The sequence below is a fragment of the Ctenopharyngodon idella genome, chromosome 19 (assembly GCF_019924925.1).
Source record: "Ctenopharyngodon idella isolate HZGC_01 chromosome 19, HZGC01, whole genome shotgun sequence".
Lineage (NCBI taxonomy): Eukaryota > Metazoa > Chordata > Actinopteri > Cypriniformes > Xenocyprididae > Ctenopharyngodon > Ctenopharyngodon idella.
The window spans coordinates 10,683,722-10,738,854 of NC_067238.1; the positions used below are offsets into that span (position 1 = coordinate 10,683,722).

The 55,133-nt window shown below is 36.0% G+C and overlaps 3 protein-coding genes across 6 annotated transcripts in view; 2 read left to right on the plus strand and 1 right to left on the minus strand.

Annotated features, from left to right (window-relative positions):
• Positions 1-3,809, minus strand: part of si:ch73-109i22.2 (SH2 domain-containing protein 2A) — an 8,205-nt gene extending 4,396 nt beyond the window's left edge. For both annotated transcript variants that reach the window (XM_051871913.1, XM_051871912.1), the window contains exons 1-4: positions 3,719-3,809; positions 2,085-2,287; positions 769-944; positions 535-624 (exon numbers count right to left, since the gene is read on the minus strand). In XM_051871913.1, the coding sequence (XP_051727873.1) occupies positions 535-624; positions 769-944; positions 2,085-2,287; positions 3,719-3,746 (497 nt within the window). In that variant the 5' untranslated portion in view covers positions 3,747-3,809. The remainder of the gene's footprint in view (positions 1-534; positions 625-768; positions 945-2,084; positions 2,288-3,718) is intronic.
• Positions 3,810-7,021: 3,212 nt separating this feature from the next.
• On the plus strand, positions 7,022-30,108 carry si:dkey-240h12.4 (death-associated protein kinase 2). 3 transcript variants are annotated; one of them, XM_051873130.1, is made up of 12 exons: positions 7,022-7,168; positions 12,121-12,297; positions 13,296-13,517; positions 13,877-14,015; positions 14,555-14,684; positions 19,246-19,294; positions 20,064-20,090; positions 22,981-23,133; positions 23,347-23,392; positions 23,506-23,595; positions 24,321-24,407; positions 26,489-30,108. In XM_051873130.1, exons 2-12 carry the CDS (start codon positions 12,236-12,238, stop codon positions 26,567-26,569), a joined length of 1,086 nt encoding a protein of 361 aa, XP_051729090.1. In that variant the 5' UTR covers positions 7,022-7,168; positions 12,121-12,235; the 3' UTR covers positions 26,570-30,108. The 3 variants fall into 3 exon arrangements, with proteins under 3 accessions (XP_051729090.1, XP_051729092.1, XP_051729091.1); XM_051873132.1 differs by lacking the exon at positions 7,022-7,168 and adding an exon at positions 7,221-7,240; XM_051873131.1 differs by lacking the exon at positions 7,022-7,168 and adding an exon at positions 7,250-7,272.
• A 1,024-nt stretch (positions 30,109-31,132) lies between these two features.
• Positions 31,133-49,410, plus strand: LOC127501020 (A-kinase anchor protein 13-like). Its single transcript, XM_051872735.1, has 9 exons — positions 31,133-31,419; positions 43,401-43,463; positions 43,586-43,791; positions 45,466-45,640; positions 46,876-46,981; positions 47,502-47,541; positions 47,629-47,770; positions 48,525-48,557; positions 49,313-49,410. The coding sequence occupies exons 2-9, from the start codon at positions 43,428-43,430 to the stop codon at positions 49,370-49,372; spliced, it is 798 nt and encodes a 265-aa protein (XP_051728695.1). The 5' UTR covers positions 31,133-31,419; positions 43,401-43,427; the 3' UTR covers positions 49,373-49,410.
• The last annotated feature ends 5,723 nt before the right edge of the window (positions 49,411-55,133 follow it).

Genomic DNA, 55,133 nt, shown 5'->3' on the forward strand with positions numbered 1-55,133 from the left:
AATATTTTAATTAGCAGAGCAAAAATAGACAATGTAACTGACAATACTGTGTCCAAAAGGTAAGTTAATATTTACTATATGTTTATTGAACTACTTTTAAATCCAACACAATCACATTCTAAAGGCTCATTCACACCAAGGACGATAACTATAACAATAGTTTTAATAATTGTTCTAATTCTATGAGGATAGGGAACCACAACTAATACCATTACCACACCACAACTATACCATTAATGAGGAACAAAATCTTTGGAATCACTTTCAGAACATTTTTTTTTTCTCAGTTGATGAACGATGAAAAATATTGACAATCAAAATCCACCCCACTTTAAAGAATTTGAGCATTTAAAGCGGCAGACAACATGACTGCAGCGTGCACTTATAATAAACAGAACGTTGTGGTATGTAATATACTGTTATAGTTATCTTTATAGTTACTATTTTTAGTGTGAACAGGACTTAAGAATGACATTTTAAGAATGCTTTTCAGTGTCCAAAATACTAAATAGGCCACTGTATGAGTGAAAGTACCTGTAAGACAGCACAAAGCCGATCTTTGACTCGCTGAGTCTCAACAGGAAACAGCCTTGTGGCTTATCCTGTAGCAGCTGCTCCGCTTCCCTGAGAGAGTGAGAAAGACAGGTTGTGTGAAATTGGAATAGTATGTGTATTTGACACAATTTCACACCTGTACGTGTGCAACTTTGCTTGTGCACCTGTTTTTTCTGTAATGTTTTTGAAAGAATATTTAGATGTGGGTGTAACCTGCGTGTAGCAAAACCATGGAGCCAGCAGGGGAGAGGCTGTCCGGGTGTATGCAGTCGAGGCAGCTGCGTCCTTTCAAACCACAGCAGAGTATGAGCTCGCAGAGATGAAGTCAGAGCCTCCAGAGGCCCCATGGGACCCAAAACCAGAGCAGGATCTATTCGCTTCACTGTCATCTTTAACAGAGGGAATTCAAGTATGATGTCATTGAGATATTATTTTAAATGTCAAAGTGTTTTACCAGTATCTTTGCTATACATTAGAAAATTGTCAAAAGTTTTCATGCTAATACCACACTCTTAGAAAAAAGGTTCAAAAACCCTAGGGTTCTTGACTCTGAAGAAGGTTTATGCCAAAAAAAGTTATATAAGGGGAAATATCTTAAATGATTGCATAATACTTTCATGTTTAACAGATTATTTCTTTTTTTTTTTCTAGTGATAAAGTATGTTTATGAGCTGTTTAATTCATAAAATGTAATCATAATAGAAATGAATTCAAACAAAATTAAATAATTAAAACTAAATCCACAAAACGAGCACATAATGGGAACCCCTAAGAACCTGACAGAACCCTTTAAGGTTCATGGATGGAAATAGGAAATAGACCCAAAGATGATTATTTTTTAGATGATCTGAAGAAGTGTCCTACAAAAATTCAAATCAAACTGAAGTACTTTTAAAAAGGCTTCAAAAGTCCCAGCATATTGTTCTAATGTGCAAATAATATTTACAGGGCAGATCACTCTGTGGTTAAAGACACAATCATGTCCGATAGACGTTAAACATCACATAAAATCTAACCACTTACTTTCCCATCGATTATTTGAGAGTACTTAAGATATTGTATATAATATATTTGGCCTAAAAGTTAAAAGCGTTGTTGGTTTTGACCTAGTTATTACTGCACTGACCAATTTACTATTTCTTTGCTTCAAAAGGCTCTTTACAGATAATGTAGAGCAACAGAACCACTGACAGATGTCGTCTTGTTTTGTGAAAATTGTAGCGTATTCATATTTTGTCTTTGAGGGCATTAGAATGTTTCTGCAAATCTCAAACCATATCCATATATATATATATATATATATATATGCATTTAAATATGAGATGTTGAAGTGTTGTATTTTAAATCATTCAGAAAATATATACTTAATATATATACACGAGTCAAACTATATTACAGGCTGTGGGTAGTTTAAGTATGTTAAGCATTATTTTAATTCAATATTGTGAATTTTTTAAAGGTATTTTGTGGAACGGGGCTTTTCAAACTTTTAAAGTCATGTCTACATATTTATTACTTGACATATTCACCTCATTTTCCTTCTGCTGGCCCTGGTGTAATTGCTCGGTCTCTTGTTGTGCTGTGGGACGACACTTTATGCTCCGCCGGGGTTTTACTGGAGGTTTCTTGGTTGTGGGATGGTTCTCTGGAGGTACAGATGGACGGGGCTTTGGTATTGGGTGAACGAGAGAAAAAGCGCTCAGTCGCTCTTCTCTTCGCTGAGATTCAGCATCTGTAGAGCAAAAAATGTAATTCTTCTCACACAAAATTTTACAAACAAGCAAAAAATCTTTACAAACAAGCAAAAGAAAACAGTTAACTTGTTATTACTTGCACTACTGTCTGTACATCCAGAACTCTGAGTAATCCATTTGCACACTGAAATATTTTCTATGCCCTTTATTGTCCATTGCACTAGTGTAAATGATGTTCTATGCTCATAGTTTCTGCTTATAGTGTACATACACTTATACATAATCCATCTGTATAGTATGTTCATAGTACACCTATCTGTATATCTTGCTGATAGTATTTAAAAACCTGTAAATTATGTCCATAATACTGCCTTATTTGTATATTTATTGTACATTTGTAACATATTGTAGACACTTCATATTTTGTACTTACTGCTTATTGCACTTCTGGTTAGATGCTAACTGCATTTTGTTGCCTTGTACCTTACTTGTGCAATGACAATAAAGTTGAATCTAATCTAATCTAATCTAATCTAAAAAATAAGGGCAGTTTGATCATTAAAGCAGACAGTATTTAAAAACCCCATCAACAGTAAATAAAAAAAATAATTTGTTAAAATGATTATCTTAATGAAGCCTTCAGCCTTCTGTCTGACTGTTAATGTCCTTTCAAATCTGTTTATCTGTAAATAGATTTAGATTTTTAATATTGTAGATATTAGTATGTGCGTTTGAGATTAAGAAGTTGAGATGTAGATAAAATCACACTACAGTCAGGCTCAAAATAACACTTCGAACGGAAATGTCACTTTCTTTACAAGTACGTCACCAACATGCATAAAACTGTAGAACATTCTAGACACCAAACAATCGACAAAATAATAATCTTACAAATATTGCAGGTTCTGTAACACCAATGCTGTTGAAAGATTATCTGACATACAGTCAGAATCTGTTCATGTGTCTGAGAATTAGTCTAGGATAGTGAGGAGTAGATTTGTGTTGATGTTTTGCACAACACAAAGTCTAGGACAATTCTGCTTTTTTCTCTCAATTCTATATTAATGCTAGATTGCTTATATATTAACACATTAAAAGAGAATAAACACAGTCTGATCACCATATAGCTTCATTCTGATAGTAAACCTAAAATATATATATGTTTAACTTCACAAAATGCTTTATTCTGATAGTAAACCTTAAATATATATATATGTTTAACTTCACAAAACGATCAATTCAAAAAGTACAACCTTGACCAAATAACAGTTGTTTCTAGCACTCAAATAAATATAGACATTTTAAGGCTTTAAAAGAAAGCATTTCCAGTTGTCAGTGTATTGTCAGAGGAAGCAAGTAAACACAACTTCTTAAAACCATGTGTTTTGTTATTTCTATACTAAAAACAGTCGATTTCTACCTTGAAAGATTGATTATGTAAGTTCAGAAGATGGTGAGAAATAGCTGACCTTTAAGTTTTTGGTAGTCAAAGTCCATGCTCAAGCGCAGGATGTAAAATGCTACCTCTTCCTATCAGATCTTGAATGTTTCTGCCTCATCCTGTTTAAATGCATATGTGTGACAGAGAGAAAGAAAGCGGCAAAGAAAAGGTCACAAGCAAAGAACCAATAGTAAACTGCTAGTGATTGCGTGCAGATTTCTTTTTCTTTTTTAAATTTCATTTCGCAGTTTCATTTCAACTCTGTGTGAAATATCCAACTGATGTACTAAAGCTCAAATAAACAACCTGACCAAATTGCATTGATTTTCAAAAATGCATGCCATGCCATGCACTGAAATATGCCACAATTTATGGATTTTTTTAATCATTTGAACTTCCAGCACATAATTACCAAATTGTTTAGAGCTAATTTTCTGAAAAGATATTCATGCATTAATATAACTTGCAAAATTGATAAATAAAAGATTAATTTTATCATAATACTGCAGTGTTAGTGGGATTCTGTAGATTTTTTAGGTTGATGAATGTCTGTCAATAAAACACTAACTTGCCTTGTTTAACTGTCTGTAGAATTCTTCCACATTCAACACAAAATATGTCAATCTGTATATATGTGCACGTTTATGTTTATGTATATATGTGCAGGTTTATTTATGTTTGTATGAGAAAGTAGCAGTGAGTGTGTTATTAAGGTGAGAGGGAGATTCCCCCCCCCCTCTCTCTCTTTGCGTGTGTTTGTCTGTAAGAGAGAGAAGAGGCAGTTAAGTCATGTGACTTGCTCACCACACAGGATGAGAAAGAACGACCACAATGAACGAGAGGTGAGGAAAAGAGAAAGAGGACAAAAGAAGTGTACTAATGGTAAGAGTAGATACTGTGCCCAACACCCACAAGTTTTTCTTTACATTTGACAGAAAAGACACATTTTTTTATGTATTGGGAGGGATACATAACGAGATTCATTCTTGACCTTTTCTTTCTCTATTTTTTCTGTAGGCCTATATCAATTAAGCCTATATTATTTTAGTGAAATCATATATCATTTAGTTTTTAATAATTCTGAAAATAATTTTCATTTAACTATTTCTACTTTTGTGTTTTTATTTTATAGGCCTACTCTTTCCAAATGATGAACAATTGGAAAGTTACAGGATACCTCCACTAGATGGCCCACTTACATTAACATTGAGAATAAAAATCGGCACGAGACATGAATGAAAATTGCCTGTCACTTGTCGCACCAGACAATAACCAATAACAATAAGTCGTGCGTACCAAATGATATACAACGGATTTATTTAATGCGATTGTCATGCGCATTATTCCTCTTTCGATGCGTTCCTTCCCATCTGATTCAAAACGTCTGCTTCAAGATCGCGTTGGTTAAATAAGAACAGATGTCCAGCCATTGATCTGAGCTGAGTCCACTTATTTTCTTGCGTGCAATATTACGGTCACCCTAACTAATGCTCCGATAATTGTCTGACTTGTTTCCTGCTTAAATGAACAAATGAGTCTGTTTTAGTTGAATGAATCATTCCAGCGTCAATCGCTCAACCGTATTCCAAAGGATTTATGGAGCTGCAGAGAGAGTTACCTATGATACATACATCCAACCCCTGTTCTTCATTTGAGGTGTACTGTGGCAAGCAGTTTTAACATTTAGTCCATACATATAGTGTATGTTACTACTATTTTTTATTTAATAATAAGTAATTTAATAGCAACTAATATAATAATTAGATGGTACTTGTTTGTATATGTGGGTAGTTATTCCAATAATAAAAAGTTCATTTTGAGTGATTGTTTTCAGTGTCATTTGTAACTATTCATGAGAAACTGATTCCTTTGCTAGTCACTCTCTCAGTGGTGACAGGTAAACTATTCCATTGTTGCTAGTGAATATTAATTCACTGTAAATTCTATTGGCGTCTGTGGTTCACTTATCAACAATTTACTTCCAACTAGTATTCCTATTTCTGATACACATTCCACTTTAACTAATATGCTAATTACTACTATTTATTATTTACCCTTTCACACGTAAGTTTAAAATATTCTGGCTGAGCACCCAGCGTGAGTTTTTCAAGGCAACCGTTATTTAGAACATATCGCTTTATTTTTTCCATGGTAGCGTCATTGCTTGTTACGTGACACACCTCAGCCACAATAGCGCTGTATGACTGATGATCTGCTTTTATTTAATTTTTCCTTTTTTATTCAAAATATTCACAAATTTGTTAACTATAGCATGAAATATCTGGTATTCCGATTGTCAAATATGTGCAAGTGAATGTGTTTTGCTGTTTAAACCCCTTTATAATGATCCCTTTAGTTTAGCTACATGCGCGATGGGCGGCGCCATGTTAGTTTGTGCTGCAGTACAGAGAATCGGATCTGTTGGATTTACAACACGCGAATTCATCCACTTCTCCCAAAATACATGAAAGGAAGTGAGCTGGTGAACTGGGAGAAAAATAGAGTGAACTTTAAAGTTACTTAAACAATGTGTATCTTACATGAATAAAATGTGTCGTCTAATTATTATGGAAAGGATTGTTATTGTCGCTTCTATAGACATCAGTATGTATTTTACAAACTCTAAATGTATTGTTTTGTTATTACTTATGCGTATTTAAACACTGCATATTTGTGATATATGAAAAGTGCTGCACGTGTCCGTCTCTGGTTTAGCGCCAGGCCAGCCAAAGCGCGCAAGCACATTTGAATTTGGCAATTGATCACCTGATGCACTGAACGTTCTAATCACACTGGTGTGATCGTACGCTCCAGGGACCAGCCAAGACTGATCACACCGGTGTGATCGTACACATCAAAGGGTTATTACATGTAACTCTTCAAATAGTTACTATAATTTATTCCAGCTTTATTTATACATTGAATACAGTAGCCTACTGGTGCCTATATTTATAGATTTTCCAGCTGCTCTATTAACATTCCTTACATGTAATTACATAGTAAATAACTACCTAATGAAGTTATAACTAGTAAAACTGAAATAAGTGCAATGTATAGTCGAAATACGTCCTAGTTGAATGTGATTGGCTGTTAATTCCACATACGAATTGATTATATAGCTCTGCTGGTAGGCTACTCACTACTAGCGGAATAAGTTGCTTGCTACTATCTAATGATTAAATACTTTTATCTAATGAACTGCCTACTAGTGATGTTAAAAAAATTCTAGTCACTATTGTATTGCTTACTAGAAATTAATTAAAGTCAGTAATACAACAAATCAGTATCATAAAAGCAGATGGTAGTAAGTGTAGAACGATAGTGTTAAAATGGCTTGCCACATTCGGGCACTGCACTAACATGGTCAACACGAGCGTTTCCTTATTTCAGTACGAGCGCTTCTGCAGCGAGTGGAGCTCCAGAGGAAATACCGTCCGTGAAACAGACACGACACTTCTTTTTGACGGATCTGTGCCAGGTACGTCACATAAATCAACCATTTCGTCTGGTTACAAGGGATTTGATAAGGAATAGGCTGTCCTTAATGGAAGTAAGGAGATAAGGGAAAAAACATAAAAATTTGTACGTATGTCGCATTTCATGATAGAAGTTCTGCTAATATAAGGAAATGGACAGTTATTTAATCTTTGCATCGTGTTTGTGACAGACTTTCAGGGGCTTAGATGAGGGTCTCAGAAACATCGCAGTGGAATATTGAACAGACACGACGCGCTAGAATGAGACACGAACAAGTTTCCACATGCAGGTTTCGGCCGTGTTCAGCACAGAGTTGACAGGAGACGCTCGACTTATTAATGTTTATAATGTAATATTTGTAAAATTATTGTGTGATATCTTTTCATTCCGTTTAGAATTTTCTGTTATCGTCAGACCGAAGCAAACTAACACTTTGAACATTCATTTTTTTCTCATTCACATTCACTTTCAAAATTTGTCAAGACCAGTTCTATGTAAAAACCATATACGAGTTTCAGAACTTGTAGTTGACTTTCACTGACTTTGTTGTTTAAAATGAATAGCCAAGTAACACAGATTGTTAAACAACTAGTTGGAATGTCTTGGTGGTTATCACCTGGATCTAACTACCAGGGTCTGGCTAGAAAACCTCCCAGGCCCTGAGGGTAAACAATTAGACCTGATCTTCCTTCTGGATTTAGGGGGGGAATAAAAATGCAAGTTTGTTTTGACCATATTTGGTTTATAGCACATTGATTTAGCCAAACGCTTCATTAAAGTATGTGTTCTTGGTTACATGTGTAATTTTGTCTTCACATTGTAAAACATGTTGTGAGGTAACCTAAAATCTAAATTAACAGGTTTATTCAAGTCGAAACAGTTTGTTTGCTGTGGGGGTTTTCCTGGAAGCTTGTGTGGTAGAAAAATAACAATGTTGCCTTTAATTTTATTTGGTTATCTTCATTCTTAGAATATAACATTTCTCTTTTCCCATTATTTATTTATTTCACCATTTTCTCTTGTTGTTTTCCTCATTTATATGTTGTTGTAGGGAAGAACCTGAAGCTCTGGGACTTTGATCCTAATCAACAATGAGATCATTATTTTGGTTGTTTTATGGCTGGAGATCTGATCCTAGATTCAGCAGGCAGTTTCCAGGTCTTGGAATTGCTCTTCAAGTTCTTTCTTTGATCTTGTAGAACAGAATGAAAGCATGCTCATGCTCAAATTTCAGGATTCACACACAAATCCGCAGCCTGTCAGTCACACATTACCCTCAGTTGAGTTTGCAAAATAAAGTAGCTAACGTAAGATGAGGGAAGATAAGCTGTATCCGTACATAGTGTATGTATTTTTAAAACTAAAATGTTGCAAAATGCAGTAATGATGCAAACATTGCCTTCTAGCTCAAGCTGGAACTAATTGTTCAGCCTAGTTTTGAGTGTGACACAGCTGAGGGACTGTTGCTCCAATGAAGTAAAAGGGGAGTTTTTTTGTTTTGCAATGAGCACTATTGTTCTGCTCTGTGGCTGTGTTCCTGGTATGTTACTGTAGGAAGCTATAGTGAGATGGGTGGGGTGTTATTTTGGAAAAGAACTGTTTGATGCAGCCTTTCCATTTCTGTTCCGTTCCCTCTAAACAGAATTGACATGCACTTTAAACAATGCAATTGACATGCGCTCTAAACATGCTTGGGATGCCCAGTGTGCCTTGTAAACTTCAATTTGGCATTGGCACACAGAAATAAGTGCTGTTGGCCATATAATCACAGAATAATGCAAATATATTCATGAGATCATGTGCGTTGTGATTGCAAGGGTGTGTAGAGTGTTTTCTGTAGATACTAATGTTTGACTGTATCTTTAATGATATGTAAAATAACTTTTTTCAAAAGACACTCCCTTTCTTGTTTTGTTCTTTTTTTCTACTTCTAAGAACTGAACTGTGTAGGGTGTTCTGGATGGTTGCTAGAGCATTGCTAGGGTGTTCTTGGTTGTTGCCAAGATGGTATTGCTATATGGTTGCTAGGGTGTTTCAGTTTGTTGCTAGGGCATTTCAAGGAGCTTGTGAAGGCATTGCTAGGTGGTTGCTAGGCTGTTCTGGGTTGTTGCAAGGGCATTGCTATATGGTATTCTGGGTGGTTACTAGTACATTGCAAGGGTGTTCTTGGGCATTGCTAGGTGGTTGCTAGGGTGTTCTGAGTTGTTTCAATTCAAGGGCATTGCTATGTATTTATTAGGGTAATTTGGGTGGTTACTAAGGGATTGCTAGGGTGTTCTTGTTCGTTGCCAGGGCATTGCTAGTGGCGCTTTTCGGTTTGGCACGGCTCAGCTCGCTTTACTTTCAGTTTACTTTTCCACTGTGCCGCTTTAAAGTGGGTGGGATTATAGACTGATATAGTTGCGTCACCTTTACTGCCGTGGATCCGCTCCTTGGCAACTAACGAGTCTGCACCTCGTCTACTAACCACGATACAGCCATTTTTTTTTCAAGTTGCGCGCGACAGTCGTTTAAACCAAGTCTTTTAAAAAAGTCGCACAAACAAATGATAATGCGGTGGCTGTTACTGACTATTTAAATCTAGCGGGTTTTTGGTGTCTCATGTTTCAAATCCAATGACACTGGTAGTGATGATTCTCTCTGACCAATCAGTGATCTGCAGTGTTTACACGTCACATTTAGTATCGGTACGGCACACTAGGAACCTCAACCGAGGTGGTACTATTTAAGCGAGCCGTACCGTTCTGTACCGAGCCGTCTAATGCAGTGGAAAAATGCCAAAAATTGAGCCGTACCAAACCGTACCATGCAGTGGAAAAGCACCATATGTGAATGTAAGGGTGCTAGGGAGTTGTTGGTTTGTCAGGGCATTGCTATATGATGTTGATCCTGGAGCAACATTCCAATCAACCAATCAGATTTGAAGGATAGGTTTACAGTTTTTGTCAAGTTTAGGCATACAACAAGGGTTAGGGGCTTCTTATTCACCTATCATTTCCCTTTGATTTTAGGAATAAGTTATGGGTAGGGCTAGGCTTAGGGGCAGTGATAGGGTTAGGACTACATTCTTGGACAGGAATGTTGTTCCATGATCAAAAAAAGATGTAGCTTGGAAAAATCACAGCAACAGTTCTGGGTGTCTGTTAAGAGGAAAGTTTAGTACTTTAGATTTGGGGTTTGTTAAATAAAATACAAGGAATGATAGTAGCGGTGCTCCTCTCAGCAGTCTATAAGAGAGTATATGTGCATTTTAGTTAGGGATGCATCAAAATTTCGGCTATCAAACATTTTTGGCCGAAACAGCTATTTTCGGTTACGGGCCAAAATGGCTTTGGAGGCCCGAAATCCGTGACCGAAAAAGCCATTTAATTAGCGCTTCTTCAGTATCTATTTTTGTGCGCACAATGTGGATATAAGCTACAGCAGTTAAGCATGACAGCTAACTATAGAGCTGGGTTGACAATATTAATTTCTCAATTTTAATCGGTAATGGTATGGATTCTTAAATCTAAAATCTTTTAGTCTGTGCTGTTTTCTGTTGATGCGAATGAAAACTTCACTAAATATTTGTTGCATGCCTGCCATCCAATAGTCGCAAAAAGCTTTGTAGTTACTTTTAATGTGAAGCAAAGTCTCAACTCAACTGTTTCAACGGGGGAAAGACGTCAATAAAATAGCTTGTAGGCTGTACAGTGTCACTTAGCCTAACATTACATTTACCTCAAGAAATCTATATTCAATGTACATAAACTCATTAGTATTACATATTAATTATATTTTTACTTGTGATATCTTCATTTTTTAATGTATGTTTGAATAAATCTGTCATGAAAACAAGTTATTACAGTTTATTGTCATTTAAATGATTATATTTTACCAACAAACTGAGTAGAAACAATGCTGTTATTAAAAGGTTGATATAAAAACTGCCTTATGTGCAATTTAAATGTTTGTACAACTCCGTTTTAGCTATTTGAGTGTTGATTATTTAGTACGTTTGATTAAATGATTATTAATTTAATATTTATTTTCAGTTTCCAGTCAAGTGCATTCTGAAGTTTCGGTTTCGGCCTATAATTTTCAGTTCTGTGCATCCCATATTTTAGTGTTTGAATTATTGACATGATAGATTTGTCCAGCTTGTATTCAAATCAGATGAACTGCCATTTGCAGTTGCACTCAATGCATTCATTGCATAAGCTAAATGTGATGCATTTACATTATTTAGCTTATGCAAATAAACAGAACCACATCGGCTGTGTTCATGAAATTTGAAATCATAAGTCTCTGGTATCACTCCATTTAGATTTATTACTCACATTTTCTCAGCTGAAATGGATAAATGATAGCTTATATGGATAGACAGGCAGATAGATAGATATGCCAAAATAATACTTTGTGTATCTTGTCACTCCATAAATAATCTTTCTCCTCTCAAGTCCTCCTCATTAATTTTCTAATTTCTTCCTCCCCTAGTAACAAACTGTGTTAGCCATTGAAAACTAATTACACAACAACTGAATGTGGGAAAGGGTCTCATTATTTAAGAATGTGTTAACATAACCATGACTGAGGTCTGTTAGGAAGTATGTTCATTCTCTGTGTTGCACATTGTGACCTACACTTGGCCGAAGTTTAAAGGACTGGTTTGTTTACTTGTGACCGACTTGCTAGAGCATTTAGTGCGACATTCTTTCTCATGTATGTAGCATATCAAAGGGGTTTGGATTCCAGATGTTTACCCTTTAGGGACTCGTAAATAATTTCCGGATATCTTTCCTTTTCTGTTCCCAGCTAGTTCTGCTGTGCTGTCAGAGCAGCCTTTAAAGTCATCAAATACTTGCCAAATGATTGTGCAAGTTTAGTTAAATGCTGAAGGAAATAAATTCAGCATGTTTGGAGCTTTTTTATGGAACAGATATAAACCACTAACTACCATCCTCTGTGTTTCAGATATGGATCAAAAGCTAAACTCAGTATGAGAAATATACAGTAGCCCATAGCTTTCCTTTGGACATTCACAGACAGAGGACAACGAAGAGAGAGAGAGAGAGAGAGAGACAGCAGCATGGCTGTCTTCAAGCTTGATAATGTTGAAGACCTTTATGAAATTGGAAATGTTTTGGGAAGGTAAAGAGAGATGTAAAACAATTCATTTTTTTCTGCTATATTCTCTTTCCTTACAGAAAATATGACAGTACCATGGTATATACTGCCGTTTAAAAGTTTAGAGTCATTAAATTATTATTATTATTTAGTTAACACTTTTAATTAGCACTGATGCATTAATTTGATCAAAAGTGATAGTAAACACTTTTACATCGCTACAAAACAGTTAAATTTAAAATGCTGTTTTTTTTTAATGTTCTACTTATCAAAGAATCCTAAAAAAACAGCACAACTCATGATTGATAATAATAAATGTTTGTTGAGCAGCAAATCAGCATATTAGAATGATTTCTGAAGGGTCATGTGACACTGAATACTGGAGTAATGGCTGCTGAAAATTCAGACTTGCCATTACAGGAATAAACTCCTTTTTAAAGTATATTACAATTTTAATAATATTACTTTAACAAAATTACTGTTTTATTCTGTTTACTCAAATATAGGTGAGCATAAGAGACTTTCAAAAACATTTAAAAAATCATACAGATCCAAACTTTAGAACGGTAGTGTTTATCATAATATATCCTACAAATAATATTATATAAAAGTGGTTGTAATTGGTTAATTATTACATTAAAATGTAAATAAATTATCCATAATAAATTATTATTAGGCTGAGAAAAAAGTAAAGAATCTAAAATAAATAAACAAATATAAAATAAATAAATATAATTAAAATAATTTACATTGCCATCTATATTAAGTATTTTACTATATTATAATATAAAGCTGGTGCACTAGACATACATTGTACTGTTATGATTATCTGTTTAATAACTATGTAATAGTTTAGTTTAAGTTTAGCTACAACCCTAATCAAACACACCTGAACCAGCTAATCACGTCCTTCTGGTTGTATATAAAGTTTGCAGGGCAGTGTGCCTCCAGGTGCAGGGTTGAAGCCCTTTGGCCTTGTTCTTAACACTTATCTCTGTTCATTCTGTCTATCGCCGTACCAGTGGTCACTTCGGGCAGGTGCGTGAAGCGCGGGAGCGGGCCACTGGCGCTCTGTGGGCAGGGAAGTTCCTGAAGCTGAAGCGAGGTGCAGGAAGCAGGCTGGGCCTGGAGAGAAAGAGTGTGGAGAAGGAGGTGGAGATCCTACAGAGCCTTCAACATCAAAACATCATGGCTCTCAAAGATGTTTTCGAGAGCAGGGCAGAGGTGGTCCTCATCATTGAGCTGTGAGTATATGTATATGTCTGAGGTACACAAAATAAAAATAGAGAAAAGATGGAGGAGGCTTCTCTATATAGAAAACAATAGAAAGTGATATGATAACATAAAGAATTTTTTTTTTTTTTTTACCTCTTTTTATATTGTGAAATTCTTTTCAGGACAGTTAAATAAATTCACCCTCCACCAAAGGTGGATATTTTTATTAAAATAAATAAAATTATTAATAGCATAAATTAAATTACAATTAAACCTAACATTTTTAAATAATACAATAAAATATTTTTTTGCATTGCACCAATGATGATGACCTGTTTGTTTCTGTCTTGTCGGCCTTATCTTTTTTCTTTTCTTTTTTTGTATATAGCATAAAGGGTGGAGAACTCTTTGATTTCATTGCTGAGAAAGAAAACCTCACCGAGACGGAGGCCATTGAGTTTATGAAGCAGATTCTGGAAGGTGTCCACTACATGCACCAAAAGAACATTGGCCATTTTGACCTGAAGGTAGGAAGGAAGCCCAGGTGCATGCAAAACTCTAACTATATAGTCAGAAAAGTGAACCGTTCAACCACATGAACAGTTTCAAATGGCCTTCAAAAGTTAATTTTAACTCAGCAAGCATGTCACTTCCTATAAAGATTTCAACATGGTAATGAGGAAGTAGACTGTGTACCTTTCTCACCCAAACCGTCACCTCTGACCAAAATTAGACACTTCCTGATGAAATATTCACACTTCAAGCACAACAATATTTATCCAGTTATTTTGATTGTGTACATCGTGGGAATGCCTTATATCCACTATATTTATTCAAAATATCTGTAATATTTATTTATATCTGTGTCTATATCAAACTTTACTGAGATTTTCAAAGAACCCACATCAGAATTTAACTGAACTAAAACCTACGTAGAAAAAACTAGGTTAAGGGTTAAATGAATTTCAACACAAGTCAAATTAAACATATATTTTACAATAAAAATCAATAAACGTTCTGTGAATAAGGCTAAAGACAAATTTTGATCTTCCTTTTTGTTCTTCAGCCGGAAAACATCATGTTGTCGGACAAGCACGCTCCCAAGCCAGACATCAAGATCATTGATTTCGGCATGGCTCATCGCTTCATTCAAGGAGAAGAGTATAAAAGTTTAGGTGGAACCCCTCAGTATATAGGTGAGTGGTTCAGTCTGTGTGGTTTTGACTTCAAGCAAATGCGTGCATTTAAAGGCCATAAACCTATGCAAATATGCAAATGCAGACCTGAATGCTTGTCCAATACCACAAGCATGAGATATGCACTACCATTCAAAAGTTTGTGGTCGGTAAGACTTTAATGTTTTTGAATGCTCACCAAGGCTATATTTATTTGATCCAAACGACAGTAATATTGTGAAATATTATTACAATTTCAAATGTTAAATAAATGCTGCTATTAAAGGTAGGGTAGGCAATTTTGGAGAGGCTAGCAATAGCAAGCTAGCTTTGAAAGCATAAGATCCCACGCCTCCTCCAAAAAACATGAACGCGCACACTCAGAGTAGAATCTGCAAAGTGCCATTATGAAATTGAATAAAGTTATCAAACAGTCTGCACAGCATAAGTTATAGCCTAAATTAAATATAGATTAATCCTTATTAAAGCTACAAAAGTTCTTTAGTCAAGAGCAGTGAGTCATTTTCTGTGTTACCTTTGTTCTTTGATTATCTTCAAAGTGGCTGCTGTCACTTTAAGAGCTGCCGTCGCTGCACATGACGCGGATAGGATCTCACACGTGTCCCACTTTCTCACAACTTTTTACTTTCGTTTAAGACGATACTCGTCAAAACTGACATTTTTTTAAGTATTGTGTGTGTTATTGTTATTGTTGGTTAAAGCGCGAAAGAGAACTCGATTCTGGCGCGCTGTCTGTGCGCAAGATACTGGCGCGAGTTTTTCTGTGCGTCGTGTGCGTGCTTGAATGGTTTCAAAGCATTTGAACGCTAGCCAAAGGATGACAGAAAAAACCGGATGCTACGTTAATTGCGTTAAATATTTTTAACGCGTTAAACTGGAAAAACTTAATCGCATGCGTTAACGCGTTAACAGCACTAATATATTATTATTAGGGCTGCACGATTAATCATATTTTAATCACGATAACGATATCTGCTGCTCTCGATTGATTACAGATGATCGTTACGATATTGGCCCGCTCGTTATTTATCCTGAAAACGTGTGTTTTTTATACTTTCTTCCCGGTGTTTTACTTAATCTGTGCAATCTGGCAACTCTGTGTATGTGCTCCCTCTAAATGCGGAAGAAGCGTCGATGATCTAAAGACAAACTGGAGTTTAGCGATCTCCACAACGAGATTCTGCTTCAATGAAAGTGTCATACAGCCAGTCTTTGTTTCTTCATAAGCCACTTGTACTATTTGTGTGACTAAATCTGCCATGATTAAACCTTCAGCGATGAATTTCAACAAATGCAACATGGATCTCCACCTCACTGTTTGCAGAATAAATGCACTTTTGCAACCTATGTGACAATTCAGTCGGGAAAATGAACATAATTTGGAATTATTGGAAATAATATTGAGTTTCACTGTTTTATCTTTTGAAGATAACGTTAAGCTTTTTCTTTATAGCGTTTTTTATGGGAGGAAAACACTTAACGTGTAATTAAATGAATTGCGTTCATATTCTGGGCTCATCTGCTTTGCTGTACATAGTATGGTTTATTAGTATGATGTTTACTGAGTTTGATCTGTTAATATTACTGTCTTAGTACATTAAGCCACGTTAAGCGTTTTTCACGTTAAGCATTTTAGAATGTCCCTAGCCAGGGACAGTTTTATATATCAAAGACCATCATTCTTGCTTTAGGAATTTGCAGGGCAATCTGAATCTGTGGTTTGTCTCATTTGCAAATGAATTGTGTTGCTCTAAAAATCTAATGTGAATACAGATTACAAAGTGCTCAGCAAAACCATGTGTTTTGTATTGATTTACCATCTAACAAAGTTATCATAGTTGGTTAAATGAAGTCGGTGTGCAACCTACAGGCCTTTTGGGTGAAGTGTAGGTTGGTAAAGAACGTGCAAAAATTGCCATAACTACATTGCCATTTTTGATAGAATAATCGTGATTATAACTTTGAGCAAAATAATCGTGATTATCAGTTTAACCATTATCGTGCAGCCCTATATTATATTATATTATATTATATTACATTTAGGCCACTTTAATTATTTATTGCTATCAGGATGTGAATAGACGTTCAACCAGTATAATGAAAAGTGTTTCTGGAAAAAAACTGCCTACCCTACCTTTAATAAAAAGTTCAAAAGAACAGAATTTATTTTAAATAGAGTCTTTCCTGTCAATTTAAAGCATATTTGCTGTAATTGAATGTATTATGTTCTTAAAAAATATAAAATCTTGCTGACCTCAAATATTTGAACAGTATTGTATACTTAATGTTCATATATGGTGGTAAAAAACCTCTGTCAATGAGGGGGTGATAAGAGTTACCTTCAGATGTCTGTGCTGTTAAACCAGTTTTGTTATTTAAGCAGCTAACAATAAATGTGTCAACAGCTGAGTGTGTGTTTTTGTAACTGTTGAAGCTAATAGCATCTGCATTTATATAACTGTGTACAGTATTTTTTTGTTTTGTTTGCACATTTGGTTTGCATCTGCGTGTGTTTGACTCAACACCTGCCTCTGTCTCTGCATGCGGTAGGCTCCTGCCTTTAGCAATACGCACAATTTTTAGTTCTAGCCATCTCCATGGAGACGGTCTAACTTCAGATGGCAGCGCTGCGTCAGTTCAGCTAAAAAAATGAGTGGTCAGGAACAGAAATAACTATTGTGAGATCACAAATGTGATCTCACTGCTGATGTACTGCAGAAATGTCCTTGAGTAATTTAACAGCTCATCAGTTCCGTTAAACACAATGTGTGTGCAGAAAACATACTGAAATATCACACACACACACACACACACACATTCTCTGGTTGGCCTGCTACTCTTATCTGTGCTCTTTTAAATATTGACCTTGACATGCATATATATTGTGTCCGTGTACTCTCAAACGGTGTACTTCAGGAGACTAGAGAGCAATATTATTTTTACAACCAATACAAATAGGGATTATTTTTAATACTGATATGCAGAACAGATTTGAATTTTGGTTTCTGGCAAAATAATAAATAGCCAAATCATTTGATTTGAGCAGTAAAAATATGCATAATTAATATGAATATTAAAAAATAAATGCTAAATAATGTATTCAATAAATAAATTTAATGAAAAATTATTAAATAATTATAATATTTTTACTAGCTGTTGTCAGATATAAATACACTTTATATAGATTTTTAAATATGCATAATTAATATGAATATTAAATTATAAATTATAAACAATTTATTCAATAAATAAATGTAATTAATATATTATTAAATAATAATAATATTTTTACTAGCTGTTGTCAGACATAAATACACTTTATATAAATAGATGTTTTTTTAAATATGCATAATTAGTATGAATATTAAATACAAAATTATAAATAATTTATTCAATAAATAAATGTAATTAATATATTATTAAATAATAATAATAATAATAATAATAATATTTTTACTAGCTGTTGTCAGATATAAATACACTTTATATAAATAGATGTTTTTTAAATATGCATAATTAATGTTAATATTAAATAATACATTATTTATAATTTAGTAGATACATTTAATAAATGAATTATTAATAATTTGACTAGTTTTTGTCTATTATTAAATAAATACTTTTTTTAAAAATGCATTATATTTCCTGTAAATATTGTTGTACCCTTTTGAATAAATGTAAATGTAAGTAGAAGACTGTGAATATTGGTATTGGGCAATGCAAGTATCATTTTTTCCCCACATGAGCCTAAGCAAAAGTAGTATGCTACTTGATATTAAGCTGTCCCCTTTGTTCACAATGACTAGCACTTTACTTATCATGAGGACATCCTTTATGAACAACTAGAGGTTAAGTGTTTTCTAAGCACATGTAGTGATAGGCCGAATTGTGATCTCAATAACTCACCAGTTCCTGAGTCTGCCCTACTTATGGCTGAACCTATCCTCAATGATTAAGTTAACACCACTACTTTGTCATTTAAAAAAACACTTTCATTTGATAGACTAATAGGTTTATCCACACCCAAAAATTAAAATTTTCTCATCATTTACTAATCCTCATGTCATTCTAAACCTTTTGTCTGTTTGTGTGTCCTTTTTTTTTGGGGGGGTTAAACTATTACTTCAAGTCATTTTCAGTCACAAAACAATTAGAGATTAACAGAATACGCCTTCATCTCTGAAAATGCTAACTATGGCAGTCTGTTAGTCTGCTACTTTAAACGTAATGTAAAGTAAAGTGAAGCTTTGTTCATATGAAACTCAGTAGGGAACAGAGCACAATCTGCTGTGGTTCATGTGAGGACATGAACATGTGCTGTTGATCTCAAAGAATGCACTTAATGGTATGAATTTTTTTGAGTTTGACTTCTCAAAAATGCTTGCTTCTGTCTGGCCAAAGCTCTCTCAAACTTATGATTAATGTAATAAAATGAGATTAGTGCACTGTTGCAACTGCAAAATATGCTGAGGGCTTTATGAGAGCCAACAGGAGAGTTGGAAAGTTTTATTTTAACTTTACATTATTTTTTTCCTGACTTAAATCTTTCCTTTTTTTTCAGCTCCTGAGATCATCAACTACGAGCCTCTCGGTACAGCAGCAGATATGTGGTAAGTTTTACCTGGTTAAATTAGTAACAAACACTCAAACGTACATGCAAATATAATGCTAGTGTGCATAAGGGAGTTTTTAGGCATGCTTAGACTTGATTTGCCTTCCGCAGATATCCCTAGGTGCTTGTTTAAGTGTGTGCGTCTGTCTCAGCGTGCATATGTATTTGTACATCATTATATGCAACTAAATATAGATGTTATGTGTGAAACTTTGTCAGAAGGCAAACTATTTTAGTTTTTGTCAAAACGGAGTAGCTATCATCTGCTGTGCCAAAGACAACAACTCATGTCTGGTTAGCATAATAATAATTCCTGAAGCTCAACTGACAAAGCATGGCACGAACAAAGCTGGGGTCATGGGTTCAGTTTCCAAAGAACTGACAAAATCTGAAAAAAAAATTCAAATAGGTCACTTGACATATAAAAGAATATATTAGATAAATAGTGAATTTCTATATCAAAATGTAAATTTTGTGAATTATATTTTATAATTATATATTTATTTTAATAAATATATATTTATTTTATTAATTAAATTATATCTAAAATATTTTTTTATTATTTTTGGAAAATATGTTTAATATTTATAATAAAAGTTAATAGTTATATGAGATATAAATAGTCTTTATATAAACAATTTTAATATTCAATATATTTAAAATAGTTTATAAAATATTTTTATTATGTTACTAATATTTATTTTTTATTTGCATGTCAAATAGCTCAGAATTCTAGCGACTAATCATGTTCTTGTGATGTTTTTCAGGAGTATTGGTGTCATCACCTACATTTTGTAAGTAGTCATTGTTCATCATATGACAACACTCCAGACAGCCAAATCCTTTATGAATCATTCTGCAAAAAGTCTGTTCCAGATATTCACATTTTAACTGGGACATAAATTACCTCTGAAATAACGCCTCCCTTTGACAAGCAATGTGCTTTCTCAAGTTTATAGGTCAGGTCCCGTGGGATGAGATCAGTTATGTCAGAAATGAAGCACACCAGATATGGAGTAGATAACCAACAGAATGCTTGGTAATAGCCTTCGGCTTTAAAGGATTAGTGCACTCCAGAATTAAAATTTCCTGATTCAAATTTACTCACCCCCATGTCATCCAAGATGTTCATGTATTTCTCTTTTTTTCAGTTGAAAAGAAAGTATGGTTTTTGAGGAAAACATTCCAGGATTTTTCTCCATATAGTGGACTTCACCGGGGACCAACAGGTTGAAGGTCCAAATTGCATTTTCATTGGAGCTTCAAAGGGCTCTACACGATCCCAGATGAGGAATAAGGGTCTTATCTAGCGAAACGATAGGTCATTTTCTAAAAAAATATAGTTGACTAAACTTAAAATGTTAAGGCAGCAGGAACACTTACTTTTTTAAGTTGAAAAAATTTTTTGTTACAGTGCTGGATCGGTACTTTCGCCTACGTCACGCGTGACCTTGCCAACGTGATTACGTAATGCGTAGCGCATCGCAGAGCTAGTGTAAGACGAGCATTCGTGGTTAAAATGTGTATATATATATATATATATATATATAAATTTTTTTTAAAGAAAATGATACAGCGTTTCCTTGGTTACCGCTGTAAACAAAGCAGCAATGCGCTTATAAATTGCTACTTTATTCGGAGGTAAGACGAAAATAAAATGCCAGTGTTCCAGTAGCTCCTGAAAATAACAGAAAAATAAATACAGAAAAATACAGTACAGACACTGGAGAAATGTAATGTATTTTTGTACTCATATTTCTGTTATTTTCGGGAGCTACTGGAACAGTGATAAAGATCTCCCAGTCGATCTTTTTCCTTTGCTCACTCGGTTCCTCCCTGTCCGCACCTGTGCACTCGTCATCAGTTGTGTCTGTATGCTGGCTCATTGGCTTGTCTTTTCCACCAGCATCCTTGACGCGCGAATTTAACTGAGTGCATGACCGTGCACTTGCACAGATGCTACCATGTCAAATTTTAACTCACACATTCTCAAAAAATGGTTGCATATGCGACCATATTGGTTGCAGTCTGGAACCCTGCTAGATAAGACCCTTATTCCTCAGCTGGGATAGTGTAAAGCCCTTTGAAGCTGCATTTAAACTGCAATTTGGACCTTCAACCCGTTGGTAGCTGTTGAAGTCCACTATATGAAGAAAAATCCTGAAATGTTTTATTTAAAAACCTTAATTTTTTTCAACTGAAGAAAGAAAGACATGAACATCTTGGATGACATGTGGGTGAGTAAATTATCAGGAAATGAATTCTGGAGTGAATTAATCCTTTAAGCGGGAATAAAGCAGTTGATCTTAAAGATGCTGTGCGTAATTTTTAAATGTTAACATTTTCTCCTCTCCCAGATTATCGTGGAGAGATATGTCAGGAATAATACCTGTAGAAACTATTGTATTTTGATGGAAAACTATAGACCATTTCAAAGACGTAAACAACAAACGAGTTGCACATGACTGGTCTTGAAGTATTCCAGTGGTGCCATTTTTAAATCTCAGATCTGGTAAAACAAGTGCATACTTTTAAGTCTAGCGATAATGGAACATTCAAGGTGTTTACAAAAACAATAGAAAACAATGATGTGGAATTACCGGATCCTTTAAATAAGTAACTTTTCAGTAGGTTAGTTCCGGGCCTGAGGGAGCATCCAACCATACAGCAACATAAACCTAATTTTAATTTTGACATTCTTAAAGGATTAGTTCACTTCTGAATGAAAATTTCCTGATAATTTACTCACCCCCATGTCATCCAAGATGTTCATGTCTTTCTTTCTTCAGTCGAAAAGAATAAGGAAATCCAGGATTTTTCTCCATATAGTTGAGGTTTTTACTCCTATATTTCAGTGGGGTTCAATGGGTTGAAGGTCCAAATTGCAGTTTCAGTGCAGCTTCAAAGGGCACTACACAATCCCAGATGAGGAATAAGGGTCTTATCTAGCAAAGCAATCGGTCATTTTCTAAAAAAAAAAAAAATATATATATATATATATATATATACTTTTTAACCACAAATGCTCATCTTGCATTAGCTCTGCGATGCGCCACGCATTACACAATCACGTTACAAAGGTCATGCGTGACGTAGGCGGAAGTACCGATCCAGTGTCTACAAAGTGGACGTGCAAAGATTAAGCCAAACGATAATATCGGGCGATTTTGAAGTTGGTGGATAAAATTAGATGAAGGTTTTCACCATACCACGGTACTTCTGCCTATGTCATGCGACCTTTCAACGTAATGGGTGGCGCAACGCATGAACATCTTGGATGACATGGGGGTGAGTAAATTATCAGGAAATTTTCACTCAGAATTGAACTAATCCTTTAATGGCGGGATTAAATAAATTATCGCAATCCCACTGTGCATCGAGTGCCTCCTGCTGATCCAGTAGCTCTATTAACATTACATCTTATGCACAGAAGCCATTGGCACATGCCGCTGTGGCAAATCCAGTTGTCATTGGCATGTGCCAGTGGATAGTGGCATTAAACAAATATGTCACTTCCTTAAGCCGAAGAATAGCCATTGAAATGGTCTATATTTGTCATAATAGATTTTTATGAAGGACTTAGAGTATATCTGCAGTGTTTACCCCCTCTCTTGGTTCTCTAGGCAACCAAACATTTGCTCCTAAGTTAAAACTTTTGTTATTCACATATATTTATGCCATCAGTTTGAGTGGCCTGTCACCATTCCAAGGGGAGACAGATGAAGAGACGCTGAGGAACATCGTGGCAATGAATTATGAGTTTGAACCTCACCACTTCAGCCAAACCAGCAACATGGCCAAAGACTTCATCCAGAAACTACTAGTTAAAGACCAGAGGTAACAAGAATTACAGTCATTATATTTGAATCATTGGGACTATCTATCTATCTATGATCTGTTTGTCTGTCTGTCTGTCTTTCATGTTGAGATTTCAAGCTGCTATTTTAATCTTTAACTGTCTAAACCATCTTTTGTGTAATAAATACATTTTAAATATTTTATATAAATATTTTAAATATTTTTATTTGACTTCTGTGCATTTGTATTTAGTGAAAGAATGACAGCAGAAGACTGTCTCTTTCATCCCTGGATTAAGGTGAGATGCATAAGCTTTCCCCTTTCCTCTTTTATATTTTCTGGCATAATTATTTGTCATTTTCTCATAAGGATTATTTCATTAACTGTTTTCCAAATCCATTTCTCTTTTAGCCTCTCAATAGAACTCAAATAGCTAAGAGGAACCGCTCCTCCATCAACATGAAAAACTTTAAGAAGTTCAATGCGAGGAGGAAATGGAAGGTTGGTGTTTGTTTGTTAAACAGCATTGCTGTGGGTTTTGTCAACATGGTCAGAGAAACTCGCTATTGGCTGGAGTGTGTAGACTGTCGTCACCCGCAGACCAACTGTCTTTGCTACCTGCGTTTCTCACTGCATGCTTTGTCTTTCTTGTCTTTCTGTCTCCCTCAGTCAGTCTCTGTCCCTCCTATAGTATTGATGAACTCCAAGTTTTGGATCATTCTTCATATCAGCCTTTAGTTTCTGAATTCAGTGATTTTACATTTATTTAGCAGCCAAGATTTTACATAATGTGAGTCTTTCTTGATGATGCACACTCTTTTTATTTGCTGTGATGCCAATGGTAGCATTTCACTTTTTTTTTTTCATTAAACATATATAAAATAATTTGTAAAGGAATTCATTTAACAACAGTTGTTGTCATGACTAGGGGCTCTTAAGCTCTAAAAAAGCACCATAAAAATGCCTGTAAAAACTGTTGCTTTAAATGTCTTAACTGGTTGCTAACACTGCCTTAGCTGACTCAAATGACTTCTCTGACCTAACAGACCAATGAGTAAAGAGAGACACCTGCTGTTCAGTAGAAACTCTCAGTTATTTTGTTACTCTATCATGATGCCTTTTTGTTGCTCTTTTTCTGTTTGGATTGTGACAAATATTTTGTGGAAATACACTGTAGTATTTATTAACTATGCAAATCTTGTTAATTTTTTCATCTCACACTGTAGATGTCCTTTAACATGGTTTCGGCTTGTAATCGGTTTTGTCAACTGCAGTTACTGTGTAAGGCCCGCGGTCCGGAGCAGCAAGAACTGGTAAGAATCACATGAAAACAGGTTCATATTTCCCCCAAACATACTTTTTAATTTTAGTTAAATAACTAAGCGGGTAAATAAAATAAAACCCATTTTTGTACTTGTAAAAAAACCTTTTTTGTGACATTTTTTAAGAACAGTTAAGCACAGCAAGCCACCAAATCTCATGTCAAGTCACCCTTATACTCTTTTTATTATTTAAAGGAACACTCCACTTTTTTTGAAAATAGGCTCATTTTCCAACTCCCCTAGAATTAAACAGTTGAGTTTTACCGTTTTCGAATCCATTCAGCTGATCTCCGGGTCTGGCGGTACCACTTTTAGCATAGCTTAGCATAGTTCATTGAATCTGATTAGACCGTTAGCATCTCGCTCAAAAATGACCAAAGAGTTTCGATATTTTTCCTATTTAAAACTTGACTCTTCTGTAGTTACATCGTGTACTAAGACCGACGGAAAATGAACAGTTGCGATTTTATAAGCCGATATGGCTAGGAACTATACTCTCATTCCAGCGTAATGATCAAGGAACTTTGCTGCCGTACCATGGGTGCAGCAGGCGCAATGATATTACGCAGCGCCTGTGACCCCCTGCTTGCACAGGGAGTGTGCCTTGCAACCATGGAGACATTTGTGAGAGACGCTGCGTAATATCATTGTGATGTAACTACAGAAGAGTCAAGTTTTAAATAGGAAAAATATCGTAACTCTTTGGTCATTTTTGAGCGAGATGCTAACGGTCTAATCAGATTCAATAAACTATGCTAAGCTATGCTAAAAGTGGTACCGCCAGACCCGGAGATCGGCTGAATAGATTCGAAAACGGTAAAACTCATCTGTTTAACTCTAGGGGAGTTGGAAAATGAGCCTATTTTCAAAAAAAGTGGAGTGTTCCTTTAATATTTATTTTTTACAATGGAAATTGTTTCAAAGCAGCTTTATAGTATTATTACAGGAAAGTAACAGAATCAATGATGTAAACTTCCTCAAATATGAGACATATTCAAATTCTGCTCAAGACAATATTGTCATTATTCAGCTTTTCGCTGTAATGTGTCCCGATGTTTTCATTTTGAGTTGGATTGTAAAATTTTCTTAATAGTGGCTGTCATTTACATTTGCATTAATGTAATAGTCAGTAATGAAATCATACAGTACTGTGCAAAGTCTTAGGCACATTAGTATTTTCATCAAAAAAAAAAAAAACAGGTTTTAAGCCAGTTATTGATATCTTTTGCTGTAGTGTGTCAGTAGGAATATCAGAATAACATTTCCAAACATTCCTTTTGCCATTAAAGGATTAGTTCACTTTCAAATGAAAATTACCCCAAGCTTTACTCACCCTCAAGCCATCCTAGGTGTATATGACTTTCTTCTTTCTGATGAACACAATCGGAGTTATATTAATAAATATTCTGACGCATCCAAGCTTTATAATGGCAGTGAATGGGACCAATGAGTATGAGGCTCAAGAAAGTGCATCCATCCATTATAAACAAACTCTACACGGCTCTGCGTTTATTTCACTTTATAACTTGTTATATATGGACATTTTTCTTACACAAACGCATCGCTTCACTTCAGAAGGCCTTTATTAACCCCCTGAAGCTGTGTGGAGTATGTTTATAATGGATGGATGTGGATGGAAGCACTTTCTTGAGAAAGTCATATACACCTAGGATGGCTTGAGGGTGAGTTAAGCTTGGGGTAATTTTCATTGTAAAATGAACTAATCCTTTAATTGTAATAATCCAGTGAGATTTTTGTATGTTCTTCAAGCGTCTTAGAGACGTTGCCACAGTTCTTCTGGATTTAGTCTGTCTCAGTTTTTTCTGTTGTCAGACTCCTTGTGCATACAAAAATCCCACTTTGTGGATTATTACAATTAATGGCAAAAGGAATGTTTGGAAATGTAAACTGATATTTCCTAGTGACACATTACAGCAAAAGATATAAATAACTGACTTATTTTTGTGAAAATATAAAGACTTTCGCACAGTACTGTACATGAAAATGAAATATAACACAATAATAATATTATTTAAAGATTATTTTTCATTTTCCCGGTGTTTTCCAATCAGAGAGACTGTGAGAGCGATCAGGAGGACACAGGCACAAAACCTGCGTCTCTCTTACGCAGACGTCTTAGTAGCAGTTCATAAATCTCACCGGTAGAGGGAGTCACAACCACAAGCATCTCCCTGTACCGAGGCGGCAGCGCTCATTCAATCTGCAGTACTTTGTAGTGCCAAGATGCCAAGAGGGGGAGACAGAGGCCGCAATCCACAGGATCTCTTCTCTCATTCAAAGGCCTTGAACCTCAGTGTATGCGATTGCCCAACCACCAGCTACACATCCAGTTACAATGGATGACATCATCTGAAAGAAGGATGGGGCCATGGGGTCAATGTGGTTTTCTATACTAATATGCAAGCATGTTCATAGAGTTCTACCTCTGACAGACTGAGTGTGATTCTTTTACCTGAAGTGCTGTTGACAGGAGGGTCAGGTGTCTTGAAGGAGGTTCCTACGACATTAAGTTTACCTTGAACTATTTTTTTTTCTACTTCAGATTTCAGTGGGATTGCAAAGTTACTATAGGGACCATCTATGTAGTTAAGCTATATATACTACTGTTCAAAAGTTTTGGGATTTTTTTTTTTTAATGCTTTTTTTATTCATCAAGGATCGATTAAATTTATCGAAAGTGCATCAAGGATCTTGCAACAATCTTGCCGATCCCAAACTTTTGAACGGTAGTGTGTGTGTGTGTTTATATATATATATATTAGGGGTGTAACGGTACACAAAGCTCACGGTTCGGTACGTACCTCGGTTTTGAAGTCACGGTTCGGTACGGATTCGGTACAGCAGGTGGGGAGAAAACTAAACATAAAATTGCTTTTTTTATTATTATACAATAGTTTACTAAACAAATTGTGTCTCTGTCTTTAAATATATTAAATTAAATTAAAACTAAATGTTTGTTAAGGATAAAAAAAAAATATCTCTGCTAATGCTATAAACTATGTTGGGAGCCCTTAATTGAACATTGGGATACTATAATATTAAAGGTTAACAACAGAGCCCAAACTATTAGCCTAAATTCAGTCGCTATTTATTTTTTAGATATAATAATCAACACTGTAATAACAAATTGTATGCAAACCTGTAAGCTGCACATAAGGCAGTTTTTGCATTAGCTTCAAAATCTAATTATAAAATTTTACTCCAATTCGTTGTTGAAATACGATCATTTATACACAGTAGATGTGATTTTCATGACAGATTTATTTAACATACATTAAATAATCAAGACATCACTAACAGGTTAAGTAAAATATATAGGGTAATACAGTGCATATATTAAGCGAAAGAGTTTTTCTCTGGCGAACTAACAAGCTGTGGACACTGAATGGCTTTTCTGAGGTAAATGCTACATGACATATTGTTTACAAGCTGTTGTGATGTCTTTCCGCCGTTGAAAGACTGAGCGATTACACGAGATATGACTGTTTCAGTAAGTTATACTGTATCTTTTAACATACCTTCAGATGTTCATTCATGTTTATTCTGTAACTAGTATTAAAGAGGAAGAGATGATCGCTTTCACTCTCACTCTGCGCTGCCGTTTGAACTGAGGCGCCTGTACAGAGATCTGTCACGCCACATTAAAGAGCGCCAAAACGGCATTTTCTGTTTGAATTTCGTGGACAGAATTTGAAGGATGACACTTTGTTTCTTATCAAAAGTAACAAAACGCAGAGCTTAATGCGATTATTGGTGGTTAATGGTGGTTAGGCTACAACGCTGTATTCGTCGTGTACTGCTTTCGTCTTATTCACCTGTCTTTGTCCGTTGTCGTAATTCACCGGGAAACGTAATGCATTCGGTACACACGTGCACCATACCGAAAGCCCTGTACCGAAACGGTTCGGTACGAATACGTGTACCGTTACACCCCTAATATATATATATATATATACACACACACACACACACACACACACACACACACACAATAAAGTCACAGCCCCATTTATACCTGGTATTAACATCCATTCAGCAACTTGCAATAGGAGTTCAAAAGAAAGGTCTCTGATTTCATGACTATGTGCATCACTTTCTATGTCAGTGTGTTACTGCATGTTGATAAAGCACAACACGTTTAAAAAAAAGAGCACACAAAATGATGCAGATTACTTGGACTTTAAGCTAACCAGATTTTTTTTTTTTTTTTGATAAAAATTATTACTTATTTAAAAGGGGCGAAATGAATTTTGAATTTTAAACCCTTGTTTAAACACAATGATGGTAGACGATCCTTTTAACGTTTACACTACAAATGCAACATGGTCCCGTGTGTTTCTGACTACCTCTGAATATGGCTTGAGTGAGTGAACCGATCATGAAACCTTTTGCACATCATTTAGTACAGACCACATGTGATTGAATCAACCAAGATGGATCTTAAAACCAGGTGTAAACGAGGTCATAGTTTACTAAAGAAAAACAAACAAACCAAATTATAAGAAAAGACTTTTGGGCTGAGTGCCTTGATCTATTCTAGACCAATACATGTTCTCCTGTCCTGAATTAGACTACCAGTGACCAAACCGTATTCCCTATATTGATACCTTGGTATTGTTCAGATTCAACCAGCTGCCTTTTTTCTCTACATGGCTGAAATATTGCATGAGTGCTGGCGTGTCTGACGCCTTTAATACCTAGTAGGCATCTTCAGTGCGGTCATCTCTGAGCAATGATGGTATTCATTTATGACATGAACAGATATATACAGCTGTTATAAATTGTGTTTGACATGTAAAGCAGTTAACAATTTTACAACTTATTGACTTTACTCAGTGAGTGTGTGATCAACAGAGATTTCGTGTGAAGAGCCACTTTAAATGTACTTGAATTGTGTCATGCGGTGTTGAGCTTTATGAAACGCTGCTTGAATTATTCTAGACACTAATTGTTGCCTTTACTGTCATTCTCAAGAAACTATATTTATATATATAACTAACTAAAAACTATATATATAAGTTAATTGTTGATAGTGCTTAACTAATATTTTTATTTTATATATATATATATATATATATATATATATATACACATTAGTCTTTTTCAAAGGTCTTCCTTGTAGGTTTAAAATCACTGTTCAGTTTGAGAAGTCTTCCATTATCCAGACATTAGCTACAACACTTTACCCTCTTACACTCTTGCCTATAGAACTTGTCATGTGAATATTGCACAAATTGATATTATATACTTGCAAGAATGTTACCGTGTCTTCTGTTATGTAACATTTGCCTGAGTGTTGTAACATCACAGTTTAATGTATCAAATATGTCAACAGACCACTGTTTGTATCAGTAACCTTTATTTTTTGTTATGTTTATTTATGTTTTTAAATGGAGCATGTCAGATTAGTGAGTGTGATTTTTGTTTTCTCTATATCAAATTTTCTTATGCAGTATTTGTGTGTTTCGTTTGCTTGTGAATTTGCAATTGTATAATGATTTGGTGTGTGTTTTTTTTTTTTTTTATATATAATTTGATAATATTGTTTTAGCTATATAAAAAATGTCATTGAGTAATTTGGTGCATGCGTTTTTTTCCTATACAATTTTAATGTATGTCCTGGTTTGTTTTGATACTGCTTTGTGTAAATTAAAAGCAGTTTGTCCTTTAATTTAATGTCTGATTAATTTTGTTTCAGCACAAATCAGGGTTTCCACCATCATGGAAAGCCAGGAAAGATCAGGGAATTTCAAAAGTGTGATTTCCAGGGCTGAAAATCTATTAATTAATTGACAAAACATAAAATTAAATACTAATGCTACTACTACTACTACTACTAATGATAGTATTCCATCACTGTGCTTAACCCGAAATCTTACCCTAAACGTACCCTTAACCTAATTATATAACTTTATCCCTAAAAGCAAGTTTTGACCCTCAAACAGGCCTTTAAAGGGGTCTCAGAAAGTGAGGACCGGCCAAAATGTCCTCACTTTACTCTCTTCGTCCACTGTAAAAAGTAATACGCTATATCTACTCCATAAAATTTTGGCAACAGATTACAAGCAATATTATTAATTAAATTCAACAAATAGAATTAAGTTAGAATTAATCAAATGAATTCCTTAGATGTCAACCATTTAAAATGAGTAAAATTTAAACAAAAATAACAGACATCAAAGATGAATTAAGAACTTTATTTTTTATTGCCAACATTGAAGACACCTAATGAATCACTGAAGCAAAGAGAAACACAAGAATAAACAGAGGTTTAGATGTTGATTTGATTGAAAATGTTTGGTCACTATTATGGTGATCAGTGTTTCATTTACTTGGGCAGTTTGACTCCTGCTTTTTATTTCAGTTTGTGGGTTTTTGTAATGGTGTTTGCTAATTTTACACATTTTAAATGGTTAACTTTTAAGGAATTAATTTGTTTAATTCTAACTCAATTTTTATATGTTGAATTTAATTAATAATATTGCTTGTAATCTGTTGCTACAATTTTATTGAGTAGATAGAGCATTTACAGCTGTCCTCACTTCTAAAACTCAAACCGGTGCTTACAAAGTTGTAGGCTCCAAGTAGGGTACACACACACACACACACACACACACACACGTGGAGTGTGTTGTCTAAATTATATGGCCATAAATACAGTCCCGCTGCAGCACACCTGGACCTGTGATGTCGTCACGGATGTGGGCGCGGCGATGGCGCCACGGTCAGAGGCCGCGAGCGGCGAGAGCGAGCATAGTGCAGGCGAACGAGGACATGATGATGTACTTTACCGGAGTTTGTCCGGGAATGTCATGATTAAAAACGTCTCGGAAACCATTTGATCTACGCCGCTTAAGATGAAATGAACACACAAAGAGGATTTTAAAGGTTTTTGAAGAGGAAGTAAACATCGAAGAGTGTCTGTGTTGGTGAAATTGAAAGACGTTAGGATATAATATAAACAGAACATCACAGCAGACAGGTAAGATACTTAAAGTTACTACGAACTGTTTTTATTAAGTGGGACTACTCACTGATTGTCTGGTACAGTTAAATAATCACATTGTAAAGAGAAAAAAGAAAGAAAAAAAGTGTAGCTAACAGGAGAACACGGGTTAACTCTTTTAAGTGCCATTACTTCTTCATCGACCACCCAAGATCAATAAATTGACACGAAAATGTACATTTCCTGCAGTAAACAGGGTTTTGTTTTTTTATCAGTTCGGAGAACCAAAATGTTTAATAATCCCTTACGTTTGTTCAATAGTTAATTGTGCGTGTGCGTGTGCATGTGTGCGCATAACCATTTCTGTATTCTTTCTGTAAACAATGACAGCAGTTAAGAGTGCAGAAAAGGATTAGGAGAATGAAATTCTATTTGGATGTTGAGAATGTGTAATTGAGTGTGCGAAAGAAAGCTCTTTGTGTCTGGCCCTATATCTGTAATCTCCAGGGGCCCCTGTGCTACCTGAGACCTTTGTGAGGGCCTGCTGGTTTTCTTGCCTATGGAGTTCTGTTTAAAAACATGACTTCATGGAGAGAGAATGAGAAAAGAGGATTGAACTAGGGAAAGCAGAGGTTAGGGGTGAAATTGACACAGAAAAGATCATGAACTAAGCAGGATCAGGATCTTTTTGCTTTGGAGATGCGAGAGTGACAGATGAAAGTGTAACATATATTAAAGAGACAAACATCACTTAATAGATAGAATAAAAGAATGCATAGGCAAACTTTTAAATTAATGCTCATATATATATATATATATATATATATATATAGCCTATAAACATACAAAATAATTTTTATTTGAATGTCATTTGAGATTATATGTCATTTAATTTTATTTATTCATTATTATTTTTATATGTATTATTATTATTATTATTTCTCTTTTGTTTGTTATCTTTAAAAAAATTTAAAAAGTAAAGTAACTTAAAAGGAGACAGACCAGTAAATGGCAATGAAATGACATTTAAGGCAATAAGAAAATGGGAAAAGACGAGCAGAGGTCAGCGAACCCAATGAATGTGTGTGGCCTGACTGAGTCTCAAGTGTGTTATTGGCGCAGTTGTTGTTAACAGCGTCATTATGTGGGGGAGTACCGTAGAAGTCAGCATATCGTAAACAAGAAATCGCTCATTCTTTCATGCTGCAAATATGACCAGAATGCTTTCTTGGAAGTCCCACAGTTCCACTTCATTTTGCTAAGTTAAAGATCTGGGGCCAGTTGTATAAACCGCAAAGACTAGTCTTACAAGTTAGTCATCAATTTTTTTTTAAGACTATTCATAACTTTAAGTCAGTTAGATAAAAATGTAGATTGGCTTAATTTGATACAGAAAAGTAAGACTGACTGCCCCTTGACTAACTGCTAGTGTGTCATACTAGATCTTAACATAATGGCTATGTTTACGCAACTGCCCCCTAAGTTGAGATTCTCAGGAACAGTTGATCTAATTGTGAATACATTGATTTCTGATCATAAACCTTTTGAGGTGAGGTCATTTCCTTTGATAAATATCAGTGCTTTTGATCTTTTGACCTTTTAAAGTTTCTTAAACTAATGCCTTTACAATGATTCTTGAGATTATTTGAATATGACACTTTATATAATTGAGAACTTGAAGTGCTTTTCATTGGTTGATCTTGAATTGTTCAAAGTCTGCCGTAACAGGAAACCCCTTAACCTTGGCAAACAGAGATCTAGTCATTAGTAAGTGCTATTCAGAGCTCTGTATTACTTAGAACCCCCTCTGAGACTACATGTGGCCGCCTTCTCAGCGAATAAGAAAAGGAAAAGGAGATAAATAGAGTTAGGGGTGACAAAGGGAAGGGGGTGGAGGGCATGTTTATAGTCACTTGGTGACTGACAGCACACAAGCTGGCGAGGGGGGTAGACATCTTCAGAGAAATGGAAGTAAAGGCCTCGATATACTTTAAGCGATATACTTGAAACTGATGTGATGCCATTTAGAATCATTTTGGGAGTTAGGAAAAGTTCTGAAAAAGTTTGTTCTGGCTGGTAAACACCTTCTAACTACCATATTTCCATGGCGATTACATAACAAGTAGGTGATGTGCTATGAGGCTCCACCTTCTTTGACGTTGAAATCTTCTCTGGTTCATTTCTTCTGTTCAGTCAGTTGAGGTCAGACGTGAGAAAAACATAGTTGCTTTAGTAGAAATTGAAATTGTATTTTATTTCAAAATAAAAATGACACTGACACTGTTTTTTTCATGTTTAATACTGCAATACTGCTTCCTTTAAAGCAACATATTGTATAAAGCATAAATATAACGTGCCTGAAGTGCTGAATTGCAGAGCTATTGCAAACATATCCACATCACAATGATCAGATGCTTTCTTAACTGCTTTGTTCTTACCACTGTCATTTATGTTGTGTTTTTAATTTATTGAGAGGAAAGCGAGCAGCATATTTACATATTTATTTAAACGCCAATCTCAGCAGTGTGGGGGGCATCAGGATGTTCGCTTACAGTATACTGCTGCTCAGGTATCGAACTTCTTTTAACCCCTAATCGTGCGTTCACACCGCCGCCGGCGAGAGCGTCAAAGTGACAGGATGTCATTTATTTTCAATGTGAGCCAGCGGCGACCTCCAGCGAGAGCGGCACGGCGCGTCTTGGACGGTGAGAGCATCGAGGAGAGTTGAAGTCAGGTCAACTTTATGGTAATGAGCTATGACGCGATTCAGCGGCAACCAGTCGGAATGTAGAGGTCCTCGCTTGAGAGGATTCCGATTGGTTGCCACAACTTGTCATTTACTTTGACCCTCCCGCCGGTGGCGGTTTGAATGCACAGTACAGCGTTGTTGGCAGGGCAGCCAAGGCAAATTTTAACGCTCTCGCCAGCGGCGGTGTGAACGCACAGTAAGAGGGGGATAGGTAACTCTGGTCCTGGAGGGCCACTGTCCTGTAGAGTTTAGCTCCACCCCTAATCAAACACAGCTTGATTTCTCGCAACTTGTGTGCTTTTTCTGCAAGTTGGAGTAAACCGTGGCACTAATAGTCTCATGAACTTGCAGTCACACACAAATGACCAATAGCCAAGGTCAATATTTTCGTTAAATAATCCATACAATTTCGTCTACCCCCCCTCCCCCATATACAAATATACACATGGCACCATTCTGTGAAACTTGCGCATCTTTTTTTTTTTTTTTTAAAGAAGGTCACTATTCACTGCCATGATACGGACGATATGGCTGGGGCAATATATATCGATGCATCGCAAATCGAGAAATGATTCTGTATCAATTCTGATATTTTCCAAATGTATCGTGATTCTCTCTCGAATCGATTCTGAGCTTAGTTTTTAACAGCAGATGGCACTGCGTACTTTAGAAACAGCCGTACTCTGCTTCCTTCTAATTCCTCACACACACCACTTGAACCTTCTATAAAATAATAAAATATAAAGTTCAAAAAGGTTGAAGTGAATTACAAGGGTGTTTGCAGTGGGCTGTTTACATTAATCTCGCGTCCTAAAAGCATTCTGAGCTGCAAGTACATTCTCAAACTCAGCCGAACGCACAAGCACTCTTCAGCACTCTTCTTTGTGAGCTTTTGAGCGTGCAGTTAAAAACTAGCCTAAAGCGCCATCTACTGTTAAAAACTAAGCTCAGAATCGATTCGAGAGAGAATCGCAATGCATTCGGAAAATATTGGAATCGATCCACGAATTGCGATGGACGTTTTTTTTTTTTTTTTTAATTATCCTTTTGTGTTCCAAAAAAAAGAGAAGGGCATACAGCATTGAATAACACCAGAGTGAGTAAATAATGACTTCCACAGTAGAAAGTCATACTGGTTTGGAACAATATGAATGAGTAAAACATTACAATTGTAATTTAATTGAACTGTCATTTTAAAATATAAACTGACTGTGCATTGGCTTCTTTGATGGCCCAATTCATAAAATTAGTCCTGCAGACTGTTAATAAGTTTCTATTCACCAGGCAACCACAACCAGTTGCATGATTTCCCTCATTTTGATTCGGTTGTAAACTGAAATCATCAGATTATATTTCTCTGCAGTACAATTCAAAGGCTCTTTTGAAATGTCAAAAGTGCAGTTGCCTTGGTTTTGGATGCTAATTCTGTTGCTAATGGAGACAACTTTCAGGTGAGTCATGAACTGAGCGCAGTGTGCCAGTGATGCACCTTCAATCACCACTGATTCGACTCTCACACACATGCGTATGTATACACACTTGCACGCAGCTGCACGACCTGTAGTTCACCCTGACTCACTGTACACATCCTTTCTCCCATTGTCCAGCATGTTTGCTCTTTGGGAGAGGGACCCAGTGTGAACATGACATCAGTGTATTCTGAAAGAAGGGAGGGGAATATAAAAACATAGGCTGTAGGAAAATCGCAGGACATTTAAAAGAAAGCTTGGACAGAAAGTTGCTGCCTTTGAGCCATCAAAACAAAATGTTGTGTGATTCATAGAAAGTAATTAACAATACAAGCTTTGTGAAGCAGTTGTACTAGAAGCAGGTTTTACCTTGCATGTAGGGTTTTTTTTTTTTTTTTTTTTTGACCTTAGGGTCATTTGGCAACAATACTACAGTTGAAAACATTTAATGTTTTACACTCACCGGCCACTTTATTAGGTACACCTTGCTAGTGCCGGGTTGGACCCCCTTTTGACTTCGGAACTGTCTTAATTCTTCATGGCATAGATTCAACAAGGTGCTGTAAACATTGCTCAGAGAATTTGGTCCATATTGACATGATAGCATCACGTAATTGCTGCAGATTTGACGGCTGCACATCCATGATGTGAATCTCCTGTTCCACCACATCCCCCTACTATCTGAATGTCACAGCAGAAATTAAAGGGGGCCTATAATGCCCCTTTTACAAGATGTAATATAAGTCTCTGGTGTCCCCAGAATATGTCTGTGAAGTTAAAGCTCAAAATACCCCACAGATCATTTATTATAGCTTGTCAAATTTGCCCCTATTTGGGTGTGAGCAAAGATTTTTGTGTGTGCCCCTTTAAATGCAAATGAGCTGCTGCTCCCGGCTGCTTTCCAAAAGAGGGCGGAGCTTTAACAGCTCGTGCTTCGGTTGCTCAACAACAACAAAGCTGGCAAATCTCATGCAGTCAAAATGACGATTGTCAGTAACGGTGTTCAGCCTTACATTTAGAATGTATCTGGACATTTCTGAATGGTTAGTGGATACATTTATGTAGTTGCTATGGAGTTGATTCAACTCATATTAGGGCTGGGCGATAAAACGATAACGATATGTATCGCAATAGACACATGATCGATATCAATAAAAAATGTGTTTGATAAAACGTTCGATACTTTTTTTTTATTCTTCGTCGGAAGAAAACAGAGGTTGCGAAGCAAGTTTGGCTGCATTAACAAAGGCACTCGCTCTCTGGTAACCTAGCAACGTAGGGAGTGACACGCTAACAGCCAATCATGTAACAGTATCAAGTTTGGTTGCGCCATATCGTTGTCTCGTGCTGGTCTGCTGGATTCCTCTTCAGTAACCGGCAACTAATAAGCAGAAAATGAGTGCCGCAGCGAGCGAGGAAATTGTAAATAAAAGAGGAAAAGTCAGCTCGCCAGTATGGCAGTTTTTTGGATATTATAAGTCTGACCGTAGTCAGACCAATGTCGTCTGCAAATTATGCAAGACTGGTAATACCACGAACTTGATGTATCACCTTAGCCGCGCTCACCCTTTGGAGCACAGCCGTATTCAACCAACAACATCTGTAGCTGCAACACCGCACAACATTTTAATTATTTGAGTTTTCCATGGTTGTTGACATTTCTGTCTTAATAACTGAGGGGATTATGATCAGAGGAAGGTTAAGTTTAAAATAAAAATGTTTAAATGTAATATATTTTTCTCCTGGTCCTTATTTTAAATAGGTCAGAAAAAATTATCAATAATTATCGATATCGACCGATATGAAACACTGATATCGTGATACAGTTTTCAGCCATATCGCCCAGCCCTAACTCATGTACTAACATGTGCCGTCATGTTAATGTTTTGTGCAAATCCAGCGTTGAATTGACCCTCATTTGTGAAGCAGTCCAATGTAAAATGACGGAATGGCAACAACACTCTACTACAACAACTCTTCCTCTTCTCTAAAACAGCCCAACATAGCCTCGCCCCTTTGTTGCGTGCTACCGTGGGCAGGATTTATGTAAATTTTCGGGTTAGTGATGTCACTAACCTGGGAAGAAGCTCGCTGTAGTCCTTACCAGCTGTTTGCTGTAGTCCTTAAACAGAGAATTCTTTAAAAGAAAATATCTCCCTTTGCATTGAACTTTGAGTGTCCTAACTTTGCAGATGTTGTTTATGCTCAAACAGCAACATTACACACTAACTAAAGTTAAAAAAGTGAAATCATAATCAACCACCCCTTTAAGACTCATCCTATTTTGGAGAGCCCTTGCGAATTGTAGCCTCAGTTTCCTGTTCTTAGCTGACAGGAGTGGCACCTGATATCGTCTTCAGCTGCTGTAGCCCATCTGCTTCAAGATGTGTACGACGCTCTTCTGCATACTTCTGTTGTAACAAGTGGTTATTTGGTTTGCTGTTGCCTTTCAAACCAGTCTGGCCATTCTCCTCTGACCTCTGGCATCGACAAGGCATTTTCACACACAGAACTGCCGCTCACTGGATATATTGTCTTTTTTTTTTCCAGACCATTCTCTGTAAACCCTAGAGATGGTTGTGTGTGAAAATACCAGTAGATCAGAAGCCACTTAAATCACCTTTCTTCCCCATTCTGATACTTGGTTTGAATTTCAGCAGATCATTGCCTTGCTTCAGTGTCACATGATCCTTCAGAAATCATTTTTGTTTTTTCAATATTTTTGTTGAAACTGTGGTCAAATTGTTTATATTATTGTTTAATTATATAATATAACCAAATGTTTTTGTCAGAAACCCCCCACAATCTAAATCATATGATTCGATTTTAATATTTTTTTTCTAAAAGTCATCAATATAAGTTAATATTCCATCCCAAACATGTTTTTTTTTTGTGTTTTTTTTTTAGCATCCCAGCTACCACAGCAATGTTGGCTTAACCAATGGTGTGCCTGAGACAGATTTGTTTATTTGTCCAATGGCAGATGGACAGAGTGATTAGGTCATTATTTTTTCCCATTCCATTGCAGTGTTAGAGCTGCAGAAGTCACCTCACCTTTAAAGACATCAGATATGTTCAATAAAAATCCACCATCCACTTCCACGCCTCTGTTGAGCAATGAAACTGGCGGTAATTTGATCTATCTATTGTTTGGGGTTAGACTCTTAAGTTAGGGTGAATATAGACAGAGGAGGAGAAAGAAGGTACGCAACAACGAGTAAATATATCAGTGAGAGGAGTGGAAAAGAGCCCCAAGAGCGGTGGAGGAGTAAAAAAAGACTGGGAAGGAGGGGTAAGAGGGTGTATAAAAGACAGTTGCTGTTCTCGTGTGTCTGGAGGAAAAAAAAGTGCTGGCTGCCTTCACGGTGACATAACGTGATTATGTTATTATCAGTAATCTTGTGATGATCTTGTGGAATTTTAAATGTTATGACATCTGAGTCAAGCAGATTCCACAGAGTCCAAAATGTACTTTTTGCCACACCTGCCAAAGGTGAAAATTTAGCAGCCAAAATATCAGCTATAAAACTATATTTTTTGCATTATTTTATTATTAAAATATGTATTAGTTCCTATAACCAATGTAATTAGTGATTTCGCCCTTGCATTGTGACTCCGGATGGGAAAAAACCTTTAGGCATCCTATGTAAACTTTAGATTTTCCACTAATATTTTCAGATCTAGCCTATTCAGTGAATCAGTTGATTCAAAAATTAATGATTCATTTAAAAAACAAATTGATTTGGTTCTTGAGTTGAACTCGTTGACTCACGGTGCGTTCCAAACGGAATATATCACCCTCTGAAGGGCACTTCGGAGTGAAAATAATCATGGCCGCCATATTGAAGGGTCGTTCCAAACCGAAGTGCTCAAAACTGGCCACTTCAAAGGGCCCTTCGGAATGAAGGATTACAAAGGGTATAACTGACGGACACTTCGGGCCCCCATGATCCTTCACACAGGGAAGTTATTTGGCATCACAGAATGGGTACAGGAGAGCCAAAACGCGCTACTATACATGAATTTTGTTATGATTTTAATGGTATTTGTAATGGAAACCCTGACTTATTCAGCAAGGGAATTGGTAACACCACTAATGAACATACAGTAATGTGGTGGACTCTTGGCAAATTAAAAGAATACATTAGGGCAATAAAAGAAATAAATAAGTTTATTAAATGTGCATGAGAACAAATAATTTAGAACTACATGGCATGAATTATGCATAGGCAAAATGTATCCATTTAAAACCAATTGCTTTTGAAGTAATATCCATTGGCCGTGGTGCGATAAACCAAAAATAAATAAATAAACTAACGTTAAACAAAAGGTGCAGCTTACACAATCTACTCATCATTCCGAGTGTGTTTTTTGGGAGTCAACCAGCATACAAAATGTGCGACAAAGGCGCCTCCTTGATTGTCACGTTAACAGAAGTGCCTTCCAAAAAAAGAGTCCCTTCGAAGCTCTCACTCTGGCGGGTAAACCCTTTGAAGGGATTAGGGCATAGGGATGAGCCCTTCCGAATGGAACGCAGGGTCAATTACATGCAACTAACCCTAAACAAAACCCTATTCCTAACCCTACATTTAGTTAATAAATATTATTCAGTATGCATAATTACACTGTAACTAACAAGGACACCTTAAAATAAAGTGTAACCGAAGATTGTCGGTGAATTACGACTTAAATTCAGTCTATTCCTCACATAGACTTTAGAAGACTATAAAGCCCATATGTCATATGAACCACTTTTAAGATGGTTTTATGGTGCTTTTGTTTCCTTTTTGAAGTTTGACCGCTCGAGTCCCCATTCATTGTAACTGCCTAGGTGGAAAAGTACATTCTTCAAAAAAATATTTTGTTTTCCACAGTTTAAAAAAAAAAATGCTGTGAGTAATGATTTTAATATTTGGGTGAGCTATGCCTTTTAAAAAAAAATTGTGATGGTAGAAATGTACTGTTTAAGAACAGAGATGCATGATTGAAAAGCATTACACACAGTGCCACAACAGTTTTGTTGCTAGGAAACAAAATCATGAACTTTGATCGCAACAATCTCAACCTCTACATTCTCTTTCTACAGTCAGCTTAATTTCTCTCATTGTACGTGCTTGCATACACAAAGGTGTGGAACAGAAGTAATGACAACCTTATCTTGACCTGTTGGCAGATCGTGTCTTTGTGGCGTGTACATTCATAGACAAATTATTTGCAGAACATTACTCACTTTTAATGTGTGGAATACTAACTGGAATACTAGAGAGACAGAAACCATTATTCTTGAGAGGAAATGGTTTTATATAGGACTATGTGTGCTTCACAATGCATTCCTAATAGAATAGGAATAAAAAGGATGGAAGAAACACTTCAGACTGTTTCAAAACAGTGTTATGTAATATGAGATAACCATAGAGACCGAGGGGAAGAGGGAGGTAAAATGAGAGATAAGCAGACTCTTGGAGTAAAAACAAGAACGAAAGCTGTTTCCACCTCATCACTTACTTTTCATAAACTCCCTGTGATTGGAATTAAAACACTGTGAGGATATGACACATTTTTACTAAATGTGCAATGACCCAGGAAGCTTTTATAACTCATATGCTGGAATTTTATTGCAGCTGTAAACTGAACTGTAATGTGATATCAGATAACAAGCTTATTTACACATTCTACAGTTGTTACACATCCTAAACATCTAATTAACTGGATGTATAGAAGTCAGAAATATTTGATATGACTGCATAAACCTGATCAGGGCTGTCCTTAGGGTGGTGAAACTGGTGCGACCGCACTAGCCCGCGCTTTAGGGACCCACCCCTCCGGAACGCACTTGCAAACGGACCGACTGAGGGGTGGCCACTTCCTCTAACTCGCATTGGGCTCTGCCCCATGCTTGGGACGGCCCTGAACCTGACTACATTTAATAAAACAGCTACTTAGCAACCATCCAGCACACCTTGACAACCAGATAACAGTGTGTTAAAAAAACAAACAACACACACTTTTGTGTGCACAATTTTGCAACCATATAATTTCCTGGCAACCATTCATAGCACTGTGCTAGCAAGTTTTGCACCACTCACATTTTCTTCATTTTCTTTTTTTTTGTTATGTTTGTTTGTTGTTTCAACTATTTTACCCAAGCACATTCTTAAATGATTACTTCACTTCAGAATTAAAATTTCTTGATAGTTTACTCAGCCCCATGTCATCCAAGATATTTATGTCTTCATTAAAAAATAAATTAAGGTTTTTGCGGAAAACATTTCAGGATTTTTCTCCATATAGTGGACTTCAACAGTTACCAACGGGTTAAAGGTCCAAATTGTTGTTTCAGTGCAGTTTCAAGGGGCTCTACACGATCCCAAACGAGGAATAAGGGTCTTATCTAGCAAAATGATTGATCATTTTCTAAAAAAAAATAAATAAATATATACTTTTTAAACACAAATGCTCATCTTGCACTATCTCTGTGATCCGCCACGCATTATGCAATCACTTTGGAAAGGTCACGAGTGACGTAGGCGGAAGTACCGCGGTAAGGCGAAAAGATCTCATGTTCTCCTCCAACGTCAAAATCGTTTTTTTTTTTTTTTTTGTAAAGGCCGTTTGACCAACATGTCCTCCAACCAATACGCCCATATAGGTCGTTTGTCACTTCCCTGAAATACGACCCATAGGAGCGTTTGCTAAAGTTGCGCCCCTATCGACAACAGGACACTTTTATTTTAATGCATAAAATACAACCCATAGGAGCGTTTGCTAAAGTTGCGCCCCTATCGACAACAGGACACTTTTATTTTAATGCATGAAATACAACCCATAGGAGCGTTTGCTAAAGTTGCGTCGCTATCGACAACAGGACGCTTTCGTTTTAATGCATTGTACCCTTTTATCTGCGTCATATTTAGGGTTTCGCGTAGCTAAAATGGTAGAGCATTGCAATATGCAATCATGTGATTGTGGGTTCGATTCCAGGGAATGCATGTGCTCAGTGTATATGCACTATAAATCACTAAGGGTAGGTTTAGGGTTGGGGTAGGTGTAGTCGTTAATAAAAAAAATGAGTTTTGCTAAATGGAAATAGGACAAATGGTGTAAAAAGTCCACACATTGCATTTAAATGAACACGCATTTTGATTGGTAACGACGGTCATACGTCATTTCATGACGACAGACGTAACACGACACTGTCATTATTTTTACGCCTGCTAGAGGGCGCATGACTTTAAAACGTAAATATAGGTCGTAATAAGGTGCTTGAAAAAAACGACCTATAGGGTTGGGTTTTTTTTTTTTTTGGAGGACAGTCTGGTTTAGTCTTTGCACGTTCGCTTTGTAAACACTTGCTCGGTACTTCCCCCTACGTCACGCGTGACTTTTCCAACATGATTATGTAGTGCATGGTGCATGGCAGAGCAGTGCAAGATGAGCATTTGTGGTTAAAAAGTATATACTTTTTTTTTTTTTCTTTCTTTTTTTTTTTTTTTTTTTTAGAAAATGAATGATCGTTTTGCTAGAAAAGATCCTTATTCCTCGTCTGGGATCATGTAGAGCCCTTTGAAGCTGCATTGAAACTGCAATTTGGAACTTTCAACCCGTTGGTATCCGTTGAAGTCCACTATGTGGAGAAAAATCCTGGAATGTTTTCCTCAAAAACCTTAATTTATTTTCAACTGAAGAAAGAAAGACGTAAACATCTTGGATGACATGGGGGTGAGTAAATGATCAGGAAATTTTAATTTTGAAGTGAACTAATCCATTAAGGAATAGTAATGTCATATTTTGATCTGTAGGGGGAGCAGTGAAGCTATAATCTGAGTATGGGCCCTGAGGAGCTGCCTGACCTTATGGACACGGTAGGAAATTGTGCATATGTGTTTCTGTGTGAGGAAAGAACTGTGTATGTTAACATGAATTGTTCAAATGAACACTTTAAAACACAAACTCATTTGTTCGTTTTCTTACTCATTACTCTCAGATGTCGAGCACTCCTCCTCCCTCTCCTCGTCCTTCATGTTCTTCATTCTCACCTCCTCACTGCTCTCCACCAATCTCTCCCTGTCTTCCGGCCGTGACCTTGCGCTCCCCTGCTACTCGTCACCTGACTCAGATCGACCCCTGGAGGAGACATAGCTGGGAACCTGGATCCCTGGCACAGGGATATCCACCTAATGACACACGCAGGTGAAAACACATTTACCTCTGTGGCACTTCAGTACTTCAGAATGGTCCAAGTGAACTCTGCCTGAATTGAAAAAAAAAAAAAAGGAACTTTTGACTATTTTGGCTTTATCTGTACTGACATAATAAAATGCTATCATGTAAATAAAATAGTATTTAAATACTTTTTTTAATATGTAAAATATAAATATTCATTTAACTGCCATTTCTAACAAAACAACTCCCTCACAGTTCCCTCTCAGACCTCTAAGGGTTTGCAAACCCCTTTTAAAGGGTTAGTTCACCGAAAAATGAACTTTCTGTCATTAATTGCTCACCCTCATGTCATTCCACACCTGTAAGACCTTTGTTCATCTTCGGACCAAAAATTAAGATATTTTTGATTAAATCTAAGAAGTTTTTTTTATCCCCCATAGAAAGCAACGTAATTACCGTCATTCGAGGACCGGAAAAGTAGTAAAGTTAGTTTACACAAAAATGAAAATTCTGTCATTTATTACTCACCCTCATGTCACTTCACACCCGTAAGACCTTCGTTCATCTTCGGAACACAAATTAAGATATTTTTCATAAAATCTGATGGCTCAGTGAGGCCTCCATTACCAGCAAGACAGTTAACACTTTCAACGCCCAGAAAGCTATTAAAGACGTATTTAAAACAGTTCAAGTGACTACAGTGGTTCAACCTTAATGTTATGAAGCGACAAGAATACTGCTTGTGCGCCAAAAAACAAAATAACGACTTTATTCAACAATATCTAGTGATGTGTGATTTCAAAACACTGCTTCATGAAGCTTTGAAGCTTTACGAATCTTTAGTTTTGAATCAGTGGTTCGGACCGCGTATCGAACTGACAATTCTTATTCAACGCTGTTGTTGTATTACTCTCTCTCTCTCTCTCACGCACACACACACATGCGCACACTTGTAAATGTGGTTTACGGGAACTCTCCATAGGTGTAATTACTGTGCATAGGCGTAAGGTACTGTACTGCATAATACTGCACAAACTGTGTTTTCTATTCCCTTAGACTAACCTTATATCCCTAAACCTACCCATCAGGAAGTGTCCTCATAAACCATGTTTACGTTGTAATACCCATGTCATTATATACATTTGTGTCCTCATAAACCATATATACAAGAACACACACACACACACACACAAACACAGAGACACACAGACACACACACACATTCGTCCACAACTGTGCTGATATAGGGCCTCTACTGTGTCACTCTGTGGACTATTATTGTGAGATCACTACCAGCCAGTGCCAATGTATCCAGTGAGGAGACAGAGACACACACACACAGACATACATAGGTCTCTCCGTTAGGGAGCTAACATTACACTGCAGTTTGGGTCGTTTTCTGGTTAGTGTAACTGACTTAAAATCAACCAAAGGAAGAGAAACAAGTGAGATTGAAGTTTTTAAAACTTTAATGTTATGAGTTTGTATATATGTGTGTGCGTTTACATAAGTATGTGTATGTTTGTTTATGTTATTGCAGATGTACTGTGGAAGTTATAATTTGTGGTTGCTCTGTAAAGATACTTATCAGACGTCAGGACAAAAACAATTCTGACCTACAATTACTTGCCAAGAGTTATTGTATCATGTCATGCAATAACAATGTATGTGAATTTAGTGTTGATTCTGTCTCTTTTTCAGTGTGAGTCTGGAAGATCTGGACCCAGATGAGATGTCCTTAGTGCTGAATGGTGCACTGAGGTCAAAAAGAGCTCGTGAAGCCCGTCGCAGGTCTATCACTCAAGCCTCCCTGACGTCACTTACAGAGGAGGAAGTTGGTGCAGAGTATCAGGAACATCATCGATCAGTGCTGGAGGTTAGAACACGCACACAACTAATGAGCTGTATTGCTGTGTATTGTGTACATGCAACTTCTAAGGCAGCATCCTTGCTGAAACTGCAAACCCCATAGACAATATAAATATAAATAAAATAACTCATGTAAATTTGAGATCAAGTTTCAGCACCTCATTTAACTGATCATATTTTGAAAAAGGGAGAAAAACCTAACAAATTTAAAGAGTTTCAGACCGTATTTTTGTATATTTAGGGAAAATGTAAAATTTCTTCAGCAAAATGAAATAATGCTGCTGATGCATTTGAATTTACAGTAGATGGCAATAAATTATATTTTAAGCAAAGGACTTTTTTTTTTTTTTTTTTTTTTTTTTTTTTTCAAAATGAATTGTCAAATAAATGCAGTTCTTTTGACATTTCTTTTCAAAGAATCCTAAAAAAATGTCTCAACGTTCCACAAATATATAAAGCAGCACAATTGTTTTCAACATTGATGATAATAGTAAGAAATGTTTCTTGAGCAGCAAATCAGCATATTAAAATGATTTCTGAAGGATCATGTGACACTGAAGATTGGAGTAATCCAGGGTTCTGACAGTTTGCAAAAGTATGGAAAAATATGGAATTAGATTTGAGTTATTTGCAGTTCTGGATAAGTATAGAGAACTGTACTTCACTGTTTGATGATCATGCAGCATCAAACCATATTTACATTATCAAACCAATATGTCAGAGGTTATTGTGTGCAGGTTATAAAGCGTTTTAGGTTCTTCTCATCATGTAAGCGCATGTTATCACTTCGAGAAAACCAATGACAAAAAAAGAAAACGAAAAATATTTATAGATGACTGTACTAATATAATGCTGTATGAACCATTTATGTTAAATATGGTCTGAAAAATCTATAGCTAGGTTTGGAAATTTGAGTCTAGAAAAGTACGGAATTTTGAAATGAAAACATGTAGTCCTGAATGACTGCTGAAAATTCAACTTTTTTTCTTTTAATACATTTTTGTGATAGCAAAGTTATTTTAACTTTTAATAATATTTCACAATATTATGTTTTTGCTGTATTTTGATCAAATAAATGCAGCATTAGAGACTTCTTTTTAAAAACATTAAAAAATCTTACCGACCCGTCTTTTGAACGGTAGTGCATATGAAATATTTTTATTTTTTATTTAGTCAAGTCTGTTAACTAGTATGTTTTTGTTTGTTTGTTTGTTTTTTTCATTCTTTCTAAAACTGTCTCAGGAGCAGTCCAATCAGATGCATGGCTGCAGTGTCTCCGCCCCCAGCCTGTGCATGATGCAACAGATGCCTAAGAGCTCCACCCCTCGTCCGCGCTCCTACTGCCATGGTCAGTTAAGTGTGTTGAGGATTTTCCATTCATACGAACTCATTTAAATGAAATTATGAATTCTTTTTGCTATGTGGTTCTTTTTCTAACATTTTTGTTTCTATTTTTATAAAGTTTTGTTATATACACTACTGTTCAAAAGTTTGGGGTCAGTAAGTTTTTTTTTTTTTTTTTTTTTTTTTTTTTGTAAGAAATAAATAAATTCTTACTGTTTTACTGTATTTTTGATCAAATAAATGCAGCCTTGGTGAGGATAAAAGACTTCTTTCAAAAACATTAAAATTTTTACCAACTCCAAACTTTTGAATAGTAGTTTCGTTTTCCCTGTTTCTTTAAAATAAAAAGTGTTATAATATTTTTGTTATATTCACTGTTTTTGACTCTTTATTTGTGACATTTTCTTGCTCTGAAACTGAAACTAACAGTGAGATGACGGCATTATGTCACGTGCTTGTTGAATTTAAGTTTTATTTCCTTAATTAATGAGAACATTTTTCTTGTCTTGTTCGATGTGATCTAGAGAGTGTTTCGTACCACCAGATTGGAGGTTCATCTCACAGGTGTGTGTTTTAATCAGGCAATGCCTTTTGACATATTGTAAATATCTATACTTTTAATGCAACCATTTCACCTTTTTTCTGGTACAGTATAGACAGTGAGTATGCTGCTCTGGGCTGGGATATAGAAAGAGGACAAATAAAGGCTGAGGGGGATGAAAGCAAAGACGCATCAGGAAATCCCCTGGGACGAACGCTGAGCTTCCTACGCAAGATGACCGCTATTCGCAAGGTAGGAGCCCAGCTTTCTTTGTCAGTTTGTCAGAAGGCAAAACAGTGTTGGCGTTAATTATGATATCTGCTGGGTGGTTGTGTTAATCTTTCATTGGAAGTGAAGTGTTACCAGTTGCATGCAGCTTTTCAGTGTAGTGGAACCAGGTGATAGTGTTATTTCAGTCCAACAGAGGGCAGAGTGAGACAGTTGTGCTTAATAGAGAGCTTGATAATTGACATCAAACCCTGTGTGTCCCTCCTCTACTCGTTTTCTCTAACATTTCAGTTTCTGCCTTTCTTAGTTGTTGTTCTAATGATATATGGTTTAAACTTTCATTTAGCTCCCAGCTCAAATCCCACAGCTCTGTTTATGCTCAGAATCAGACTCCAGCTTGCCATGAATCATAAGAACCTGGCAAATGCTGACTCACTGTTGCTAACTTAGAAGCCAGCTCCAAAATTGATCAGAAACTGCCATGGATTTTACAGGTTTAATGTCTTATCAAAGCCATAATAATTTGTCTTATTAAATTCAAAAATGTTAAAAAAAAAAAATATATATATTTTTAAAGAAAATCAGAAAAGTCCCAGCGATTTGATGAGGATGAGATGGAATGCAATTGTCTTGCTTTTTTGTGTTTGATAGAGAGCCTTTCTTCCTTGGAACACAAAAGATATTTTGAAGAATTTTGATAACAGTTTTGGTTACCATTGACTTTAATTGTATGGATAAGTCAGATGTTACTCAAAATATCTTCCATTATGTTCTACAGAAGAAAGAACGTCAGGTTTGGAAAGACACAAGGGTGAGTAAATTATGACTTTTTTTTCATTTTTGGGTGAATTATCCCTTTAGGTTTCAGTTAGTTCAAGAAATCTATTGGCTGGTTTAGGAAACGTGGGGAAACCCATATGACTGAATGAAAAAGCAGCTTTTGCAGTTTTAAGGATGGACAGTGATCAAAATATTATCTTTGACCCAGTTTACTACTATGACATGAGGAAGTAGGATTTTATGGTCGAGTGATGACAGGTCTAAAGATGACATTGTTTTTGAGTCAGTATCGCAGTGCTTGTGAAACATAGCCCTTGTTTGCTCATATTAGTGTTAGTCATGTTCTTGGACTGTCAAATCTGTAGAAGTCTGTTTCAGAGTAAGGAGATTAGGAGAATGTTTACAGTGAGACAAAGTTTACAATGAGATATGATTTTTTTTTTTGACTACACTAGCCTTCAAAAGTGAGCATGTTCACATTTATTTGATCAAAAATACTATAAAAACTATATAATGTGAAAAATTATCATTTTATAATATATATATATATATATTATTATATATATTTTTCAGCATCTTTACATATATATATATATATATATATATATATATATATATATATATAATAAAAACATTTTTTTTTTCTCCAGCATCTTTACTTTAGTCTTCAGTGTCACATGATCCTTCAGATATCATTCTAATTCTAATGCTGATTTGGTGCTAAAGAAACATTTATTATATCACGTTTGAAAACCATTGATCTTAATATATTTTTTTTTTTTGTAGAAACTGAGATTCTTTGATGAATTGTTCAAAAATTACATTTTAAACTACATCCCATTGTAAACCTAAATTATTGTTGTTGTTGTTGTTGTTGTTGTTATTACTATTATTATTGGTAATAAAGTCACAATTGGGGAAAAGGATCACAGTTACCTTATTTATTTATTTATTATTTATTTATTTATTTATTTATTTATTTTAATTTAAAGCAGAAACCAGATTTCATATAAACATGTGCCAGTTCAATATAATGCGTCATTCATCACATTTACCCAGTTATCATTAAAACCCATACTCTTATCATTACAGCTAAAGGTCTGTTTGAATTGCGGGTCTTTCCATGACATCATACCACTAAAAATCACACACACGCGTTCTGTGTAGATCTTGAGGGAGCGTCGACAGAATTGGCACTCATGATTACACGTCCACTTTAGGGAATATGATTTTAGTGCCAGGCCCGCAGGCTCCAACACAAACAGTCCAGCAAAAGAAAGGAGGAGTTTTATGAGGCTGGCACTTTCTTTATAAAGCAAGCTAGACTCTTCACTTAAATAGTCTTTTTCTTTTCCTCGACTTTTTAAAACCCTAATTGCCACATTATTCTGTCTGAGGTTTTGTTGAATGTTCTTCTGCTTTATGGTTATGCATTTTTTCACCATTTGATTATAACACAACCATATGATCAGCTGGGAAGCACAGACCGATGTTCATGTGACTAAACTTCCTTGGAAAGCGCTTTCTGCTTCTCTCTCTAAGATCCAGACGCTTACATACGCTTACCCACACACAATTACACACGGGTCCAGTCAGCTGTTTGGAGCCTGATCTGACCCCATATACACACAAGGAAGGAGCTTGTGAGAGGACAGACCACAGGCACAATCTTAAAGCAGCATGACTGTTTGTTTTTAACTCTGTCAGCCTTTGGGAATTGATTCTTTACCAATGAGTGGGAACAATTTGGACATAGGCTTCAAAGACTATTTAATTACACCAAGTCGATTACGTGGGAAGAAAAAAGTAACCCTTACAAAAAGTACCATGGTGTTACTACGGTTTTTTGGGTGTAGTAGAACATTTTCCTTGATTTAACAAAAACTTTCAAAATGCTTTTCACTTTTTATAAGACTGTAAACTTTTTTGCTTTTGAAGTTTTTACATTTGAAAACATTTCAAACAACACTGACAAGCCAACATAAACGTCCTGACAAACTTTAAGTTATTATTTGTAGTGAAACCTGTGCAGCGAATATAAATGAAGTAATCATACAACACCATGGGATATAGTGAAGTTCCATCTTATTTAGTGGTACCACCACAGTACAGGGGTGTGTGTGTGTGTGTGTGTGTGTGTGTGTGTGTGTGTGTGTGTGTGTGTCTGTGTGTCTGTGTGTCTGTGTGTCTGTGTGTGTGTGTGTGTGTGTGTGTGTGTGTCTGTGTGCACGCGTGCGCACGGTGTGTGTGTGTACAATGATTATTAGCTGAAAAGTAAACAGTCTGGGAGAGTCATCTCATCGTCTGGCCTGTTTCCTCCTGCCATTATCTTTAACTTTCAGATGTCCCCTTTGTTTTCTTTGTATCTTTCAGTTGCTCTTTTTTTCCCACCACTCTGTTTATAAGATAGTACACTTTCTCTGTTCTGCACCACTTTTCATTTAAGTCTTAGAAGATAAACATTGTGCATTACACATTACAGAGTTCCTTTCTGACCGGAATGTCATAAAATACATTTCATCAGGTGGGAAATACCCAGAAAATGCAGATGGACACATGTGCTTGGAGTATTACGGCTTGGAGTATTTACTGGAAGTCATTTTACAGCAACTGTGTCCCCCCTAACTGTCAACCATTTTCTGCGCTGTTTACTCCAAGTTTTTGGGAGGCTCATAGTCACAGAGGGGCCCACAGGGTGGAGCACAGGGCTTTTTTTAAGGTTATTGCCTGATTTGGCAATCCCACCACAAGAGCAAACATCTGTGAGACATGTGTCAGCGAGAGCTCCTCCCACACCTCCACTGACAGACTGGAATCTGAGTTATTTTGAAATGGAAAAATGAATGAGATGTTAAAATAAGGGAGTGTGAGAGATTAGATAAGGTTATCTAATGTTATAATCAATAAATAAATATGTATATGTATGTGTGGAAAAAGAAAAACAATCTGACCCCAAACTTTTGAATGGTAGATAGAATAGATATATATAAATTCCTTTATAATATATATATTCCATTTAGCATTTAAAAGTTTGGGGTCAGTTTTTTTTTTTTTTTTTTTTTTTAAGTAATTAATACTTCTATTTAGCAAAAAAAGCATTAAACTGATCATCAAAAGTGAAAGTAAAGACATTTATAACGTATGAAATGCATAATATTTACACAATTATAATGAAATACAAGATTTGTATTTCAAATAAATGCTGAACTTTCTATTCATCAAAGAATCTTGAAAAAGTTTATTGCAGTTTCCCCCAAAAAAATTAAGCAGCACAACTGTTTTCAACATTGATAATAATTAAGAAATGTTTCTTGAGCAGCAAATCAGCAAATTAGAATGATTTCTGAAGGATCATGTGACACTGGAGTAGATTGATGCTGATTTTTTTATTAATTTTATATTTAAATATTTTATATTTATTTATTAAACCAAACCAAGGCCCTTGTTGCAAGTACATTTAAAACGCAACAAGAACAAAAGAAATTGATAAAAATCATCCATTTTATGCATTTTAAATAATCTTTTTTTTTTTCTTTACATTTTTCACTAACTAAACAAGGAAAATGTATTGTTTAAATATTAAAATATTTAAGCAAGTTTATATTATTATATATTGGCCTGTATAAAATCACAAATATATCATGATTGTTCAATATATCACGTATGTTTGTGAGAGACAGACTTTTTTTGTTTTTGTTTAACTTCTCCCTAACCTCTATGATTGATGCTGCATCTCACTTAGACAAAATTAGAAATACACTCATGAATACAAATGTGCACACACACATTCACCTTAAGGCATCACATTGTGTTGTGTGACACAGTCTGTGCTGAATGACAGGCCTCGTGGGCTTCAGCCTCCAGAACCTGGTCATTATCTCTGCACACACACACACACACACACACACACACACACACACACACACACACACTGTCCTTGCTAGAACTCCTACTGTCATATACACACACACAGTAAACCACATTTTCCCGTCTGCCGCAGAAACCAGTGCCTCCTCTATAGAGTGGTAACCCACAGCAACGCTCCCTCTCTCTCTTTCATTCTCTCTCTCTTTCTATCCATCTATTTCAGTGTAGAGTCATGGCCACAGCTAACACCCACTATCATTGTAACTACCAGCTTCAATGTAATGCAAATTGTGATACAAAATGTGCATAACACATAAATGAGCTCTATTTCTTAGACAGCATATAAGGTTAGATCAATCTATGACAAAGGAACTTTTTTGCTCTTAGATCAGGAGACCTAGAGATCTCGATTTGTTTAATTATCATATTTGTCTTGGATGTTTCTCTCAAAATAGGATCAAATGAGTTCTTGGCACAAACTTTAAAATTATTGTCTATAGCATCGCTGACTTAATTTGGCTTTGGAAGAATTTGATTAGAAATATTTCAGTTCATATTAAATTTGCAGACTTCTGTGACTTTTGAGTTTGAGACAGTTTGAAACTTCTAGATCTCTTTGGCCATGTACACACTGCAGCTAAATTTTGTGTTCACTTTACCTTTTTTGTGCCTAATTCTGCTCTGTACATCTTCAGTAAACCATAAATCTTCTGAGATAAAATGAATGATGAATAACAAGATCAGCCTATTAGATCTGCAGTCAGTGTACTCGTTGAACCGGCACTGATTATGAAGTGGCATCTCGCTTATTAGCATTTGTTAGCATAGCTTGCAGCAGATCGCTCCAGTAACATCAGCAGTATCCGAGTACAGAGGCAGCCCTCTAATACTCAGTGAAGACAAGAGTATTCATTATTGATTCGGTCAGGAGTGCTGCAGGGGCTGAAATCTGACTGCTAATAAACTAGTCCCATGCCACAGATTTGTTATTACCAACACAAGGAAGAAAGATTGTGTGCATGAAATTAAAGAAATCGTGAGTAAGAGGGAGAACAAGTGTTGAAACACTTGTGTGGAAGTCCGCCCACAGTGCAATCTGTCCTTCCTTGGAGACACAGTGAACCAAAGAGAGAGAGAAAGAGAGAATGGTGGTTCACTATTTAAAGTTGAAGAGCTGGCGGATTTCACAGAAAGAGCCGCCATATACTTATTTTCTACTGAAATAGTGATGGTGATTGGTGGAGGGATGGGTTTCTGAGAGACAAACGATGACGTAATTGACTGTTTTACTACAGTCACACCAAACAAGGTTTCTGTTTTACTATCAAGTAATTTAATAAGACATACAATATAGTGTACTGAAGATATGTATTTGTGTGTTTTTTTTATATATATATATATATATATATATATATATATATATATATATATATATATATATATATATATATATGACAGGTGAAGTGAATAACTCTGATTATCTCTTCATCATGGCACCTGGGATATATTAGGCAGCAAGTGAACATTTTGTCCTCAAAGTTGATGTGTTAGAAACAGGAAAAATGGGCAAGCGTAAAGATTTGAGTGAGTTTGACAAGGGCCAAATTGTGATGGCTAGACGCAGGGTCAGAGCATCTCCAAAACTGCAGCTCTTGTGGGGTGTTCCCGGTCTGCAGTGGTCAGTACCTATCAAAAGTGGTCCAAAGAAGGAACAGTGGTGAACTGGCGACAGGGTCATGGGCGGCCAGGCCTCATTGATGCATGTGGGGAGCGAAGGCTGGCCTGTGTGGTTCGATCCAACAGACGAGCTGCTGTAGCTCAAATTGCTCAAGAAGTTAATGCTGGTTCTGATAGAAAGGTGTCAGAATACACAGCGCATCGCAGTTTTTTGCGTATTAAATTGAATTAAATTGATTCAAGTGACAGTAGAGACATGTATAATATCTTATAAATTTCTATTTCAAATAACTTATGGACTTTTTTTTTTGTATTCATCAAAGAATCCTGAAAAAAAAATTTTTTTATCAGTTTCAGCAAAAATATTATACTTTCAAAAAAATTAAGACTGGAGTAATGGCTGTTGAAAAAAATCAGCTTTGCCATCACAGAAATAAATCTGAGCTTTTAATTTTATTCTCCAACTCCCAATCTCTGCTCGTATAACTCTGGTCTCTTATTTGTTCCACAACCAGATTATGTAGACCAGATTATGTAAGTCTGAGCTACAGTCAGTATTGTTTGACGAATCCAAAATGACTAGATGGGACCGTACATCTGTTGAAAGATTTGACCTCCTTTAATCTTGCTTTAATCTGCTGAGAGAGCATGCAACATATTTAAAAAAGAAAAAAGATAACACAAGAGCAGCCAGTCTTTTACACGCTTGTATGAATGTGCCCATATAAACCAAAAACCTTGCCGCCCACTGTAAACTTTCCAGGCTCCCCTCATAACCCAGCCAAAGTCTAAGTACACTGTTGGCATGGCGACAGATGTGGCCACAGCAGAAAAAAGAATCTCCCCTCCTCTCCCCTCGGCTCTCTTCCCAAAAGAAAACGTCCACCATTTTCTGCCTTTGCCGGTACACAGAGGTAATCACTGCAGAGGTGCGTGCAGAGCCACTAAAATACTGCAGCATTTAGAAATGGATACATGGTTTCCAATCTAAGATGAAGTTGTAGGTTGCAACTAAATGTCTTCATTATTAAATGTGAATTTGTATAATAAATTAACTCTAATT

Excerpts from the sequence above, each read along its gene's own strand:
- si:dkey-240h12.4 (XM_051873130.1), top strand. The coding sequence starts at position 12,236 with ATGGCTGTCTTCAAGCTTGATAATGTTGAAGACCTTTATGAAATTGGA. Across the intron at positions 12,298-13,295 it reads ATTGGAAATGTTTTGGGAAG|TGGTCACTTCGGGCAGGTGC; the intron begins GTAAAGAGAGAT and ends TCGCCGTACCAG. Across the intron at positions 14,685-19,245 it reads TGGAACCCCTCAGTATATAG|CTCCTGAGATCATCAACTAC; the intron begins GTGAGTGGTTCA and ends CTTTTTTTTCAG.
- LOC127501020 (XM_051872735.1), top strand. The coding sequence starts at position 43,428 with ATGGGCCCTGAGGAGCTGCCTGACCTTATGGACACG. Across the intron at positions 43,464-43,585 it reads TGCCTGACCTTATGGACACG|ATGTCGAGCACTCCTCCTCC; the intron begins GTAGGAAATTGT and ends CATTACTCTCAG. Across the intron at positions 45,641-46,875 it reads ATCATCGATCAGTGCTGGAG|GAGCAGTCCAATCAGATGCA; the intron begins GTTAGAACACGC and ends AAACTGTCTCAG.